The sequence below is a fragment of the Lactuca saligna genome, chromosome 3 (assembly GCF_052625555.1).
Source record: "Lactuca saligna cultivar CGN05327 chromosome 3, ASM5262555v1, whole genome shotgun sequence".
In the NCBI taxonomy this organism is placed as follows: domain Eukaryota; kingdom Viridiplantae; phylum Streptophyta; class Magnoliopsida; order Asterales; family Asteraceae; genus Lactuca; species Lactuca saligna.
Window position 1 is genome coordinate 148953591 of NC_136419.1, and position 72089 is coordinate 149025679.

At 33.5% G+C, this 72089-nt stretch overlaps 1 protein-coding gene across 7 annotated transcripts; it reads right to left on the reverse strand.

Annotated features, from left to right (window-relative positions):
• Nucleotides 1-16620: 16620 nt before the first annotated feature.
• On the reverse strand, nt 16621-56070 carry LOC145033991 (ceramide synthase 1 LOH3-like). Of its 7 annotated transcripts, none has more exons than XM_078982445.1 (7): nt 55842-56070; nt 55426-55646; nt 55096-55251; nt 54211-54334; nt 46325-46367; nt 19146-19194; nt 18822-19049 (listed from the first exon to the last, which is right to left on the reverse strand). In XM_078982445.1, exons 1-7 carry the CDS (start codon nt 55977-55979, stop codon nt 19037-19039), a joined length of 744 nt encoding a protein of 247 aa, XP_078838571.1. In that variant the 5' UTR covers nt 55980-56070; the 3' UTR covers nt 18822-19036. The 7 variants fall into 7 exon arrangements, with proteins under 7 accessions (XP_078838567.1, XP_078838566.1, XP_078838571.1 ...); XM_078982439.1 differs by having other exon boundaries at nt 18826-19049; nt 46325-46509; nt 54211-54396; nt 55842-56068; XM_078982443.1 differs by having other exon boundaries at nt 18828-19049; nt 54211-54396; nt 55842-56065.
• Between the last annotated feature and the right edge of the window lie 16019 nt (nt 56071-72089).

Consider the following 72089-nt stretch of genomic DNA (forward strand, 5'->3'; position numbering starts at 1 on the left):
GAGCCCTAAAACATAGATCTGAGTTCCTTGAGCTAGAACCCATGTCAATTTGCCAACTATACGTTCATGCATGTCTAAAAGGAGTTCTTAAGCTTAAAAGAGACTTAATATTTGACTTTATGCATGCATGATACCAAAGATCTCATAAAGCTTGCACCTTTATGCTCAAAGGTACCAAAACAAACTCAGATCTGGAATAACAAGCCCTTGAATGGCTTCACTCTCTCAACAACCCAAAAAATATAATAAAGCATAAAATAAAGAGATCTAAACATCTATAAGCCAAGATGCAAACTTGATACATCAGAAAGATTTCCTACAAGATGATGATGCTAGATACAAAGCCTTTCCACCAAGCAAGACAACTTCAAGGTCTCCTCTTCCTTCACGAGTACCAAGAATGAGCACCAAGAACTTCTTACTAGCTCAATAATATCACCAATAGACTTACGGATCGATTTTAGGGTTTTTTCAACAATAGAGGCTGGTAAAGAGGCCAGCCATGAGGACTTAAGGCCTTTAAATAGGGTGCAACACCCTAAAACATAGGGTTTCCTTCCCAGCTACCAACACGCCGTGTTACGACACCACAACATGTTGTGTTCGTCCATTAAACTTCACTTTTCTTCAAATATAGACACGTCGTGTTGGTTCCTCCAACACACCGCGTCCAACCCAAAAAGGGGATTGACTCCCAAAAATTGCTCCTCAAGATTTTGGGTGTTACACTTCATAACTTAATACGTCCAATAGAGATTATATCTAACGCTTTGGCCTTAAGTATTAAGTGTTTAATATAGGAAATGGTCACATGGTGCATACGTTAGGTGTACATACACATACACTCAGCGTAATGCATGAAGTCCCTGTCCTTGAGCTTTAGCGAGTTGTAACTTGTGCTTTTGTGGTCCGTACATTGGGCGTACCAATCTGGTATACGGGGTGTACACTAGAAACCTTATTTCGGGACTTTTGGGCTTTGAGTCTTTTGGAGTTTGGGCCATGGGTTGTTGGATCAGATATATGAGGGATAAAATGGTCTTTTACCCATTGGAAGGATATGATTTGGTTTGGACCTCTGATTTAGGGAAATTGTCTTAATTAATGACTGGGGGTAATTTGGTTGTGTTCAGTGTGAGGAACTCGAATGCAGTAGCATGCATGTTTCGGTTATCTTAGACTGAGGTGAGTCTCCTCACTGTACCCGTGGGTTGAAGATACCAATATCGGACCACTAGGATATGTTATACTAGTTGTCTTTATGACACTTGCATGGTATGTTGGGCTAGGCCCATTGTATGATGGGCTAGGCCCGTTTATATGTTGGGTTGGGCCTATGGATCTGGAAGGGCTAGACATATTGTATGTTATGTAGGATGTTAGTTGTCTCTGTCACTCTTGCATTTGTATATCGGGCTAAGCCCATTGGTTTGGTTGGGCTAAGCCTAGTGATATGTATGGTATGTGGTATTTTGGGGAACTCACTGATCTTTGTGCTAACGATTTTACGGTTTTGGTTTCAGATACTTCTGGTTCGAAAGGGAAGGGTCCAGCGTGATCGCATCGCATCCACCTATGTTTCCGCAACTTTATGATTTTGTGATTGTAATTGATAACTGTCTTATTATGATATACTTTTGAATTATTGAAAAAGGATAATTGGTGTTTCTAGTTGAAATAAAAATAAAAATTTTACCTTATAATTTTTGGGTCATTAGAAGTTGGTATCAGAGCCTTGGTTTGAGGGATTTGGGCACACTCTCGGGTGTGTTTGAACTTAAACTGAGGGTTTGGTACCTATAAAGAAATGTTTTATAAAGGGATTTTCTAATAAATGAAAGGGGGCGGTGCGTGCAATCGGCCAAGCTCAAGTAAGTGATTCCCAGAATACCTATATATACTAATATGTTATATGATATCAATGTTTGCACGTTAGGATAAGGCTAGGGATACTTTCAGGAATTGCATGATAGATTGGCCGGATATGTGATGCGTTGTAGCCTAGGAAGCATTGGATAGTATGTTGGATTGGGAATATGTATTGGTATTAGTAATTGTTAGGTGTATGCTTTAAAAATTGTGTATGATTAGGATCATATAGCCCTAGAATGACTGATTTGCCTTATTTCATGTTCCTTGTTTGGTTGTGGTCTTAGGGTGGAGTCTTTTATTAGATAGCCTATTTTATCATGTGTTGTGTATAATTTACATGCATAAGGTAACCGACAGTGAGAGTGGAAGTTTCTAGCATGAGTTGTAGTAAGTGAGCTTCTTTGTTTGTTCTATGGCTTAGAGTGTTGTTGAATAAATATTGCTTGATTTGTGCTTTGTGGAACTCTTAGTGATGTGAGTTAACTATTAAGTGGATATGTCATATCACATGTTGCAAATGTTAAATAATCACAAAGTGACATATTTGACTCTATTGCAGAGTTCTCGTTTAAGTCTAACCATGTGGGGTCAAGTCTGTTACTCGAAGGATTATCTAAGCTTTGTGGCATATGATTATATTAATGAAGTAATTAACTGGTATTAGTGGGAGTTTTTCAACAGCTGATGGCAGGGTGAGGTCGGGACCTAGGAGAGCATAGAAAGTGCTTTAGTATGTTTGGTTGCGCTGTTTAGCATGTACTTGGAGTACTGATGTGAAGGTGACTTGGAGGATTCGAGATGACTCTTGAGGAAAGTATGGATAGTTGTGGAAGGTAGTATTAGGCTCGTACTACTGAAAGTACATGATCCATAGTTGGATCAAGGGGATTCACGGAGCATCTAGGAAGCCTATGGATGTGGATTTTAGGTATGTTCTAATTATTGTATGGTTGCTTTTCAGTATGGTGATAAGAACTTGTGGTAGAGGATTTGGTTCAGGATCAGGTGCTAGCATTGAGCCAATCAATGAGAAGATATGGGATTTCATCTAGTCGGAGATCACCATGGTATTTTGGAATAGACTCCTATGATCTTTGGTTCGGTCAAGGAGGGGATCTTGGAGATTTTGAGCGTTTGGGCATGTTTCACACTAAGATTATGGCTATTGTAGGAGATTACACTCTTTACTTCTATGAGTTCCATGCTTGTGGAGCTCTCGAGTTCTTTGGTGAGAAGGAGCCCATTTATAGTAGGAGGTGGTTAGTGGATATGGTGAAGGCTTTTCGAATGAGTTTATTCCCCGGGGGTAGAAGGTCAGATTTTCTTTGTATCTTCTAAAAGGCTAAGCACGAGATTGGTGGGAGGAGGTAGATTTCGCTTTGGGAGGTGAAGCCATTGAGGCGATGACTTGGGATGTATTTGTTACCTGATTTAGGGCGAAGTTTTCCTGAACCATAGAGGTGCAGCAATTGGCGATGGGTTACAGGACCTTCGCCAGACGACTGAGAGTGTGACGGAGATCTCCGCCAAGTTTATGGAGAGAGCCATGTTGGTTCAGCAGTATGTCGTAGACAAAGAGATGAAGAAGAAAATGTACCATGATATGCTGTGAGATGATATCTAGGAGTTTGTTAGCATTTCAGCTTGTCAGACTTTGGAGGACATGATAGCTAGAGCCCGAGAGCGGAAGATTGATTTGGAGCACCTCGGGAAGAGGAAGCTAGAGTATATTCAAATTGCAGTAGGCCATCAGGATTAGTGTTTGGGAGGCTATAAGGGCCGAGGCTGTTGTGCCAAGTGTGGGAGGACCCATGAGGGCGGCTGTCAGGAGATAGGAAGGGGGTGTTTCAGTTGTGGTCTGATGGGTCATTTCAATTTGGATTGCCCTCGTAGATCGGTTCTGATGTGCTTTGACTGCAACCAGGTGGGCCATAAGAAAGCTGATTGTACGATGTTGAAAGGTGGAGCAGTGAGTGCACCTGCTCTAGTTAATTTGAGGATCACTGACGGTCGTGAGGGCAAAGCAAAAGCCCCAACAACAAGGAGCCGAACATTTCAGCTTTAGTTAGGGAGGCCATAGTTTCATCAAGTGATATCGCGGGTATGTTATCATTTGTTTTCTTCATGCCTTATTATATGTATACTTATGTGCTTCGGAATCATGTGCTTGTATGTGTTAGTCATTATTTTTGGTTTAGTTCTTTGTTATTACCTGCTTGATATTATCAATGATAGTTATATGCCATTTTCTTTTGCATACCAAGAGTTATGATTGGGATACATCTCGTTGAACTGGATTTAGATGGTCAGGTAGTTTGTTGTGGGCCATTGGTGGAAACAATTCAGTGGTATTGCTTGGAAGATCAGTAGACGGATTAGCATGATTGGTTCAACAACGAAGTCAAAGTTTAAAAGTGTTGTGTCGTTTAGTGGGATGAAGATTGTTTAACAAAGTACTTATGGGTCTGATCGCTACCGTTGCTAGGGAAGGAGCAGTAGCAATAGGATGATGATGGTGGTCGTGTAAGCTTGTTCATACATTGGAAGTGTCAAAGAAATCATATCAGTTGAAGATGGTTAGGATTCATAGAACTTTCGGTAAGTGGGATGTTGGGTTGGTGATCAGTCAGTTCCAGCAGTGAAATTTATTATCCGCTGCCGTTTGGATTTCTGGGAATAAAGTTAGGTATGGAATCAAGGAGAGTTCCACATCATAGTCAAGAAGGAAGCCAATTCAAGTGGCAGTCTGGATAGAGGTTGCACAAGGTTGAGTATCAAAAACTTCCAATGATAGGTCAGCACATTCGTAGTAACACATGACAGACGTGTGATTGGATCCAAGTTGAGGGTTGTGCTAGAACATCTTCGCCTGTTCTTTTCTGATAAAGGCTTTAGCTTTCGAAGCATGAACCAAACACATGATTAGGGTATATTCGGATGCGGGTTCAACTTATGATGTTCATGGTTGGCTTGGTAGCTAGATAGTAAGACCATGGGGTGGGTTCATGGTAGTTGTGGAAGTAATGAAAGACTACGGGGTAGCCGTAGCATTCACAAGGATGATAGAGTGTCAGGGAAGTGTTGTATGTTTGTGATATAGTCATAGCATTCATCAGAATAAGTTAGACCATTATAGGAGTGGTCGTTGGGCAGATATAGGATCAGCACGTGCCTGGGTCGAGGGGACGGTATTGTTGGAGGATTTCTCTTTGTTGGTATGTGGATTGTTGGATATAAGGAAATGTTGGGCCTATACAACACTCGATTGGGTGAAACCTTCTAACCTCATATTTTATGCCCATCTTGAAGTTATATTTTATATAAAGCACCCCATTTTATAAAATAATATAAATATTTATAAAGAATGAAATTATTTTAGATAACATTACTAGCACAAGTGGTTTCCCCATCATGACACATGTCTCCTTTATGTCACTTCTCAAAGTCTAACTAGTCTCCTAATGGTCAAACCCATGTCCCCCTCATAACTCCTCCCAACCACTACCCCCACTTGTATCTCTTTCCCTTATAACCCACGTTCAGTGGATTTTTCCTCATTTCACCATTCTTCCACAAATTCACTCTTCTCTCCAAACAAGAACTCCCACCCTCTCTCTATAGCCACGATTTTCAAGATCATTCTTGGGTTTCTTTTTGAGTAAGTATTTCATGCAATTTATAAAAATTCTACATATTTCTATACTAATCTCCAATCATTTACACACATATTTACATATAAATGTCCATAGGATCATCAAATCTTCAAGTATTTTTCAAGTGTTCTTGGCTTGAAAACTTCTCATCCACATCCTTCCACTCATCAAGAAAACACATAAGGTGAGTTCATACCCTTACATTTTTCAATATTTTTCTATGTTTTAGGAGCAGAATACAAGTAAAACACAAAAGAACTTGTGTTAAAAATACAAAATGGTTAAATATATTCTTCCTACTTTTCGAGCAAAAGTGCTACATACATGAAATAACTTTACTACCAAACTTGTGAACTTTTGCATGCAAAGTTTGCTAAAAATACAAAGTTATGTAAAATGAGTACAAACATGCTATGATGTTCTTATATATATATATATATATATATATATATATATATATATATATATATATATGTGTGTGTGTGTGTGTGTGTGTGTGTGTGTATGGTTCAAATTTAATTACTATAATAAACTATATAAGTATAGTTTATGAGACGTTAACACTTTTGTAACATGTTGAGCAAAGTGTATAATTATATAAACATAGATATATAATTATTTCAATTCACATTATTTTTTATCATTGGTATTTTTATCATTTGTAAAATGATAATGGTACATACAAAGGATTTCAATACAACGAAATATTTTTATAAACTATATTAAGTATAGTTTCTAGGGCATTTACATTATTTTACCCTTTCTAGTGAAAGAAATAATTATTTAAAGGTATAATTATTTTACACTACAAAACTATTATGGAAAGGTAATATTTCCACTTACAAAAGGGTTTTCATTTCACTACACGTAAACTTGTTGAATCAAATTTTGTGAACAAAATTCTTCATCGTACAAACCTGTATACATACAAAAGTCATGTGTTATAACTAGAGTTTCAGGTAAGAGAGTGTGATACTTGTGTATAGATCAATACGAGACTGACAACCCCACACCTTAGCTGTTACCTACAGCTAGACCGGCTGGTCTGGGGTGACAAATGTCATAACATTCAGACACCTGAAAAATGTTGTAACGGGCCATCAATGTTATTAGCACGATTATAATAACTCACATGGGGAAACAACAATGCATTTAGTTTACGTGAAAACATACATTCGAATAGTTTTATGTAAATTTAAATCCGCACAATACTACTAGTATGGAAATACTTTACAGTCTGGTCTTTAGGTTTTTCTAAGACTATGGTTCATTTTAACGAAAAATATTGGATTTTTATGGGAAACAAACACTGTCATTTACAAGGAAAGGATTACATTTCACTCATTACAAATTCTTGTGAACTCACAATAAAATTGTTGACACTTTTTCAAAACTACTTGTATGATCAGGAAAATCACTAAAATAGGTAACTTCCAGTTTTTGAGGATAGGGCGCTAAGGCGTCAGACAAAAACACAATTTTATTATCATACTATAATTGATTTTGAAACATGTAATTCATGAAATAATGTAAACTTTTCAATTATATTTATGATGGTTGTGTTTACTATGATCACTATTATTATCTATGTTATGATACAATACAATGAAATTCATCCACTCTCGGATGTTTCCGTCATCCTAGTCTGGGGGTGTGACACACATGCTCATGCCCAGCTGACCAGAAGGTTAGGTGTGCTTTGAACCTTTTTGAGGTCTGGAGCGAAGGATTGGTGGAGACTTGTTACTGAATCATATTCTGCTGAGCAGAGGGCTGCGATATCTTGAGATCAGTTTGTGGAGATGTTTCGTGCTTGTTATGTGCCGAGGGTTGAGCATGAGAGGCTGGCTCATGAATTTTTGGATTTGAGACAGAGATCGGAGTTGGTGACAGAGATCACCCAGATGTTTATTGAGAGGGCCATATTTTTCCCTGAGTTTGCTTCAGAGCACGCTCAGATGACCCGTTACTTGAGCATGCTCAAGAAGGATAGCTGACAATTTGTTTCTACCCAGCGATGTGATACCTTAATGGAGTTATAAGAGGCCACCAAACGGCGTGAGCTTGAGATAGAGCTTCAATTAAAGGAATAGAGGCCGACCCCGACATAGTCACAGTCAACGCCAAATCGGTTCAAGGCCACTGATTCTAGGTCCGGAGGTCAGCGAGGCCGCACTTGTGGGAAGTGCGGGAAGGTTCATAATGAGGCTTATAGATCAGGAGGGGTATGCCATAAGTATGTCAGGGAGAGGCACTATACGAGGGATTGCTGCCAACCAACCTAGTTCAAAGTGAGAAGATTTGTTATTATTGTGATCAGATTGGCCATGTGAAGGTCAACTTTCTGGTGGTCATTGCCAAGCCAGCGCAGGCCCCCGTGCCAGCCCCATTAAGGATTTTAGATGCACTTCAGGTGAAGGCGGAGCCCCTGAAGGATCGGGGTCGCGCTTTTCAGATCACTGTCTAGGAGGCCAGTGTCGCTCCATATGTCGTGGCTGGTATGTTTCTATCCCTTATTTTATTAATTTTTTTTATGCTCTTATATTTGTACCTATGGTAGGTACATTCCCAGTGAACCCCTTGCTTGCTTTAGTATTGTTTGACTCGAGTGCAAGTCATTCTTTTGTTTCTTGGTCTTTCAGTAGGGAGTTTGCTTTGCCCATGGGGGAGTTGGAGTGTCCGTTGCGAGTTTTTATCGCCAATGAACACGAGGTTTCTGCTTCTTCAGTTTATCAGGGTTAGTTCTAGAGATCTTTGGGATATCCTTTCCGATCAATTTGATTCTGATTCTGCTGGGGGACGTCTGGGTGATTGTGGGTATAGAGTGGCAGAGCCATTTCAATGTTATTATTAAGTACGGGAGCCAGCGTGTGGTAGTTCCAACCCCAGGGGGGAGAACTGGTTATTTATGGATAAGGCACCAGTTTGGGTTTAAGGTTTTGTTCGGAAGCCAGTGCTCGACAATATATTCAGCATGGGTGTGCAGATTATTTGGCCTATGTAGTGGATACGAAGATTGGGGATCAGGTGTCTTACGGAGTTCGCTGACGTTTTCCAGAGGAGTTACCTGGTGTGCCTCCTGAGAGGCAGGTTAAGTTTAGGATCGACCTTGTACCAGGTGCGACCCCTATTGCCAAGGCGCCATACTAATTGGCAACGCCTGAGATGCAGGACCTACCATCTCAGCTGCAGGAGCTGCTAGGTAAGTAGTTTATTTGTCCGAGCAGTTCTCCGTAGGGACTGTCGATTCTATTATTCAGGAAGAAGGATGGTTTGCACCAGATGTGCATCGACTATAGGGAGTTGAACAGGTTGACGGTGAAGAACCATTATCCCCTTCCTCGGATTAATGATCTCTTTGACCAGTTGCAGGGAGCATCTTGGTTCTCTAAGATTGATATGAGGTCTGGGTACCATCAGGTTTGGGTGAGGTAGGAGGACGTGGAGAAGACCACGTTCCGAACTCACTATGGGCATTATGAGTTCGTGGTGATGCCATTCGGGTTCACCAATACGCCTGTGATATTTATGGATTTGATGAATCGGGTATGCAGGCCAATGCTTGATCACTCAATTATTATATTCATTGATGATATCTTGGTGTATTCCAAGACCAGAGAGCAGTGTGATGAGCATCTTTGCAAGATACTGGAGGTTTTGAGGCAAGAACGGCTTTATGCTAAGTTCTTGAAGTGCGAGTTTTAGTTGTGGGAGGTTCAATTCCTTGTACACCTCGTTAACCAAGAGGGGATTTTGGTCGATCCGACCAAAATCGAGGTCGTGATGCGGTGGGAGATTCCAAAGTCTCCCTCGGATATCAGGAGTTTTCTAGTTTTAGCAGGGCATTACCAGAGATTTCTTCAGGATTTCTCCAAGGTTACAGTACCCCTCACTCATGTGACGAGGAATGGGGGTGGATTTTCAGTGGGGCCCTGACCAGCAGTCCGCATTTGAGACCCTTCGGCAGAGACTTTGTGAGGCCCCAGTTTTGAACCTCCTTTAGGGGATCGGGGATTTTGTGGTTTTTTGTGATTCGTCAATCATCGGGTTGGGGGCAGTCCTCATGCAGCGAGGACGAGTGATAGCTTATACTTCGCGGTAGATGAAGCCACATGAGACGAGATATCCCATGCATGATCTTGAGTTAGAGGCGGTGGTTTTCGCCCTCATGATTTGGAGGCATTACCTTTATGGGGTCTGTTGTACCTTTGTGGATCAGTCGAACCTGAACATGAGGCAACCCACGTGATTGGACATAGTCAAGGATTATGACTGTAAGATCCTTTATCATCCAGGTAAAGCGAACGTGGTGGCGGATGCCCTGAGCCACAAGTCCGTTGGATCTTCTGTTTAGATGTCATGTATGAGGATATCTGTGGATTCTCCACTTGTGGGTTTGATTAGGGAGGCTCAGTCTAAGGGTGTTCAATAGGAGAATTGGAAGATTAAGAGGATCAGGGGTGAGATCACCAGATTTGTGCTGGGAAATTGTAGTTTGTTGACCCGTTGCGGTCAGGTATGGGTTCATGTGTCTAGTGGGGTTAGACAGATCATTGTGGAGGAGGCTTATAAGTCTCGATTTTCTGTTCACCCAAAGGCCACCAAGATGTATTAGGATCTGAGATTGAATTATTGGTGGCCGTGCATGAAGATAGAGATCGCTTGATATGTTGAGAGGTACTTAACTTGCAGAATGGTCAATGCCTAGCATCATAGGCCGCATGGTAAGCTACAACCTCTGGAGGTTCCCATGTGGAAATGGGAGCAGATTTTGATGGACTTTATCACCAAGTTGTCGAAAACGACAAGGAGTTTCGATGCTATTTGGGTCATCGTGGATCGAGTCACCAAGAGTGCCCATTTTTTGGCAATTTAAGAGAGCTCATCGGCCGAGAAGTTAGCCGATGTGTATATTCGTGAGATCATTGCTCGCCATGGGGTTCCAGTCTCTATTGTTTCAGACCATGATGTTCGGTTCACCTCTCGTTTGTAGCAGAAATTCCATGAGGAATTGGGAACGAGGCCGCATTTTATCATAACTTATCATCCGCAGACTGACGATCAGAGTAAGTAGACCATTCAGACCATCGAGGATATGCTGCATGCATGCATCATATATTTTGTTAGGAGTTGGGACTCCTACCTACTTCTAGTAGAGTTCTCCTACAGCAACACCTTCCATTCTTGCATTGGTGCTCTACCTTTTGAGATTTTGTATGGGCGGAGATGTCGTACCCTAGTATGTTAGGGGAGGTTGGTCACAGGGTCATGTGTCGAAATCATGTGGTTCTACAAACTACAAAGATGATTCAACAGATTAGGCAGAGATTGTAGATTGCTCAGAGTGGGCAGAAGAGTTATTCCGACCGGCGCCGATCTGAGTTAGTGTTTCAGATCGGTGGCATGGTGTTACTGAAGGTTTCACCTTGGAAAGGTGTGATTCGCTTTAGGAAGAGGGGGAAGTTGGGTCTCCTATTTATTAGACCATTCCAGGTTATTCCCAAGGTTGCTTATAGATTGGATCTTTTGGAGGAGCTCAGTTAGATTCATAGCACTTTCCATGTTTAATTCAAAGTTGCGGAAGTGCATTTTGGACAAGGATGCAAAGGTATCATTGGATGATATTCAGGTTGATGAGCACCTGAACTATGTCGAGAGACCGGTAGTTGTTCTAGAAAGGAAATTAAAGGTCTTGCATAGCAAGGAGGTACCTTTGGTAAAAGTATAGTGGCAGCTTCGGAAGGGATCTGAGTGGACCTGGGAGCCATAGGCTGAGATGCAGGAGCATTATCCGGATTTGTTCATCGCAACAGGCTTCGAGGGCGAAGCCTAGTTCAAGTGGGGGAGAGTTGTAACATTCTGACTTCTAGGTATGAGATTTATTCCTTAAAAGGCAAATTCCCCTTAGAACTTGTCGAGTTGATGGCCTCAACTCAACATGTCGAAGACTTTTGCTCCGCTGATATTTTTGGACCAACTCGACGAGTTGGTGGCTGATTAAGAAACCTATTTTTTAAGGTTTTTGCACCCTATTAAAAGGCGTTATACTCTTTAGGTGGCCTCCTTATCAGTCTCCTCTATCCAGAAAACCCTAGTTCATGCATCCTCTCCCATTTTTGTGTGTGTGTGAGCTTGAAGAGCGATTTCTTGGTGATCTTTTGAAGGAGCTTGAAGTTTGAAGTGGCTTGATTGAAAAGAAGACTATAGATCCAGAACATACTCTTTTGTTGCAGTCATTTTGAGGTATAAAGTCGGCACCTTGCTTATCTATTGCTTAGATCTGTTTCTTGGAAGTTTATTGTCATATTTGGCTTATTTTTGGGAGTGTTCATGGGTTGGGTATTTCATCAAGTTATCACTTTAGATCAGGATGTTTGATGGCCTCATTGGATTGAAAGTTGCAAGCTTTATGTTCTAGGCCTCCTTCATGCTTTAGGTCTCTTATTAAGCATTCTTTGAGTTTGGAGTCTCTTTGTGACATGCATGGACGTAAATTTAACAACTTTACGTGGTTTTCTAGCTCTTGGATAATAAATCTACATTTTAAAGCGTTTGACTTGGTGAAAAAGGGTTGAATGTGTTAAGTTGGGAAAACTCGGCGAGTTGTCCAACCAACTCGAAGAGTTGGCCAGGGTTTTCCCGATTCTATGAATATTGTAGGAACTCGACGAGTGGGTAGGTGCACTCGACCAGTTGGATCAACATGGACCATTGAATTTGACTTTGATCATGGTTAACCAAGTTTGACTCTTGAGGGCATTTTGGATATTTCAGAGTTTTGATAAGAATGGTTACATGGTGGTTGTAGGCATTTGGGTCCGGAACTGGGATTTGGGTGTTGGATCTTATCAGTCAACACTGCTTAAGAGGTGAGTTTTCCTCACTATACTTACTGGTCAAAGGCACCAAGGCCGGCCCATTGGGTTGTTACCCTGGTTATTGTCTGATGCTATGTGTAGGGATCTGTTAGATCTATTTTCCAATTATAAAATAATGATATGCTAAGTGATCTGTTAGATCTAACTAACTGATTGTGCATGTTAGCTAGTACTTGATATTATATCTGTTGTTATGTTATATGTGGTTGGATTAAGGGGATCCTGCTTTGTGGTGAAGGCCAACAGACCTAGGGCGACCCAGATAGACTAAAGGCCGAAGGTGGCGTACTAGTCAGGCCGAAGGCCCGGAGAGCGTACCAGTTAGACTGAAGGCCAGTGGGGCGTTCCAGTCAGGCTGAAGGCTCTATATACATGTTGTTTAATTGTATTGTTTTGGTTTTGTTGTGTGTTAGTATTTTGGGGGAAACTCACTAAGATTTGGGCTTACAGTTTTGGATTATGTTTCAGGTACTTTCGAGGATCACGGGAAGGCGAAGACATGATCGTGCACCTCCTCATGTTTTTATTTCACGATTTTGGGAATTATCTGATATTGGACTTATTTTGAAAATAATTTGTAAACAGTGATGGTTTGTGGTTTATTTTAAAAGTTTAAAAATTTTCAAGAATTTTTGGAATGTTACAGACTATACATCAAAATGGGAAAAATAAAGCTATCAAATTTAGATGACAAGATACTGGGAAAACCAACATGATTTTTTTAGAAGCTCACTATTGTACTAATCAACCATGACATGATTTGTAAGGCATCAAAGCATGTAGAGCCAACCATCTTGAAGCAGGTGCTTACTTAGGGGGTGTTTGACATTGCTTTTAAAACATCTTTTGGCTTTTAACCATTTCTAAAAAGTTGAAAAATATCCAAAAGATGCTTGACTATTTAAAAAGATCTTTTAAAAATGACTTTTTGTAGTGAAGGAAAAGAGAGTGTTTCAAAAATCACAAATCTTATCTTTTTATGACTTTTGAGACTTTTAACCTAAAAAGTTAACTTTTATGTCAAAAGCAAATATAAAAACTTTTTAAAGATTTTCTTTTGGAAAAAATCACTAAACAAAAAGTCATTTTCCAAAAAGAACTTTTAACCTTAAAAAGTTTTTCCAAACACCCCCTTAATCGATTGTATATTTTTCGTTAATTAAACTTTAGTTCAACAATCTAACCAAGCTTAAAAATAACCTCTACTAATCCTTATTTAGAGAATTATTTATCATGGAAATAATATATCTAATAAATCTAATACTCCAATATTAAGTGCTTATATGTGATTAGTAATGTATATTCTATATTATATATTAATAGCATTGAGCCATTGCTATAAGGGCTATGTTTTTATATGATTTAGCTTCTTTAGTTTTAGTGATCTTATAGGCTATAACTATTAATAAAAGTTAAAAAGATTTCAAATACTTCAATTAGCGTTTCATATCTGTTGATCATATTTTGTTTGTCCATATGCCTTTTTATAATAGATGGAGAATAACATGTTTTATTCGTTTTACTGTAAAGATCTTGAAAATGAGATTAATCATCAATTTTTCTATGCTAAGACAACAAAATGGCACAATGTTCTGGGCTGACTTATCTTTCTCGTGAATTAAAAAACAAGAAAACTACTATAATAGTGAAGCAATACAATGATGCATGATAGAAAATATAGCCCATTGAACCACATTTTTTTTAAGAAAGTATAGCCTCTCATTATTTAGTAAATTTAAACATATAAGTTATTAATCGTTTCATAAATTCAAGCTGAATATAATATAATTAAGGTTTAGCTGTGATTGACATGATTAGTCGTATTATTTTATAGCTTTTATCATATATTTAAGTAGAATAATATATGTCCAATGCTTGTAATCAATATCAAATAGATCCATATTTACATGTTAAAAAGGTCCATATCTACTACTTAAAATTTACAACTTTCGTACTTAACTACTAATGTAGACTTTAAATTACTATATGTAATATTCAAATTCTTTTTTAATTAAATTATTCTTCATCTTCATTATAGAAAAACACAAAGAAAATGTAACTTCTAAATTCAATTTTTTTTTCTTTGTTTTCTAGTAAACTGAACTTTAAATTCTTTTATTGGATACAAGTGCAAAAGATTTCACCAATGAAACAACTTTCATGGCCATGATGCTTTCATCAAAGAAAGATACTCAATACTTTTTAAATTTCCAAAATGTATAATTCTTTTTATTTTTTGGAGATATGTTAATGACTTATTTATGCAAGAATGTTGATTATTTTACCAATTTATGTAGCCATGTTTCAATTTCTTACCAATTTTTATAATGAAGTGGATTTTTTACATGCATAAATGTATAAAATTAAAATCATGACAAGATAAAACATGTCTTTATAAATTTGTAAGAAATTGAACTTGACCAATTCCAACAAAATTGGAATTAGAGATTCTATTCCATGCTTGCCAAATAAACTTGATTTATTTTTATTTTTTATTTTATTATTAAAAACAAAAATGCTCTCATTACATATATACTAAATAAATAAAAATAAAAAAATTAGTTTTATACATTTACAATAAACAAAAAATATTTAAATATAAATGAAGATTTAATTTTTTAATTATTGAATCCCATTCCGGCCAACCAAAATTTCACATTTTGATTCCATTTCAAACTCCAATCTCGAATTTACATATCTACATTTGTAGTATTCCAATTATAACAAATTTCCAATCTTGAATTTACCTATTTACCACCCATTAAATTCACATGAAAATCACACGTGAATCATATATAAATTACATGTAATTCACATATGAATCACATGCAAATCGCAAGTGAATCATGTATGAATTACATGTGACTCACATGTAATTCACATATGAATCACATTATGAATTATATGTGACTCACATATAATTCACAAGTGAATCATATATGAATTATATATGATTTACATGTAATTCATATATGAATCACATATAAATCACAAGTGAATTACATATGAATTACCTGTGATTCACATGTATTTCACTTATAAATCACATGTAAACCACAAATGAATAACATATGAATTAAATGTGATTAGCATGTAAATATTTAATTTGCATGGAAATCACAAAATAATTACGTCTATATGTACACATGTATTTTTGTGAGCGTCCTTCCATTATTATTATTATTATTATTATTATTATTATTATTATTATTATTTTGTAGATTTGGAGGGAATTGTGGAAAATATTAAAGAGGTGAAAAAATGATAAATTGAAGAAAATATAAAAATCTCATGTTTTTGTGAGCGTCCTTCCATTACGGTTTTTTTCAATTTTTTTAAATCTCATGTTTTCTAAAAAAATTGAAAATTTTGCATTTTTTTGTAATAAAAAAAATATTATTTTAAAAAAATCCAAAAATTTTGATTTGTAATGTTAATTTAGACATTTTTATTAATTTTTCAATAACACAAAAAATTAAACATTAAATGAGATTGATAAGATGACGATCATGCTTTTAATGAGTTAATTTGATCTAACGATCCACCTTTAGTTATTTGGCTCTCGAAACTATGAGTTCTCAACGGATCTCGCATATATATATATATATATATATATATATATATATATATATATATGGGTAAAGTGAATATACCTAACAACGTTATATAAGTTTACGTACCTAACCACATTATACTACATTGTTTTGCATTATATTTCCATTGCAATCGTCTAAGTTTGTTAAACTTCAACCTTTAATTTGATTTACTTCCAAGATTTTCAAACATTCACCACTGTATTCCTCCTACACCATTTGATTTGTAACGGTAGTATATGAAGCCCACCAGGGGGTCTCCGATGGAACGACATCATTTGAAGGAAGATAATGGTGAAAGTCCAAAGATTTTGGAAGCAATCAAGTTATAAGGTTGAGTTTTAATAACTTTGGGTGATTACAATGCAAATATGATACAAAATTACGTAGTATGATGTGGTTAGGTACCTAAGCTTATATAAGGTTGTTAGGTATATTCACTTTACCCTATATATATATATATATATATATATATATATATATATATATATATATATATATATATATATATATATATATATATATATATATATATATATATATATATATATATATATATATATATATATATATAAGAAAAGTATTTCATATATAATGTCAAGGAAAAAGAGGCATTTTCCCATTATGTCCTTAGCTTTCATAATCACTTATTTACATTTTGTCATCGTTCTTTTAAATAGATTAAAAAAAAAATGTTACTGTGATATTATATCATTTCTCAAATGACTTTCAGGTACCGTATGGATTCCAATGCAATAGAATTCAAATAGCTTTTAATCCTTATGTTCGTTATCACTTTCAGAATCTGCAAAAGGAAAAAAGTATGAAACATAAATGATACATATGTAATACGTTAATGTATTGGCATCTTATTATATAACTAAAAATAATCAAATCATTAGTGAAATACGTAATACATTCACATTGTAATGTCTACCTTGATATCTAATGAAGTAAAATCTTGACAAATAAAAGATGTTGTGGTCTATTGTCATATTATATATATATATATATATATATATATATATATATATATATATATATATATATATATATATATATATATATATATATATATATATATATATATCTTCTACTTATCTTCTTACCATATCAAATATTGATATGTGTTATATTTAATAAAATTAATAGTTTTTTTATCACCATTTGAGTTGATAGGAAGACCAATAAAAAGAAAATATAAGAAGATATCTAATTTCTCTTTGACATTATTATATAAAACATCTTACACTTAAATATTAGGCCCAAAAGATTTTGTTATTTGTTTTTATTAAGGATATAAAACATCCTACCACTATCAATTTTAGATGCCAACATTATCAATAGATTTTATGAATACTTTCAAGAATGCATTCTTAATAACAAAAAATTCGAACCAAATTTATATTTCATTTCCATAATCTTCATCATTTCCACCACCATCGATTCCACTAGTGCAAACAAAAATGATTTCCTAGTGAAAATAAAATTAGATTGCGGGAATTTATCCCACCACAATCGATTTCCAATATATATATATATATATATATATATATATATATATATATATATATATATATATATATATATATATATATATAATCGAACCCAACCAAAAAAACGCAGTTATAATGCTTGAAGATGATAGAAAAAAAAAATCAAACCTAGCAAAAGTTAAACTCAACAAAAATCAAACTCATTAAAAATCATTGCAGAGTTGATAGGAATAGATGGCAATACAAATCAGACTGCTAAAAAAAATCTAACCCAACAAAAATTGATCCCTAGAATAGTTTCAGCATATGGAGAGAGAGAGAGAGAGAGAGAGAGAGAGAGAGAGAGAGAGAGAGAGAGAGAGAGAGAGAGATAGAGAGAGAGGGGGGGAGAGGGGAACTAGTGACGAAATCGCCTAGTGGTATTGTCGTAGTAGATGTAATCAACGATGAGTAAAAGATGATCTCAATTTGACCTTATATTAAATGCAACAAAAAACATTGTAGGTTGGTTAAATGGACATGGGATCTCCCTTTACAAATGAATAGGTGAATCGGCAGACAGAAGGCAGTTCTTAGAACTGGATGGCGACAACAGTGATGGAAGATTAATGACAACAGCAGAGGTGAGAGATGGATGGAGAAGGCGATGGTTGTAGATGATTTCATGTTGGCGGTAATCATAAGAATAATAAGAATAAAGCCGAAGGTGCCTTGTGCGGTGGTCCTACATGTTGTGTAGGGTTTTAAAGGAGAAGAGAAAGTGGTAACAAGGAGAAGTTGGTATTGAACAAAAAGTGGCTCCAAAAAATATCTATGCGGAACATTTATTATGTGATATGGGGTAACCGAGTTACCCCTTCACATTCTCTAAAGAGACCTTTTAAACCCAAAAAATACCTCTAGAAAATAATAAATTAAGAGGGACCATTTAAATCAAAACCAAAAAGTTGATTGGACAATAGTGACATTAATCCCAACAAAAAAATTACAGGCAAGTAAAGGGGAACAAGATCAATCGTGCCAATTGCACATCACAATTTATCCCTATGTTTGATCCATGTGAATAGTTGTACTTTGATATCATCTACCAATGAGAACTAGCCTTTTGAATATAACTTGGTCTATATCCTTCCAAATAATTGAGAAAATCAAGCACACCAAGGTGTGTAGAAACGTGATCCTTTTTTATTCGTCGATGCAACACCAACGAGATGTTAGTAACATGGAAAATCCTAACCTACACCTTTAGATGTCATGTTTCAAACTTCTAAGGCAGAAAGGTACCAGAAGAAAATTACTTAGCCGATGGATTTCACTTCTGAGGTTCACAAAGGGCATAATATGGAAGTTTTATTATAATCTTTACCTACCAAATTAAGGAATAAAGGTATACGATTATACAAAAACTTCCTACATAAATAAGACACTATTAATGGGGCCCGATTGGGCCATTAGAAGTCGCAAGAAATTGAGCAAATATCTGCATCAGTGATCAATTTTTGCAGTGACTTAACCGACATGAGACCTCTCCACCCCACTTCCAACTATCTTATGAACCTGGAAAATTAAAATTGGCCAAAAAAAGTAGCGATTTATTAGATGCACCTATCTTTTCCAACTCTATTTAACGGTACAGAAGTGTCAATCAAGTACCTTGATCCATCAAATATGAGGTAGTTTTTATTGGCTTTGATGAAAGTTCCTGGTAAGAAAATAGAAAGGAGGCAGGCTCAGAATTAAGGAAGTTAGCAAGAAAAGAAACCCAAGAGTCAACCCTAATTCCATAAACTTTTCTTTTATGGAAATTCATCTTTAGGCGAGATGGAAGATAAAATCATTAGGTTAAGCACATTATTAAATAAATATTATCATATATACACAAATTCTTCGGGTACATTAGATGAGAGAATGTAGGCCCATTTTCATAAGGAAAATGCCACAAAAGCTCATGTTATCGTAAGTAGGTTTCATGGAAATATGGAGACCCTCCATGATATGCATAAAAAGAAAAACAAATAAAAGGTGTGATTGTCTAACCCTTTTTGTAATCTAGTATTCCTTAGTGGGATAGTCATTGATCAAGATTGAGGTTGTATCGGAGATGAGACATCTTTATATCAAACTTTCTCCATTAATACATGAATGCCATTTCTTCCATCACGAAGTCTAAGAAATCTCAGTAAGGGAGTAAAACTTTTTATCAAGAATGTTCCTACTTTTTATATAGGTATATTTTTCAAAGCTGATAACCGAATCAATAAATTTCTTGAGATGATGTGGAATAATCTTGAACAAAACCTTAAATGTAAAACTAGTGATGATAACTATAAGGAAAATGAATGAATCATTAGAAACCCTATGAAGAGAGTGTATTCTTCAAATAATTTTATTAAATTACTAAAATAAAATTTAATAATACCTTAATAATTTTCAAGGAACTTGAATATAAAACCATTTGGACATATAGTGTTTTCATTCCCACAACTTCATATGACCATTTTGATCTAAAAGGGGAAAAAGTATTCAAGTAAATCCCGATCATTCAAATAGATGTTTTTGAAAAGTTTAATAGCCAACTTAGATCCATAAAAGATGGGAACATAAAATTTGAAGAGAAGAATAACCATACTTTTCCTTTAATAGAGTTAGGATCAGATTCCCAACTACTCTTGATTATCAAGCTATTAATTCTTGACATATTTATTTCCTTTAATCAAGTCATGCAAGTATTTAGTACTCTCATCTCTACTAATGTCCCATTTGAGCCTACATTTATGTTGCAAGTCGTGACTTTTCAAGGCTTTAATTTCAAGCACCCTTTTTCCTTGTTTGTGTAGTAACTCCTTATGGTGATGACAAGGTTTTTGATTCAATCATGATTTCCAAATCATATATTTATGTTTTTTTGATTCACCCTAATTGTTTAAAGGTCTACAATTACCATGATCATATTTAATTATTGTTTTGAGCTTCTTTAAGTTACACAGTTCGATTCATTGCAACTTACAAGAGAATAGTAATTATAAGACCTCAAAATGCTTTTCTGTGATCCATATAAAAGTAACCATGAATTATAAAATTCAAAAGTGCATTGAGCATTTCTTGATGAAAGGCAACCAAAACTATAAGGTAGTGCTCGAAAAGGAACCTAAGGAGGGACAAAATAGAAGTTAGCGCCATTTGGGCACAAAGTGATTATCATTGAGGATTTTTTATAGTTTACTTAGATTCTGTTCATCTTCATTCATCCAGATGAACTTCCTACCTCCAATGCTATACTTTAAGTGTACTAAGAGGAAATACGTGTCATATTTGCACTTGCCTTCATTAAAGTCCTAATGAAATTACATGACCAATCGAACAAAGTTTTAAGGTTTAAAATTTAACCAAAATAGAGGATATGTCCTCTATAGATTGAGGACCCTATACTTTACCAAGATTCACAAGTCCACTAATACCCATCGATAAGCTAATGAAAACTATAAAGGAACAACTTTAAATGACTAAGAATGTTATTTAAATTGTTTGGATAGCAAATACAAAATACACCATCAGATTTACATCTGAATTTAATAGCCATGTAATTAAATTTAAAAGCATCTTATAATTATTTCAATGGAATGCTTGAGAAATCTTCCATTTGGATTTCTTTCCACTAATAAAATTAATTTTATGTTCACTCCTTAATGATCAAATCCATTCAGTCATTTTTTTCTCTAGATGAACCATATTATATATATATATATATATATATATATATATATATATATATATATATATATATACTAGGTGTGAGACCCGTATACTACATAGGTTTATTAAAAATAAAAAGTTTAATATCAATATGTAAATATTAAACATTTGACCATAACTACCACATTTACATATGATTCCTTAATGTTCGTACACCGCCATTTTATATACATTACAATATTTATGAGACCAAAAGTGTGTATCTAGATATTTTTGATATTCCAACATACCACACTAGAATTTCTCACCCCAACTCGATCCTTATTTTACTTTATGGTTTTGGGAAGTTAGAATGAGTACCATGTATCTGTAGTGATACATGCACCATGGAACTATAGGCACACTATATTCATATGGTCCCATCATTTCTATTTCATTCCCTGATTCACAAGTATTTCGATATCATTTTCTCCTTCTCCATATTATGTTCTTCACATTAGAATTTAGAAATCTATTCCTTTAGTTACATATTAATCACTAATCAAAATTTAACACTTGCATACCTTAAGTCACGAGATGTATAAGCAATGCATCAGAAAGATCTACTTTAATATCTACACAAATCTCTCATATCAGGGTAAATATACATCCCAAATGTTTCAAATTTCTCATTTAAACATGTCTATCGAACATCAATTTCTTTTCCAAAACCAATGTTTGTTCATAGACTTTCATTAAGAGTCAACCAAACTTTCGCGAATATATGACTCCGCATATTATGTCACTCTAGGAGTCATAACTTTGTTATTATTTTCTTATGTTTTCTCATAATTTTCATTGTAGATTACTTAAATATGTCCTTTATAACAATGTGTATTACATCTTACTTATTTAGAAATCTTGTCGTATTTCCTTTTACCATGTGACCCATAGTTCTCTAAATGAAAATTTTAGGATATTTCGACAAATATTCTCTTAAGTGCTTACTATGTCACTTCTCGTATCAGTTCTCTTTATCTTCATGCATATTCTATTTTAATTTTGGGTTTCCCTTAATAAAGGCCATCACCGTATCATTAAAAGATATGGTGTAGGTTTTACCTAATATAATCTTTATAAGGACAAGCCTTCAACATATTAGTATATATTCCCTTGCTTTAAGATTTACATGCCATTTAGCAACACCAACTGACTTCTGAACCTACCGGTACCCTTACTGACCATCATGTCTTAATAAAAACCCATCCATAGGATAATGTCATTCCATCCTTTTAACAAGGTGTCAAGACTTATAAGAAAATTTAGGGTTTAACTCCCTACTAAATTTTTTCAAAGGTATAAATATCCTAAATATAATCAATCTAATTGTTTCTGTTAACAATTTCTAGCTACTAACACTTAACAATGTGGTAGTAACATCTAATCAACTCTTTATTATGCATTGATATGGAACACAGTTATATTGTGACATCTCCATTTTTACGGCCAGAAAAGACCTATTTGTTTTGCATTATTTGAAAATCAGAGTATATTTTTAAATAAATATATTGCGGAATTTGTTCCCAGAAAAACATGATAAATATATTATCAAAGCATTTTTGAAGAAATGTATTTTATTCATATTAAAACTTTGGGATGTTATCGTCAATACTGAAACATAAGCATAAACAGACATTACATTTATTTACACTAGTGATCTACATCTCCTTTAAACTCTCAATGTAAATTAGTTTTGTATCGATACTTGTGATACAAATAAACTGAGTGGGTCAGGTTGGGAAACCTGGTGTGTACATAGGGTTTTCAACCCACAATAATATAATTATTAAGTTCCATAAAGCAAATAACCCAATTACCCATCCCCATTATTTTCTTTATTCCTAAGTACCTTCCTTAAAGATTTATCCTAAGGGTCATCTCCTACATCGTATTTATCTCTCTTCTCCTTACATCGCGTTTCCTTATATTTTTGTTCCTGATGATCATAACCAACATCACATAGATAGTACTGATTCAGTTCATCACATGAATACGTAGTTACAACATCGTCTGAACTCGTAATTCATAGTAAGGGGTTAGAGTATCATTGCATGAATACATAGTTACAGCATTGCCTGAACTCGTAATTCATCACCTACAGGTTATGAGCCTGTTGGTGTTTCCACATGACTATGTAGAATAGTCAGTAGTCGCCATCTATACTCTGGTAGATGACTACATCGCCACATCGCCGATCGAGGTTATGGTACCTCCTCTCATCTCACATCACCTATTTATCAATACATATCTATCATCACATATTTCTCATCACCTAATTATCATCACCTCTTTATCATCACCTATCTCTCATCACCTAACTCATCTTTCATCACATACCAACTACTTCATCTACCCATGTTTTACCCAACATACTTATAGATATAAAATACATATATAGTTAAATCATTTAAAACATGTATAAATCATTCATCTAACATAGATATCAAGAACACTTATAATATGCACACATAACACATAATTTATACTAAATACTTCATATCTATGCGTAAGATGAAAGTAACTATGCACTCAATTTAGTAGCATGATTGGATAGAATCTAACTAGAAACAGTTGGCGGTTCGTGATCTTCGGGCTCGGGATGTGGAAAACGGCCTTCGGAAATGAGATAGAGAGAGAGAGAGAGAGAGAAAAGAAATGGTGTAAGGAATGAAAGGGTTGAACTTGCTATTTATAGGGTGTTCTGGGGCCATTCACGTCGTGAACATGATAGGTTCATGTCGTGAACTTCCATGAGTCACCCCGTAGCTTTAACACGTGTTTTCTAGCCCGGTTAGTGTCCCTGACACGTTTCATGTTGTGAAATTCATGTTCACATCGTGACTTAAGGCGGCTAGGATTTTTGTCACGTGTCATGCCCTTAGACAACTACATCTTCGAAAGGCCATAACTTTTGCATACGAACTCCGTTTTCGACTTTATTTATATCCACGCGTAGGCGAAGACGTACTCTACAACTTTATTTTAGATCACAAAGGCTAAAAAGTATTTTATCATAAACTCACTTTTTATGACTCCCGGTCTCGTGTCGGTTTTGTCGCGAAACTTCGACAGGTCATAACTTCTTCGTTTTAACTCGGATTTCAGCATTCTTTATATGTATGGAAACCTTGTGACATATAATACAAATTAGTTAAGATTATTTATTTTAAATATCAAAATGTCATTTTTGCGCTCATCGTATCTAAATTGACTAGCCCGAATCTGTGGGCGTTACATATATGTCACTCACATCAAAGATTCCTACGTAATGATAACTCATCTCGTCCCTAGCATAATAATCCGAAATTAGTTATGTCATTTCCTTAGGGGAACACACCCTAACTACTATTTGTACATAAATGATATATATATATATATATATATATATATATATATATATATATATCACCTTTGATGTATTATTCTATCATAATAACTATGATATCAATAAGTTTTATATTCATAGTATATTCTATAGAGAAATCCAACTCACATGTCATTTAACAAAATGACATTTCATTATCACATGAGAGCAATCCATGTTAAGACTCATAGGAAATATTAATACCACTAGTAGTGGTCCTAAAGTACTCTAGTTATTTCATGCACCTCACATTTTAACCCTAGGTATAGATTGTTGAGCTTTATTAAAAAATAGATTTCTAAAAACACTAGAAACAACGAAATCTATAAATATTTGAATAAACTTAAACCTATTTTAATCAACCAAGGATCATTTTTGCAAACATGGAAATATTAAAACAACCATACAAAGAAAATAATACAACCTTTGAATTCTTTTATTCCTCTTGGAAGTTGGAAGTTGATGAAGAATGTAGAGTACAACCCCACCTTATAAGAAGCACCAACAATAGTTCAACTTGATTCAAATGCTAGTCCTTCTTGTAATAATAAGAATACTCTTAAGCTTTAAGTCAAAACCCAATCAATAACTTAAATAGATATGCAAGTATCAACTTCTTTTATGATTTTAACTCGTTAAGAGACAAAACAATAGAGAGTATTGAGAGGGAGAGAGAATTCAGAATTGTCTATTCAAAAGAATGAGATCAAAAGTCCCTTAAAGCATTTCCAAGAGTCCTATTTATACATTGAGGTGATAAAGTCTAGTGATTAAGGTAGTATGGATTTTGAATTAACAAAACAAGAATCCCATGCTTCATGTCTCTTTAATTCACGACAATTTTAAGAAAAAGATGAAGATATTGGCAGCCCTTGGCATGTAAGAAAGAAGTCGTCAGATCCCATTAAAATACTTATTTTATTACATGTACTATCCTTTCCCTTCCCGTACTTAATCATAGATAAAGTGTACATGCTTTCTAAAGTATGTAGAACTCATTATAATAAGTATTTACGGACAAAATGAACTACCATAGCTACTTCACGTTGTTTTTACTCTCAAAGATTATAATTGAATTACTTTAAATTACTTAATTATTTACAAAAGATATACATTTGATTTATATTAAAGACTCGTCCTTATTATATCAAAGTGTGTAAATTACTCATATAAATCACACGATATAATTTTATTTGATACTTGTTATTGAACTTTATTAGTTTCATAAAAAAAATAATTTATAATTAAGATAAGAGATATAAATATTTATCAGAAATCAGATTCTTATAAATAAATTATTTACATCAATTTGTTATTAGTGTGACCCTTTAGGATAATATATTATTCGCAAATATCATTCTACAATCATTCTTGAGCATATAGATCTTCCGATCCCCCACTTGTACAAGACTCATTCTAGATTGATATAGATAGTGGTGAACGTCTAACAACATTTCACTTTCTGCAATAATATATGACTTAGTTCCATTCTATCAAAATCTAATTCTCAAAAGTTCAAAGCTTCAATTCATGTATAAGGTAAGTTTATAAGTTATCCTTTTGTTACATACGTCATTATAACATGAGATATGGATCATGATCAATCTCATTTGGTGTTCAATTTTTTCGTACCACACATTAAATGTTTAACTCTCAACACATAAGAACAAATCTCAACTTGACTACATATGCCTCTTTTATAGTTCATACTACACTTGATAGTGAACTTTATAACCGCATGGTCAAGGAATAGTGGTTAACCATATCAAAGCATAACATTCTATAAACTCAAGCCCTAATTTTTATCTCATGCATTAAGGATACAAATATATTACCTTTATAAAGTATTTCTCATGATAGTGATCCATGAGGTAATCTTGACACGGGTCATGTCCAATACTTGTTCTATGACAAGTACCTATGAATCTTGGTTACTACATTTTATCCACATTCACCTTTTGATAGTCAACCAATCCAATTCATATTAGTCTTACTTCATAATTGTTCCCACAATTATGATCGACTATGGAGTTTTAGAATAATGAAAACATACAAGGATTAAACATATTAATATAAATCAGAACAAGTATTAATCTGAAGATCATATCCAAATATATCAAAACATTATAATAATTGTTGTCATAATAATCCAATATCCAAATACTAAATCCAAATCAAGGGTCCCTTATATGGAGTAGGTCAACATGTTAATGACATATAATGCAAATGAAAGACCGTTCCGTGGAAAGAATAATAAAAACTAAGGATTATGCATGAATTATACTAATAGTTGTGGTACTAATAAAAGTGTTGAATACTTTGAAATCGTAAGATGGTGATATAACTGCCAGATTAACGGGTGAAATTGAGATTAATAAGATTTTGAATAACCTATTTGGTTAGAAATGGTACAAGTGATATAAACACATTGAGAAAACATGATAGCACAATCAATATGACGGGTGTATGAAATCCATTGTGAATAATTCGATAATAAAGCATTGTGTCGGATTGTTGATGCAAGAAAATAATAAAGTAGATAGTTATAATTTGTAAACCAATTATTGATAGGAAAATGATTATAGGTAATATGGTGATATAACTGCCAGATTAACGAGTGAAATTGAGATTAATAAGATTTTGAATAACCTATTTGGTTAGAAATGGTACAGGTGATATAAACACATTGAGAAAACGTGATAGCACAATAAATATGATGGGTGTATGAAATCCATTGTGAAGAGTTTGATAAGAGATCATTGTGTCGGATTGTTGATGCAAGAAAATAATAAAGTAGATAGTTATAATTTGTAAACCAATTATGGATAGGAAAATGCTTATTGGTATTCCAGAAAGATTTTGAGAACGAAATCCTCTTAAGGGGAGAGATTGTATCAAACTAGAAATTTAAGTATTTTTTATACACAATGTAAGAAGGTTAAAAAATAAAGTGGGATGTTATTCAGTAGTCGACCGCCATGGATGACCACATCTAATTACAAAACACTGTGTGTAGACCATCCTAAGACATATGACACATGGTATATGAAAATGAGATGTGGTAGTCGTTAATCATGCATCCTACACATCCTAAATAAGGGCGCAATTTGTGATTCATGTTTTCCCCTATAATATCTCGGAAGGTCTTTCCGTTGGTCTCTTGGGTAAGGATGGTATACATTATGTTTATAAATGCATGTCAAAAGATAGTTTTACCAAATAATTTTGATAATAGTTTTGTGTCCAAACCCATATAGCTAACGAGATAATGTTTTTCTTATGTACTTCAGTTAAAGGCCATGTATTATAGGTATTGGAATGAAGCATAAAAGTCTATGTTGAGACCTGTAATGGAGAGTTCGAGGATAAAATCTAGACATAGTGTTTAGGATGTAAGAAACCTTCCTGTTTTACTACGGTTTATTTGTATCAGTTTTAATACCCAAATTGAAAGCATTACAAATGTATTTGTAAATGAATTGGATGTTTTTGAGACCAAAACATACTAAATAGGGCCCATTGACATAAAAATTTTTCTAAGCCATAGTATGTAAATGTATAAAATATCAGTTATTGTTGGAACATCATTTAATAATATACATTGTGGGACTTATCCTACACTAGAAGCAAGAAAGAAAAAGCTCCTCCTTATAAGTCTAAGCTTCATTAGTTTATCAATAGGGATAAACCATTGGGCTAAGATTAATGGGCTTGGGTTGTGGTGTTGCACTAGCCTAATTGGACTCTAATTAGGCTAATATCAAGAGAAAATTTAATGGTTAAAAGATGGGCCTTAGGCCTTGGGGCTCTTGGGGTATTCTTGATTAATTAAATATTTTTAATTATGAAATTTATTTTTATTTTTATTAAATCTGTAATTACTGAATTGACAAGTATTATAGCAGTTATTTTCAGTTTTTGATAGTTTCCAACTGCCATAATTAAAGCCTATAAATAGTTGTTTTCAGTCATTTGTGGAGGGTTAAAGAAATCATATCACAACACATAAACACTTGCAAATCCATTTTCTGAAGATAATGGGGACATACATTTTTGACAAATTCAAGATCACTTCTTGGATTGATTGTTGTATCTTCAAGGCAGATCCATACCCCGGATATTTCTATCTGAGGACACTGCCTACAAGCCTCAATCTTCTATAAATTTAAGTTTGTATTATTTTGTGTATAATACATTCAACTATACTTTTCTTGTGAATTACTACTTGTATTTATATTTGATTTGAATTTTGTTTTTTTTATATATTTGTTATTCTATTGATTGTTTACTTCTATCATAATGTTCTAATACACAATTCAAAAAGTGAAGAATGGATCAACAATCCATCATCAAAACACATGTGGAAAAGCTTGAAAATTTCAAAGGCTTAGCTTTTTAGAGATCGAAATAAAAGATGATATTTTATCTAAGAAATCTTTATTTTTCCAATGTTCTCACTGATAATTCTGCATCCCCTCCCACTAGTGTAACCACTGTAGAAGGGAAAACTCCACCAACTGCAACCTAATTGGCAGAACATCAAAGGGTTTTGGAATCATGGAACACAAATGGATATAATTGCAGGAATTATATTTTTAATGCCCTGGATGATTCCATCTATGATATATACTCTACCATTCTCACTGCAAGACAGATATAGGAATCACTAGAAAAGAAATACAAAATATAAGTGGCATGTGCCAAGAAATTCGTGATTGGAGAGTTCATTAATTTCAAGATGGTGGATACCAAATCCGTCCTCAAAAAAGTAGAGGAAATTCAAGTCATTGCATATGATCTTGAATTTGGAGGTATATGTATAAACTCTAACTTTCTTGTTGGTTCAATCATTGAAAAATTTCTTCTCTCTTGGAAGAATTTCAAACTATATCTTAAGCACTTAATCGATGACATGATTTTTGAGCAACTTCTGTTGAGAATTCGTGTGGAAGAAGATAACAGATCAAATGAGAAGGGCGATGCAAATTCCTTGGAAGCAAGTGAAAAATTTGTTGGAGAAGTAAGTACTTCAAGGACCAAGATTAACAACAAGAAGAGGAAAAAGTCTCAAGAAACTCTTTAAAAGATGGCAAAAATCATGGCGCAAATAAGAAGAATTTTAATCCATGCTTTGTTTGTGGCAAAACTAGACACAAGGCCAAATATTTCAGATTCAGGAGGGTTCAAAGAGGAAAAATGGAGGGAACAATGGAAACAAGGGTGGAAATTCTAATGGAGGAACTTCGTGTCAAAACAACATGGTTGAATCACCAAATCAGTTTTTTGTTGTGATTTAAACCAACAAGATTAGCAATTGTGTGGATTGGTGGATTAATACTAGATCCGCAAGGCACATTTGCAGCTCCCGAACCATGTTCTCTACATACCAGAAAGTTTCTGATTCTGAACCAATGTTTATGGGGAATGACACTACTACAAAAATTGAAGGAAAGGGAAAAGTGAAGCTACAACTGACTTCTGAAAAAAGAACTTGTTTTAAGTAATGTCTTGCACGTTCCTGAAATTATTAAGAATCTGATTTATGGTCTTATTCTTAGTAACAAGGGATTCAAAACTTATATTTGAGTCTGATAAGTTTTCTCTCACCAAGGGTGGGATGTATGTTGGAAAGGGATACCTTAGTGAGGCTCTCTTCAAAGTTAGTGTCTTACCTTTGTACTATGGTGTTGAAACACCAAACAATAATATAACCAATGTTAATGATAATGCAATAATGGGAACTACTAGCCCATTTTCTATGTATACACCCAATTCTTTAATTTTATGGCATTCTCGATTGGGATATGTCATTTTTCGTTCTATTCAAAGAATGGAAAAACATGGTATGTTACCAAAATGGCAAAACTTGGTATGTTAATGATAATGCAATAATGGGAACTACTATCCCATTTTTTGTGTATAGGCCTGATTCTTTAATTTTGTGGCATTCTCGATTGGGATATGTCACTTTTCGTTCTATTCAAAGAATGGCAAAACTTGGTATGTTACCAAAATATTCATTTGAAAAAAACATAAAATGTGAGGTTTGTGTAGAGTCAAAATTTTCACAACATCCTCATAAATCAGTTGAAAAATCTAATGAAATACTTCTCTTAATCACTTTGATTTATGTGATTTTAGAGCAACACCTATAAGAGGAGGAAAGAACTATTATATTTCCTTTTATTGATGATTGCAACAAGTATTGCTATATTTATTTGTTAAATACCAAGGATGAAGCCTTGAATTATTTTAAGAACTATAAGGTTGAAGTTAAAAATAAACTTGATAAAAAGATCAAAATTATAAGGTCTGATCGAGGAGGAGAATATGAGTCAAAAGAATTTGTTGAATTTTGTTCTGTACATGGTATTATAAATCAAACAACTGCTTTATATACTTCTAAGCAAAATAGAGTGACTGAAAGGACAAATAGAACATTGAAAACCATGATTAATTCAATGTTAATTACTTCTGGAGCACCACATAACTTGTGGGGAGAAGCATGTCTTGCAGTAAATTCAATACTTAATAGATATCCTCATAGAAAGAGTGATAAATCATCATGTCATTTGTAGAAAGGGAGATTACCCTCTTACAAAAGAATGAAAGTGTGGGGTTGCTTTGCTAAGGTACAAGTACCTTTTCCTAAGAGGAGAAAACATGGACCAAAAACCATACATTGCATCTATCTTTGCCCTGCCATGGGTATTGCAGCCTATAGGTTTTTGGTGTACAAATCACATGTTGATGATATCCATAATCAAACCGTCATGTAATCAGAAGAGGTTGAATTCTTTATAAATATTTTTTCTTTTAAGGATAAAGGGAAAGAGGCTTCCTGCTTTAGGAAAAGACCTCTAGATGATGGACCGAATGAACCCATTCTTGATAAAACTTTACAACCAAAAGAAGAGAGCATCTATCTTGGCCTTACCATGAATAGTGTAGCCTAAAGGTTTCTAGTGTACAAATCACATGTTGATAATATCCATAATCAAATTGTCATGGAATCAGAAGAGGCTGAATTCTTTGAGAATATTTTTTCTTTTAAAGATAAAGGGAAAGAGGTTTCCTGCTCTAGGAAAAGACCTCTAAATGATGGACTAAATGAAACCATTCTTGATAGAAGTTTACAACCAAAAGAAGAGAGCTCTTCCAAGGTTCAAGAATATAACTCAGAACCTAGAAGAAGCAAACGAGGAAAATAGCCAAAGATTTTGGACATGATTATATGACTTATGTAGTGAATAAAGAACCCCAAATTTATAAGGATGCTATAGACTCTTCTGAAGCTCCTTATTGGAAATCGGAAATCAAAAGCGTGATTGATTAAATTATGTAGAATAACACTAGGAAATTGGTAGATTTGCCACTTGGGGAAAAACCAATTGGGCACAAATGGATATTTAAGAAGTAGTTTAGACCTGATGGTACCATTGAGAAGTACAAAGTCCATTTAGTAGTAAAGGGTATTGTAAAAAGGAAGGTCAAGACTTCTTTGACACCTATTCACTTGTTACAAGAATTACATCAATTTGAACATTGGTAGCAATTGTAGCCATTCACAATTTGGAAATACACCAGATCGATGTGAAAACTAATTTCTTGTATGGTGAACTATATATATATATATATACATATATATATATATATATATATATATATATATATATATATATATATATATATATATATATATATGAATCACCTAGAAGGGTTTGTGGTTAAAGGTCAAGAAAAAAAGTTTATAAGTTGGTTAGATCATCTTATGGACTAAAACAGGCTCCAAAGCAATGCCATGAGAAGTTTGACAACAGATTAATTTCTAATGGATTTAGAATTAATGAATATGATACATGTGTTTATGTCAAACAATACAAGAATGCTTATATCATCATAGGCTTATATGTGGATGATATGCTTATAATGGGTACTAATATGGATTTGATAAATTAAACCAAGAAAATGCTATACTCCTTTTCCATGAAGGACTTAGGAGTAATAGATGTGATCCTTGGTGTAAGAGTTCAAAGAAGACCAGATGGATATACTCTTACTTAGTCCCATTATTGTGAAAGTGTACTCAAGAATTTTGGGCACTATGATGACAAGCCTGTAGTCATCGCTTTTGATCCATCAAGTCATCTTAAGAAGAATAAAGGTGATAGTGTAGCTCAGTTAAAATATACTCAAGTTCTTGGTATTTTAATGTATATTATGAATTGTACTAGACCAAACTTGTCTCATAGTGTAAGTTGATTGAGCCTTTACTCCTACAATCATGGGAAAGATCACTGGTATGTATTAGTGAGAACGCTTATATATTTAAAGTATACAATGAATTATGGATTACATTATATGCGATATCCTCTTGTTCTTGAAGGATATTGTGATGAAAATTGGATTTCCAATACTTCTGAAGAAAAATCCATAGGTGGATATGTGTTCATTCTTGGTGGACCTGCTATCTCTTGAAAATCATCTAAGAAAATTATGAATACTCATTATACAATGGAAGCATATTTTTTTGATTTAGACAAAGCTTTTGAAAAAGTTGAATGACTTCAAATCTTCCTAAAAAGTATTTCTTTGCAGCCTCAAACCTGTTACTACCATTGGTATACATTGTGATAGCATGGTTGCCCTCACTAGAGTACAAAGTCAAATATACAATGGCAAGTTGAGACACATTAGGCGCATACACATTACAATAAGAGAGTTGCTAACAAATAGAATCATTTCCATTATTTACATAAAGCCAAAGAAAAATATTGTTGATCCTTTAACAAAAGGCCTTAGTAGAGAGCAAGTTCTCTTCACATCAAGGGGAATGGGCTTAAATCCAACATAATGAGTCACTACTTGGCGGAAACCTAACCTAGAAACATTAGAGATCCCATGGTCTAGGTTCAATAGGACAACTAGTTAGGGAAGAATTAAAGTAGCACTAGCACAAAGGTATGTTCACTACTATAATATTTATTCGATGTTTTTCCATTGATGATATAGGATGAATCATTACTCTTAATAATGGTGATAACTTTTGTAGTGGAACAATACAGATTATTCCAGATTAGCATTACCTATGTGCAATAGATGTGAAGTCGCATCTTTGGGAGCTGATATGGCTAAAATTTCTAAGAATCTGATGATGAAATGATTGTTCACGACCAAAATGAACATAATGGTAAGAAATGATCTATGCTTAGAGATGAAAAGTGGTTAGTTCAAGACCCCGTTCACTACTCACAAAGTAAATCTAAGTAGTACTCACCGTGAAAGGTTCAAGTTTTTAAAACCTATTTAGATGCATGTCATATCCTACTTCCCTTATTTGAATATCAAAGTTCTCTTATTTTCTATTCAAATGTGGGGTATTCTTGGAGTTTGAATAGATAATGTAGGGTATTGTTGGAACTTTGTTTAATAATTTACATTGTGGGACTTGCCTTACATTGGAAGCAAGAAATAAAAAGCTCCTCCTTATAAGTCTAAGTCTCATTAGTTTATCAATATGGATAAAGCATTGAGATAAGATTGATGAGCTTGGGTTAGGTGGTGGACTAGACTAACTGGACTCAAATTAGGCTAATAAAAGAGAATATATAATGGTCATCAGATGGCTCTTGGGCCTTGAGGTTTTTGAGGTCTTTCTGATTAATTAAATATTTTTTAATTACGAAATTAATTTTTATTTTTTTAAAGTTCGTAGTTACTGAATTGATAGGTATTATAGTAGTTATTTTTAGTTTTTGATAGTTTCCAACTGTCATAATCAAAGCCTATAAATACCTGTTTTTAGTCATTTGTAGAGTGTTACAAATATCATATCACACCATAAAAAAACTCTTGCAAATTTGTTTTCTAAAGATGATGGGACCATAAAAAAATTTCAAGAGATTTAAGATCACTTCTTGGATTGATTGTTGTGTCCTCAAGTTAGATCCATACCCTAGAAATTTATGTCTTAGGACACCGCTTGCAAGCCTCAATATTCTACAATTTCAAGTTTGTATTATGTTGTGCATAACACATGTAAGTATGCTTTTCTTGTGAATTACTTCTTGTATTTATATTTGATTTGAATTTTGTTTGTTATAGATTTGTTATTTTGTTCATTGTTTACTTCTGTTATAACCATTGTTACATTAGTGCTATTTGTTTGAACGAAGTGTAGAATACAAATTATCAACCCTAAAACATATTTCTCCTTTTAAGGTTGTGTTGGACATGTCATAACTAACTTATAAGTAAGCTTATCTTTCGAGCTTTTTTAAGTTGTTATGTTTGACAAATCAAAAAGTAGCATATAAGTTAGTTTTTTTAAAGTTACTTATACTATCTTTTTAAGAATTGTTTTTACAATTCTCATAGATATACCCATAATAAAATATAGAATATTTTTTGAAGCTCCATTTTATGTCATTTTTATTTTCGAGCTATCTTATTAGCAAATTTTTACTAAACATCATTTTTTTATTAGTTAGCAGCTAGTGTGTCAAACGTTGCGTAAATTAAATACATGTTGTTTTCTCATATGTATTATCCTTCAGATGTTGCCTAATTGTAGAACAATAGGCCATATATTTTCCTATGATATGCTTTCTTATTGTTTCTATCAAAGGTATTCGCTTTCAGTTTAGGTGAGGATTTGTCTGAACTTTCTCACCAAAAGCGCCCTCATTGACGACATCATCATCGAAGCTATCTGAAATACCATCAAAATCCAAAAATGTTTTTCGAAATTCATAATTGGCATACATATTCCGTATCGTCTTCAATGATATGTAGTAAGAAATTTTTGCTTCTCCAAAAAAAAATACAATTAAAATCCAAAAATGGTTTTCAAATTACATAATTGGGATACAAAACTAAGAGAACTAAAAAAACCAATTTATTTTTTATATATTAATACGAATGTTTATGGAAATATTATAATACATTATGAACTTTGTTGTATTCAATTTTTATTTATTTATTTATTTATTTTACTTTTTTTTAAGTTTAGTCTTAAATACTAAAAACCAAACAAATGAAAATGTATTTTTTGTTACAATTCCTTACACACATACACATATATCATTGATATCGGTTCTTTTGTTCTACGTTTTGAAATGGCCATTATATATATATATATATATATATATATATATATATATAATTAATGAAAAATTATAAGTAATTTCATTCAAAATAATTAGAACATTACGAACTCCTAAATAATATACAATATACTCGCGTGTGTGTGTGTGTATATATATATATATATATATATATATATATATATATATATATATATATATATATATATATATATATATATATATATATGGTTAGGTTCATGTGAGACGGCCTAATTTTGTGAGACCGTGAGATGCATTTTTTTATTTTTTTTAGTTAATTCAAGTTCCGAAAATAATATTTAAAAAAAGAATTTTTTGATTTTTCCATTTATTTTGCATTTTAAATTTATTTTTAGAATATGTACAGTGTAATATTCTATTTAGAATATTTCACGTATTTTTCAAAAAAAAAAAAAAAGTTTTTTAGTTAATTCAAGTTCCGAAAATAATATTAATTTTTTTTTTAGATTTTTCCATTTATTTTGCATTTTAAAATTATTTTTTAGAATATGTCAGTTTAATATTCTATTTAGAATATTTCACGTATTTTTAAAAAAAAAAAAAACAAGATTTTTTTTATTTTTTTTAGTTAATTCAAGTTCCGAAAATAATATTTAAAAAAAGAATTTTTGGATTTTTTCCATTTATTTTGCATTTTAAAATTATTTTTAAATTTGATCTCACGGTCTCACAAAATTAGAATGGTCTCAAATAAACCTGAACCTATATATATATATATATATATATATATGGTTCAATAGAGAATGATACTATTAAGATGATATGATGGTAACATATGTCTATGAATTGATAAATCATAAAAATAGTTAATTATAGTTTTAAGTTAATAAATAAATTCATTTTTATTTTGATGTGTAGACGTGGGAGTATTAGCATTTGAGATGATATATAACAGTTATTATTTTAAAGTTGATGATAAAACATAGTTATATTCAATATATTTTATTATATTATTGTATTTTTCAAAAAGCATAAAATTCATATAGTCTCGGACCAATTTTGAAATCAAGACTCTAATTCGTTACAAACTTGTAAGTTATGTATATATTATAAGATTGTGTGCATAAGATTATGAAATTTAGATCACATCCGACAATCTAAACAAATAAAAAAACCAGTGTTGCAGAAATTGATATTTACGGCCTTGAACCTATTATTATTAGAGTGTTTGGTGGAAGTTCGTCAAAATCGGTCAAACTCGGGCTTAGCGGTTGTAGACCGGAAAATTTTAAAAAATTCAAAAAATTTAATTTTCAAATACTACAACAAAATTTAAAATTTTAAAATTTTTAAGTTTTCAAATAATAAAATATTATACGAAAATTTTCAAATTTTCAAAATTTTAATTTTTTAAATTTTCAAAAACTTAGTTTTTTAGGAAATATTAATTTTTGATATAATTTTGTTAATAATTCACATTCCCGATTAATCACCACTTTGGACCTGTAATAGTCGGTCAAAGGGTTATGGTGAACGCAAACAACAAGTTCGATGATATATTGAGTACAAAAAAGAGGAAAGGGACCAAATAAGAACAAATGCAACAGTTGGTTACCCTCCTGATTCATTTTCCCTTACATATTTACAGCAAATACCACGTCATCTACTGCTGATATTAATGATTTTATGAGATGCATCTCCTGCTGATATTAATGACTTTATGAGATTCATTCTTGCTTCTCTTCAAAACATAACCCACGAAAGAACATTATTCATACATGTACAACTTTGTAATACACGTGAATATTTATTAGGAGAATCTTGACTAAGCAGGTGCATTTCATGACTACAATTACATTTCCAATCAAATGATTTATCGTAATATAGATTCTAAACTAGTCTACAAACAAGTGAAATCACAAGTGTTGTGATTTTTTAGTTTACTTAGTTTTAAGATCGAATTCATGGGATAAGATACAACATCAATGTGTACAATATCATGCAGCTTTTGCAGACACATCACTATAATATACCTTGAGGTAAACGTTTATGCTGATAAATATATCTCTCGTACAGTCATATCATTTTGCAGAGAAGTGTTGACAGCTAACCACAGTAAGCATAGCATAGACCATATTTTAACGAATTTACCCCTCCGAAACATTCTTCATATACGTTATGGCTAAAGAAGGTTTCAATCTTTGATAAATTTGCAACTTTAATTTCATTTAACTTTCGGGAAAAATGACTCAGGAGGGTAACCAACTGTTGAGTTTGTTCTTATTTGATCTCCTTCCTTTTTGTAATCAATATACCATCGAAATTGTTGTTTGTGCTCACTATAACCCTTTGAGTGACTATCACACGTCAAAAGCCGGTCAAAAGGGTTATGGGGAACACAAACAACAATTTTGATGATATATTGAGTACAAAAAAAAGGAAATGGACCAAATGAAAACGAACACAATAGTTAGCTACCCTTAATAGTTATTTTCCCATCAAATTTTAAGTTAGAAAACTTCTTAAATTGAATGTTAATCCCCGTCATCGCCTAGCGACCCCTGTCAACGCCGCCGGCCAGATTCAACCGGATTACGTCATGATCGCTGATGAGAATGGAGAAAGAAAATGAAGACTGGAAAAGGTGTATTCGCAGAAAGAAGAATTGTATAGGAGAGGTTTCACAAACACATAAGCAAGAGCCGACAACAAAGAACATTAACCTCAATTTCAAGAAATTAAATGAAGTCTCTACATCAATTTATGTTACCAATTTCCCTGAAACTATGTTAGTTAAAGATCTAAGGCAAGTTTGCGATTGACATGGATTTGTGGCTGATGTCTACATTTCTCGTAAGCACTCCAAAATTTGCAGAAGATTTGCATTCGTCAGATTCCTTAAAATTAATGATTAAAAGTCTCTAGAGGTTGATTTAAATAGGATTTGGGTTGGGAACTTTCACTTATATGCATCCATAGCTAGGTTTGATATGAAGGAATCTGATAATAACAAATCTTCTAATATAGGTCATCAACCTATGAGAAACATATCCTACACGCATATTGACCCCGTCCATTCCAATGGTGGTCGATCATATGTTGCTGCAGTTAATAAGTATGTGATTGAAAATAAAAAAGAACCGATTAGTAAGAGTATGAAGAGCATGGTTCTAGAGACTACTGACCTCTTGACTGTTCCATATGTTATGTGTGTTGTTCTAGCTAAGGTAAGAGATGTTAATCTTATTCTTAATGTCAAGAGGGTATTACAAAAACAAGGATTCTTGGATGTTGAATGTAATTGCATAGGATGTTTATGGGTTTGGTTGGAGTTTCGTTCCAGAAAATCTTGTTTGAAGTTCAAACAATATAACTAAACCAAGTTTTATTTCACTAAATTAAAACAAGTTTCCAAGAACTTTATGATTGATGAAAGAATGGTATGGCTTGAGGTTGAGGGCTTCCTTTAGTCGCAAGTGCTTGGGGTGAAGTTATGTTCCTTGATGATGACCAGGATGAAAATATCGCATGTGGAAGAGTTTGTATAAAATCAAAGGTGAAGAATTTGATATCTAATGTTTGCATTGTGTCGATTCAAGGAGGGAATTTCATGGTCAGGGTGAGAGAGTTCACCGGATGGGTGCCAGATTTCAATGCTATATATGTGGATTTTATTAAAAAAATTGGGTAGTGATGATTCTGATAGTAAGGAAGATGAACAGGAAAGGGACTATGAGGATGTTATGAAGAGGGCGAAATCAAAGATAATGTAGTTCTTAACAACACTACTTATTCTACTTCACATGTTGCTATGTCCATCCCTAAAAAAGAAGATGAGGTTGATGGTGTAGAGGAGGAGGTGTCTTTAGAGGAGGAGGTGATCCTTCATACCTAATAAAAATCAAAATAGGTTGATGAGGTTGATAAGGAAGAGTCGGTTTTACAAGAGTTCCAAAATGAAAGATTTCAGTTAGACACAAGTAAAGCTCAAATCAATATCGATGATTCTAGTAACTCACTGTCGAAGACCCCAAGGTTTAGTGGAACCTGTTTTATTGATACCCAATACTCGCCCGCGATTGGGAAATATAGTTCAGATGGCAACGAGGCCATATTTGGAAAGCATGCCTTAAGGACTGGCAGGAAATCTGAAGCTTTGGTGTCTACTAAATCGACTAATGTCGTGTAGGAATTTTTTCGTTCTAAATCTAGATCAAATAAGCTTATGTCTCGAGGATCTATGATTGATGCTTTCATTTCTCATATTTAAATGGGAAGTGTGTATGGGCACGACATGGAAGGGAGTAAGCAGGATTTATTAAAGTATATCGCTAGTATTGGTGAGAATGATGCTAAAAAATGAATATTATTTCATATAAATCTTGTGGTTTAGCAGTGGATAAGTGCAATACTATTTCCAAGCTTTATAGTAAATATGTGATTAACTTCTTGGGGTTGCAAGAAACTCATCTAACTTGTGATGATTTATTTAAGATAAAGAGTTTATGGGGGAACTACCAATTTGATTTTGCTTCTAGTCACGCCATTGGTCGCTCTGGAGGGTTAATCTAGGTGTGGGACCCTTCTGTTTTCTTGAAATCCCGAGTTTTTAGTTCAGATAACATGTTAATTGTATAGGGTAAATAGGTGTTCTTAAAATTTAAATGTTTCTTGATTAATGTTTACACGCCTCAGGAAGACAGACGGAAAGAGGAATTATGGCAATCCATTACTTCTTTTATGGAACATAACCCTGGTAATTACATGGGTTTTGGTTATTACAACATGGTTCATTATGCTTTAGAGACATTAGGGTCATTGTCCAATCAAACCGCAACAGATGATTTCAATGATTTTATAATTATTTGTCATTTATGGGATGTCCCTTTGGGCGGACATGCTTATACTCGTATAAGTAGTAATGGGGAAAAATTAAGTAAGCTTGAAAGGTTCCTAGTTTTGGATGATGTTTTCAATATTATTCAGAATCTAGAAGTGATTGCTCTTGACTGATTGATTTCAGATCACATACCTGTTGTTTTGAGACAGTTGGTTGAAGATTATGGTCCTATTCCCTTTAAGTTGTATAGATCTTAGTTACATTCTCCTGATGTTGATGACTTGGTCAAAACGTCTTGACATGAAGCTCAAGTTTGTAAAGGCTCTAATATGTACATTGTTTTTTTTAAATAAATTAAAGTTTGTGATAGAAAAAATTAAAGCTTGGGCGAGAGATTACTCAGATGAAAAGAACTCGAAGAAACAAGCTTTGATTTTAGCCATTGTTGAAACTGAAAAACTATTAAGGGTGGTATTAGTATGGATGACATGATAAAATAAAGATTCAATTTATTAAAAAACCTCCGTGATTTAGAGAATGAAGATAGACTTGATGCGGCACAAAAAGCTGAAGTTAATTGGGCTATAGAGGCTGATGAAAACACAAGCATTCTCGATGGTTTGATTAATCAGAAAAGGCATCAACTATCTATCAAAGGAATAAATAGTGAAAGGGTGTGGCTAATTGATCTTGGGGTTGTTAAAGATGGTTTTCTTTTTTCAGTTTTTCCAAGAGAAATATAATACCTTTGATGGGGGTGAAAGTAATTCACAAAAGTAATCATTACAAATCCTTGGATGATAATCATATTACTTCCTTGGAAGAGGTTATTACTGAAAAAAGGTGTGTGATGCTATATGGGCTTGTGGTTCGGATAAATTGCCAGGTCTAGATGGTTTTACCTTCGCTTTTGTTTGTTTTTTTTTTTAATTGGGAAATTTTGAAAGTTGATGTTATGGCATTTGTAAGTGAGTTTTTTTATTACGGGAAATATTCCTTCAGGATGCAATTCATCTTTTATGACTTTAAACCCCAAAATTAACAGCCACGGTGATTGTGACTGACTTTCAGCCTATTAGCCTTATTGGATTTCAGTATAAGATTATTGCTAAGGTCTTAGCAATAAGACTTTATTGAGTCATTGACTTGGTTGTTAGCCATGAGCAAAATGCTTTTGTCAGGGGCATGCAAATTTTGGACGACCCACTCATGGTAAATGAAATATTGGATTAGTACAAAAAAAAAAGCTTGTGATTTTCAAGGTGGACTTTGAAAAGGCATTCGATTCAGTATCTTGGGACTTTCTTAACCGTTTGATGCTTTTCTTGGGATTTGGTTCCAAATGGAGGTTATGGGTATGTGGGTGCTTAAGTTTGGCCAAGAGTTCTGCCTTCGTCAATGGAAGTCCTTTTGCAGAGTTTCCCTTCAAAGAGGGTTACATCAAGAAGATCCTCTTTCTCCTTTTCTCTTTATTTTAGCTATGGAGGCTCTTCATGTTGTCGTCGAGGATTCTTTAGCCGTGGTGTTCTTTCGAGGTGCTATGATTGCTTATTTTCAAATTTCTCATTTACTTTATATTGATGACATTTTATTCTTAGGTGATTGGGATCGCTCCAATATACATGTGATTGTTTAATTATTGCAATGTTTCTACTATGTCTTTGGCCAAAAGCTTAATCTGCATAAATCTAATATGTATGGTGTAGGTGTAGATTTTGCAGAAGTCAAATTTTTTTTCTAGAATTACTGGATGCAATGCGCATAAACTTCCCTTTTTCTAATTGGGACTTCCCATTGGCAATAATATGCTGAGGCTCCAAAGTTGGGATCCTATAGTAGAGAAATTTAATAATAGGTTTCAATTGGTGATCACTCTTTGTTGGTTTCTATTGTCTTGGGGTCTATCCAATCTAAGTTCTTTTGGGGTTCTAACCAGAGCAGAAAAATTACTTGGATTGTCTGGAACTCGATACATATTTATAGGCACTTAAGAAGAACTTACACTTTGTGAGACCACTACACACTTTGCTTTCTTTGATGCTTTCTTGAATGGTTTGGAGCAAATGAGCTCCATACATATTTATAGGCCTCTTAGGAAGGTTCTAGATTCTAGCATACAATTACTACATACTAGATAACTCTATAACTATCTAACATACTTTACATGCTTCCATATGTTTCTAGAATGTTCTACCATGTTCTGGAGAGGTCTAGGTTGCTCCATTGTAATCTAGAATGATCCATGACCTTCCAGGGTCTTCCATGTCGTTCTGGAGTATTCTAGACTCTTCTAGTATATTCTAGAGTCTTCCATAGTCTTCCATAATGTTCTAGAATTTTCTATAACATTCTAGAACAAGCTAAAGTCTTCTAGATAATATTTGTTCTATTGGGATAGTGATGATCTTTAACAATAGATTATGAGATTGGTGACTCTTTAGTCAAAAGAAAAAGAATTGATATGCATTCATCAAGAATCAATCCTTACTCCGTGTAGGCTCAACCACTCAGATCGATGGGAAATTCAAGCTCTGTTGCCCTGGAACCCTCCATAGACCTTAATAAATCGATTACCAATTTCGATCTCATGTATTGTGAATCCAGTGAAGATGCACTCTCTCATTTATATGTTACTATTAAGATTACAAAGATTGTTTTCACAGGGAAACAAATTAGGTTCCAAATCAATTATTTAAACAAGATTTTAGAACAAATTGTAGGTGAAAAGGGTGATCAACCATTACCACAATAAATCTTCTTTCACTAAACATCAGGGGGATTGGTGATTCACATAAGGTGGAATGGGCACGTAACTCATAAAACCAAATTCGCTGGAATCTAAGAAACATATGTATCAGATTATTCTATCATTGATATTGCTGGATGTTGGGATGGGTCAAAATTCGACTTTAATTTTGTAAATTTTCAGCCAGATATGGGGATTTGATATGCATTTGGGACCAATGCATGTTCTCTACGTCTTTCTTAATTAAATCCAAATTCTTCTTTGCTATATGTGGGACTTGAAAAACAATTTTGGGGGATGTAATAATTGTTAATGTCTATGCACCAAAACGGTTAAACTCCTATTATTGCCATCAAAGCGCTAGATATTTTTAATAAATTCATTCATGATCACATCATCACCCCTGACCAAGTGTGTAGCACGCACCCAACCATGTACACGGCGTGTATCCTGATATTGCTTATAATTTGGAGCGTTCAGCCCCTTATTCTTCACATAAACTCTCACATTCTTTCTGGTTCTTTAAGTTTGATTTCTGGAGTTTCTCAGAAGTTTAGAAAAGTTTCATTTTTAGTGAAACTCTCGAGCATCAGAAGGTTTGGAAATTAGAAGTGCTCAATATTGAAGTTATCCTAGCACAAATCCCGGTTTTTGCTAGGATCCCTGTAAGTTAAGCTAGGCTTTTAGTGTAAATTATACTTATATTTGTAGTCGTTGTTATGGATATATAAATAAGATTTATCAGTAATTCCAGTTATAATGTTGATTAGTCAACTTATGGGAGAGGTGTCTAGAATTGTCACGTTGGTTTGGTTGTTGCATTTCAGAAAGACTATATGCCGAAATGATCCTGCCTACCAACTGTTCGACCTGGATGATCTTATTTGATAGAACTCTCAAAATTCATTGGGATTAATGAAATATCTAACTTTCATTACCAGGCCGTCATAAAGATTAATAAATCATAGTTTTAGAGGTTAATACCTGTTAGACGCATTACTGTCAGTTGGATCACTTAGATGGTTGTCAATAGTCGGAGTAATTGTCCAAGTGAGTTATCTCACTATATCATGTGTTACAATATATATATATATATATATATATATATATATATATATATATATATATATATATATATATCCTTGTATATTAGAACATAAGAGTTAGAAATATAGAGTCAATAATGTAGGTTCTATGTTCCTTTATCAACAGAACGTAATGTGTATTCTCTATGTATTGTTATGTATGTCGGGCGGTGCCCACCATGTAGTTTGGGTGGGGCCCATTAAGTAGTTTAGGTGGGGCCCATTAGGTAGTTGGGCGGAGCCCATTATGTAGTTTGGGGTGGGGCCTTTTTGAATGCAAGTATATGCATTGGGGTATATGGTATCTTAGGAAACTCACTACGCCTCATGCTTACCCAGTTGAATAAAAAAGTTTTTTAGGTACTTCAGTGATTCTTTAGAAGGGCAAGGGTTAACTGTACTCACACGCAGTCGCAATATGTTTCCACACAATCTAATTGTACTATGATATATTTAACAAATATAAATGAAATTTTTTCCTTGAAATTCGGAATGTTACATGGTAAATTCAAGGTTGAGGATGTTAGAAAAGCTATTGATCATAAGAATTACCACAGGAGGGTGGAGATTCAATTCAATGGACACATATTGTCCCCTTTGAAAGTGTTATGCTTCATATGTAAGTCAATGTTGGGACATATCATAGTTGTAAACATACTAAAGAAAATAGTTGTTTATTTGTCAGCAACAAATTGTCATCTTTGCGACACAGACGATCAAATAGTTGATCACATGCTTGTTAGGTACCCTTTTGCGAAAACTGTAATCAATTGGACATTTCGGTGGTGTGAAATTCCTCAAAGACGATTTTTTAATGTTGTTGACATACTTAAGTTTGCTGCTGGTTGGGGAAATTGCCCTAAAAACGCACGATTATTGTTTTGATAACTTATGGTCTCTTATGGCCTATTTAGAATGTGGGAAACGACAAGATTTACAACAAGGTAACTCATTTTCCTACCATTGTAGCAGATGATGTAATTTTGATGGTGTATATTTGGTGCAAACATAAGGAAAAATATAATACATGTAGGTGGAGTAATTGGTATTGTTCCCATTTCCTTATTTTGTTAGATATACCTAGTTTTTTTAAACTCATCTGGCTCCTTGTTAGGTGTGAGACCTTTTATATAATTTATTCGTTGTTTCCGTAAAAAAAACAATAAACCTAAAAGATAATTTTTTGACCAGACTAATACTATTAGCATTATGGATTATTTTCCTTATTCTTATACCTACATGATAAGTTTTTAATATTGTTTATTTATTAATATATGAAATTAATCACATAAAAATCATTTATGGTTCTTTAATATATAAATTCAAAGTATCAAACTGAAACTACTAAACCCAAGTTAACTTCTTCAAAAATAATCTTAACATATATTCTTTCATTGTCATTATGTTAACATTTCTTAAACTTTAATCCTAGAGTATAATCTTTCAAAATGGCATAAGGCTACACAGAGTGTAGCGGGAACCGAACTCGCACCTTAGGACACTACAATGAGGGTGCGGGAAAGGCTGTGTAAGAAAGGGGTGAGGGGAATGCTTTCCTCATTCTCTCTCCTCCTCTTAATGGTTAGCTTTTTTTTGTTAGTATTTATTAAATTATATATCTACTAAAAGTTATATATATATATATATATATATATATATATATATATATATATATATATATATATATATCAAAATTCATGATTTTTAATTCCTTAAAAAAAGAGTATAATATTTGTATAAAATATATTTAAAAAAAAATAAAATTTAATGAAAGGAAATGAAAGATGAAAATTTTCTACGTTTTAATGTAAGAAAAAAAAATAAGGAAAAAGATGATGTAACACTCAAAAAAGTGAAAGATGCTCCTTATACACATCATCTGATCTAAGGAGTAGCAACATGCATTATGTAAGTGTGGAACCATTCATAATTTGCAATTACATATAATAACAAAATCAGGTAGCTTAAAGTAACTTACCAGAACGAATGTCTTCAGTAACTCTGCCTCTATCTTGTATTTGCTTAAGGAGCGACCGATAAATTAACACCCACCAATATATATGAAGAACAAACAAGCAAAAAAGTAGAGTGTTAAACAAATAATAGTAATATAGTCCTTCTTCATTACCCTTAAAGTTTTCCAAGGCTTCAAGAATCTCAAAACTGCATAAAGAATAAAAATTATAATCATGTGCTAATTTGTAAAACAATTGACTCTACCGTCTAGAGATGACAAAAAAGACTCGTACCCGATGGTTACCCGAAACCCTAACTTGAGTTGACCGGGGACGGGTACGGGGATGGGTATTACTCGAATATAAAAAATGGGGATGGGGATGTGGATGATTCTACCTGTCGAGTACCCATACCTGTGCCCAAAATCAGCCTCGATGGGTACCCGATATACCATACATTTGATTGGTAAAAAACCTTATTTTGTCTACTGAAAATTTGCTTAACCTAAGTAATACTATATATATATATATATATATATATATATATATATATATATATATATATATATATATATATATATATATATATATATATAGTATTACTTATGTTTTTATTTTTAATAATGATAAGCAAATTTTCAGTAGACAAAGTAAGGTATTTTGACAATCAAACGTATAGTTTTGGGAAAAAAAATTTATGACTTTTTTTTTTGCAAAAAATTATTTTATTTGTAACTTTGAATCTTATTGTTCGTGTTTGAAGACATTCAATGATTATAATGTTTTATATTAGTTTTATTAGTTTTTGTTTTGTTGGTTAATATATAATTGTGAGTTATTGTTCATAAAAGTTCAAAACTTTTTAACACGGAAAAATCTCCGATTACCCATTGGGGATCCCCGATACACATTGAGGATGAGGATAGATTTTTAATCCCCAATGGGGATGGGATCGGGTATAGGGATGGGGATAGGGATTCGGGTATAGGATGGAGAACACGAAACCCTGTATATCGTATCTATTGTCATCCCTGCCGCCGTCCTTAATTTTAAAATTATAAAATAATATTTAACGAATTAAAGAAAAATTATTTTTATATAATTTATATGTTTTAAAGGCGTGTCTCTCTATAAAAAGCTTAAAATCAATGCTTAATCATTGATTTTGGCGTGCAATAGAAATAAAATTTAAAGGTGTGTTTGAAGCACATTTTAGGAGCTTTTTAACATTTAGATTTAATAAAAAAAATCTAAATTTAAACAAAAAAGTTTTACTTAAGAGTAATATCTTTTAGTTTTTATTTTCAACAAAAATATACAAATGTAAATGTTACTTTGTATACTCCATAACATTTAAGAAAAAACTTTTTCAAAATTGCCCTTACTGTTTTATATATGAAAAAGTGAATATATGGTTTTATAACTTTAGAAATAAAACCATACAAAACGATGTGATTTTGATTTAAAATAGGTTAAATCTCTACTCCTACATTTTAGGTTTCCTTTTTAAATTGACAAAATTTTCATTTAGATCTCATCATCTCAGACGTCAATAGGAAACATCTATTATTAACAAACAATCATTGCAAATAAATTTGGGAATTACCACACACGAATATGTGAATCAAATTAAAAAGATAAAAAGTGAACGTAACTTGTTGTTGGTCTATGGTGACACATGAAAAAAAGAAATGATATTACATTTTAAAAATGATAAATGATTAAATGATTAATGGGATAATATCTTTGAGTTTTGGAAGTGTACATGCTTTACATTTGATAAAAAAACAGTTTGATATACTACTTTTAATCAAAATGTGTCAAGTAATAAAAAATATGTTAGAAAACTTGCAGACTTCAAAATTATTGACATTTGAAAGAATATATAAACGGAAGAAAACGATATCAGGAAATCAAGTTTTATTTAATTTGATTTGGGATAAAATTATTGGCATTTTTTAAGAATATATAAACGGAAGCAAACAAGATATTAAGAAGCCTAATTTTTATTAAATTTATTTGTGATAAAATGACTTAGTTTTGGAGGTTCTATATATATATATATATATATATATATATATATATATATATATATATATATATATATATATATATATATATATATATATATATATATATATATATATACTAGCCGTCTACCCGCGCAAAGCGGCGGGGCACGTGAGTTCTTTCGGTGATATGTTTCCATTACAAAATTGTTATGTTAAAAAAAAGTACATGTTGAAGACAATATAATCAAACTATGGTGTTATTTGTTACATCATGCATCAAATAACCAATAAAAAGCAACCAGTCAAGACGACACAAAATATTAATCGTGCAATACTTCTTTATACACCACATTTGCTGTATAAACCCCATCACCTTTTGAATTTTCGTTAGGCTTTACTAATACTTTTGTATTGCAACGTGAAACCCCTCTGGACAATGCAACATAAAGTTGTCCATGCGAGAATACTGGTTCTGGAAGATAGATACCTACATATGGAATTGTTTGTCCCTGAGCTTTATTGATTGTCATTGCAAAGCACAATCGAATAGGAAACTGTTTCCTCATTAGAGGATCGATGGTTGCTACTAATTGCTTGTAACTGGTATTGGTTTCATATCGATGGATGTGGATTCGCATATGAAATCAATTGTGTTCGCATCTATGAAATCAGTTCGCATATGACAACAATTGAGTTCGCGTTTGGTTTTGTGGGTCAAAACAGTTCGCATAAGAACTTCACGATTTGTTTGAGGTTAATTGATTTTGATTTCGCAAGCTTGGAGTCGGAGATCTGGATTGTGTTCGCATCTATAGAATGCGAGGAGAATTTAATGGTGATATTCAGTTCGCATTTGGTGACACAAGTACGTGGTTGATGATTTTTGGTTGGTTCGCATTTGAAATTAGTGGGTTTCGCATTTGGGTTCGTATCTGGGTTTCTCAAACAACTGAAATGCGAATATGAGACAACTGATTAATTTCTCAGTTAATGCGATGAAATGCGAATGAACTCAAAGACGGATGGATGCAAGATGCGAAGAATTTGAATGAAAATGCGAAGTTTTTAATGTATAAATGCGAATTGGGGAAGAAAGCTTAGAGTTTCGCATTTGGCACCTGATCTTTTCAAGAAATAATATAAGTGGTCCAACTTCGCAAAATGGGGTCATTTAATCAGAAAATCGATCATTCTTCAAATATGACATTTAATCAGAAAATCGATCTAAAAATGAGACATTTGGTGTTTATCGATTTTTCAGGGTCGACGGGTTGTATGAAAAGCGAAGGCTGAGTAATTGAAAATTAGAGGATCGATGGTTGCTACTAATTGCTTGTAACTGGTATTGGTTTCATATCGATGGATGTGGATTCGCATATGAAATCAATTGTATTCGCATCTATGAAATCAGTTCGCATATGACATCAATTGAGTTCGCATTTGGTTTTGTGGGTCAAAACAGTTCGCATAAGAAGTTCACGATTTGTTTGAGGTTAATTGGTTTTGATTTCGCAAGCTTGGAGTCGGAGATCTGGATTGTGTTCGCATCTATGGAATGCGAGGAGAATTTAATGGTGATATTCAGTTCGCATTTGGTGACACAAGTACGTGGTTGATGATTTTTGGTTGGTTCGCATTTGAAATCAGTGGGTTTCGCATTTGGGTTCGTATCTGGGTTTCTCAAACAACTGAAATGCGAATATCAGACAACTGATTAATTTCTCAGTTAATGCGATGAAATGCGAATGAACTCAAAGACGGATGGATGCAAGATGCGAAGAATTTGAATGAAAATGCGAAGTTTTTAATGTATAAATGCGAATTGGGGAAGAAAGCTTAGAGTTTCGCATTTGGCACCTGATCTTTTCAAGAAATAATATAAGTGGTCCAACTTCGCAAAATGGGGTCATAAAAAGACAAAAGTGCAGAATTTTCATTTCGCATCCCTGTAGTCTTCGCAAAATGGAAAATTTTACCCAGTTTCGCATTTGGGGTAAATTTTTTTGAGAAATTGGAATATTTTCAAACTTTTTTTCTTAAAAAAAACACATTGTCTTCGTCTAAGAGAGGGAGAAAAACGATTAGGGTTTATAAGGGAAATACTTCATGGCAGTGGGATTTATAGCAGGGTTTATAAGGTGGAGAGAACAAACACACGTCTGCTATGAGATATTTTAATCAACTGCAAATGCAACATTTAAAGGATATTTGTTGAAGCGTATTAGGATGAAAAGGTTTTAAATTTTGAATGACCATGAAATTAGGATTTTGCTGAGAAATATAAGGAATCAAAACAAATTTAAAATTTAATATTATTTTATTAATGGTTGTTTGTAATATTAGCTTACTCGTTTGTACGTCTTAAAAAAATAATATTATTATATTCAATCTATTTATAGAAATAGTTAGATTTCTTTTATAAGTAGTAAAGATATATATATATATATATATATATATATATATATATATATATATATATATATATATATATATATATATATAATCAAGATCAAATAAGAAGGAAATTTTTGGTAGGAAGGTAAGAAGTTTTTTTTCTACATATTTTTTTCGCGAACAAACAAAATGAATCATTAGATGATTCATTTGTAAGATGATTCAAAAGAAAAAATTCTCAAAAAAAATCTCGATGATTCATTTATATAATGATTTTGTTGTTATTCACTAAAATTGTCATAAAAGTGAATTTTTTCTTAATTTACTTAAAAATAGGGGTATCAATTTATGACACGACACGACAAAAATACACGAAACGAAACGAAATCGGGACGAAATCAAAATTCGAATTCGTGTTCGTGTCGTTTTCGTGTCAAGATTAAAAAACACGATGTCGGGTCGTGTTGTGTTCGTGTTCATAAATCGACACGGAAATGACACGATTAAGCATGTGCTTGTCGTGTTTTTCGTGTTTGTCGTTTTTGTCGTGTTATATATCTGTAAGTATGAATGAAATACACTAATAGTTATGTAATATTATCTTTGTCGTGTCGTGTCGTGTTGTCGTGTTTTAATTGGTTCGTTTTCGTGTTAATGAAAAAAAACACGACATCGTGTCGTGTCGTGTTCGTGTTATACAAAACCTTGTCGTGTCGTGTCGTGTCAGACAAAAACACGACACGACTGCCCGATTTGACAGCCCTACTTAAAAATGAATCATAAAGATGTTTTTTTGAGAATTTTTTCTTGTGAATCATCTTACAAATGAATCATCTAGTGATTCATTTTTTTTGTTCGTCAAAAAAATATGTAAAAAAAAACTTCTTACCTTCCTACTAAAAAAATTTTCTTACCGGATATATATATATATATATATATATATATATATATATATATATATATATATATATATATATATATATATATATATATATATATATATATATATATATATATATACATATATAAAAGTTATCATTTTATGTAATCCTATAAATTTCAAAATATTTCATTTGTTTTTGCCAAACATTCTTTGAAAAATTAAAAGCTATAACTTCCGATCATTATAAATATATACAAAATGTAACTTTTCTTTTGTGTGTAAAATCACTGTAGCCAATAGTATAACTTATGATGCACATTGTACAAGTTGTTGTTAAACTGGGTTCGTGTGACTGTCTTCGCATCTTTCAATTGCTTTTAAGTTTAACTTACATAAATCATAACCCTTACAATTTTACTTTTTATTCATTGAATTTGTTTAAGAATGAATACAAATTTATAGAAATGGCCCCTTCATTTTTTTTCGTTTATTCACAATCCATCACATTATAAAAATACTTTCTTGATTCTTTTTTTTAGTAAAATCACATACACTTATTTATTATAAATTTTTGTTGTTTTGTAGCCCATTATCATACAACAAATAAACTTTAAAACTTGGATTTTTCGAGAAAAAAATATATTACTTATTGTTTTACGGAACCATTATGCCACATATCAAAATCCGACCAAATATTTTGGTTTTTTTTTACAATTTTCAACAATGTACTTTTTTTTTCTTCGTTTTTTTCCATACATTCACCTTTTCTTTCCTAATTTTAATTTTTTTTACTGTTTTCTTCCAAGATTTAATGAAAAGTTTTTTAAACTTAATTTTTTTAAATAATTTTTACGTCTTATATGTGATATGCTACACCGGTTTAATCAATTCTTATTTAAAACGCGTAAAAATCCGCTGCAGAGCGCGGACTCAAATACTAGTTAAATAAAACTACTAACTTCAAAGTTTGAGCTACTAGCTATCAACTAGTTTTGTCAAACACATCATAAATACACGTCAAATACTTGAAAGGGATACTATTTAGCAAAGTTACAAGTAAACCAAGATTGATGCAAAATTTATATAAGAATTTTTGAACATGTGTCGGGATGCTCAACAAGGTGTTGCAATTTTTATGGAAAAAAGAGTCATGAATATCATATTATTCGAGTTCATGCGTAATTTAAGTAAAACTAGTAGTTTGTTTTCTTTGTTTTCTTAAAAAAAAACACAAACACACACACACACAGAGAGAGAGAGAGAGAGAGAGAGAGAGAGAGAGAGAGAGAGAGAGAGAGAGAGAGAGAGAGAGAGAGAGAGAGAGAGAGAGAGAGAGAGAGAGGTTTGTTGTATTAAACAACTAGTTTATAACCTGTGAGAACCACGGTTATAAAATTAATTAAATTTTTATATTAAAAAATCAAATTTATTAATTAGTTATTTAAAAAAAAAATTACTTAAGAATTTTTTTTAGTTATATAAAGGGAACTATAATCAATTATTTAAATAAATATATGAAGTTATATCACCTTATAATCTATATTAATTTTATTTTATTTTTCAATTTAATGTTATTGATTTAATATAATTAAAGTGAGAAAATTAAAATTTTAAAATTTAAAATGAGGAATCAATTATTAATTTAATGTAATTAGAGTGGAAATTTGAAATTTGAAATGGATAATTAATAGATTGACAAGTGGTATAATAGGTGATATATATCATTAATAAGGAATCGTAATTGTATAACACTTGTTAATAGAAAATTAAACTTATTCTTTTATTATAATAAAGATATTTTTAAAAACTTGTTTGAAAATGATAGTCAAATCGTTTTTGACCGGTTTATTTCTATTTTGGACCGTAATGAGTCATTGGTTTATAAAAACCTAGTTAAACATGTTAAAACAATTAAATTGAATCTGTTTGAACGGGTTTAATTGAATAAAAAAAATAAAAATAAGATATTTTACCTTTGATGATATTTCAACCTCTTGTAGGTATTATTATTATTATTATTATTATTATTATTATTATTATTATTATTATTGTGTATATCGTTTGTTTGGTTTGTTTGATAAAATGCTCAATTTTTTTATCAATGAAGTGAAAAACTATCATTAAGTCGATTCAACTAAAAACTAGATTTTTAAAACATTTGTTTTGAATATCCAAAATACATTTTAATAAAAACTATACAAGAACTTATGGACAGCGTCATTAATTTATTCGACCTCTAATAATATACAAACATGTAACTTTAATTACTGATAAGTTCAATAAAGTTCTAACTTTCACGAGACAAAAGGATTCACAACTTTCATGGTCACACAATAACAATTCCCTTTTGCATTTAAATTGGATAAATAATATTTAAAAACAAATGAGAATATGACATAAAACATTAAGAAACACAAAATTATTTTATCAAAAGGATAGAAGTTAATGAGTAATCTTTCATTGAGTTTATTTTTTAGTCGTTTTTACTACATTGAGTGAAAAGCATTAATATAAAACTGATTGAATTAAATAATTTCTCCAATAAGTTTGTTAAGTAAAAACACATGTAAGATAGTCAAATTTCTAAATTATGTATTAAGCAATAAGCATCGTATCTAACCTTGTACTCCATAGAATCCAACAAGGGAAATAAATAAGACGAAGCACCACCCATGACAATACGAACAAAAGGAATGAAAACATTGCAAGCACTTCCACTCCACTGTATTTCGACATCTTCCCTACTTCAAGAAACACGTCACTAGCATCATGAAGAGCTAAAATAATCGACCCAACACGAGCAAACCTATGATGAATATACAAATAATAAAATATGTATGAAGCCATATGGGATCATAAATAGTAGAAAATATTGTTCAGATTTATTCATCTAATAAACGGTCCATACTGACTTCAGATATAGAATGTAAATAGATACATTGATACGAATAAAAAAATCAATCCACAACTCATATATATCTATTTATACAAAACTTTGGTTTTTAAATGAAATATATATATATATATATATATATATATATATATATATATATATATATATATATATATATATATTTATACGGTTTAAATGTATTAAAAGAATATTTATACGGTTTCAAATTGAAAATTATCAATATTAAACAAAATTGGAAAAAATGATGTTCGATTTGAAACAAAAAAAAATAGTGTCAAAGTTAAAAGAAAAAATTAAACTTAGTGTCAAAATCGAAAAAAATGAAGACTTAATGTTTTTTGTGAGAAAAAAAATTCAATTTTGACACGTCAGCATGCCACGTCATTAAAACTGTCACGTCAGCATGTAACCTGGTTAACCGGTTAAGTGGTCAGAATTGTAATAAATTGAAAAACACAGTGTCAAAATTAACAAAAATAAACACAGTGTTAAAATCAAATTTCTATATAAAAAGAATGGTTTTTGTGCCATTTTCCTTTTCTATAAACATAAAAATTATAAAAACTAGAAACTCATTGTTACAAAAAATACCTCAATATGTAAGACGTTATGATAAGTATGACTGTTACAATATGATGGCCCATTGACACACCAAAATCAGATCGTCTTGTCTCCCAAAACATCAAAGCAAATATTGAGTACGTGTAAAATCCTCCGGCATACATGTACACAGCTTTCAATTTAAACCTAAAAGATCAAATTCAAAATTATTCAAAAATCTAAATTGTTAAGCCCCATCCCAATAATATCATTTGAAATATGAGCTCAATCCATATTGGAATTGAAAGTTGTATATTTTTGTTTTGTATTACCGTGATCCGTTTTTTTTTTCTTTTAAATATTGGTAATAAGATAACATACTTCATTTTCTGGTTAGGCCATCTCTGGTTGCCAGGTCCTATGTAAAAGTTGGATGTTTTAGTAAACCAAGCTTCGTTATAAGTTACAACCAAGGCTAGGATTTCTGCTGAAAGATAATATACAAATTTCCATGCTGATTCCTTAAATTTTTGTATCTTCTTGTTCTTTTCATCTGGATCTATATCATATCCCTTGCTAATTATTAATCGCCTTGCCACACCCTGCAACATATATTATGGTCATCTATGGCATTGATTCGGCTTCGAAAATAGGGAAACAATTGATGGAATACTACATTATTGGTGTTAAAGTTGCATGTTATTGAATTACATACCTTATTTTAAAAAGTATTCATGGTAAACCAATTCGATTAAACAACTAGTTAAAATTAATTAATGGAATCAGACAACAATTACCTGGAAAACAAGTCTGTCCAGACAAAATCGAACAGATGGGAAGAATATGGCAAACAGAGGAAGAATTAAAAAATCATGGTAAGTTGGGAACGATTCGTGTTCAAAATCAATCGATTTCAAAACGTCAACCAAACCCATGTTCTCCAAGATGATTTATTTACTCCTAACTTCAATCGAATTCAGTTATGTCAAGATTTACCAAGAGGGTGTTGCTTAAACTATGATTTTAAAGAATCTACGCGCGGGGAAAGCGGTGGGAATGAGTAATGGAACATTTATATTTTTAATAAAAATTACTTTGGGTTTCCTGAGTCTACGGCCAATGAATCTCTTCGAGCAACATCTTTACTCCACACGAATCGGAAATTTTGATTTGGTGTGAATTCATAATTAGAAGTGTAAGTGACAAAAATGATCCTTACGGTTTAGTAAATATTACAACTTCAATCAAACTATTAACTTTGTTACATAGACCCTTTTTATGGTTTTATTTTATTGCACGTTTGGACCGTTTGGTCCATCCTATGGTAAAATTAAGTTGTGAACTTTTAAATTTCCTGGAATACCTATTTTAACCTTTTGTATTATTTTTAATTTCTATTGAAATGAAGGCTTACCCTTTCCCAAACATTTACCATATCCCATGTTAGCTTGAAATAGGACACCTTCCTAACCCCTTACAATAAATATGGTCAACTCACTAGTTTGATTTTGGAACCTTCCATCAAGTGACGAATCTAGAACAAATACCAATTAATGATTCATTTTATATAAATAATAAAAAAACTAATATATAGTAAATAATAGTTTTGAAGGTTATTTTTGAATGTTTTAGACTAAATGGATGTAAAAAAATACCCAAGTAGAACAAAATATGTATCCTCCCCCTCCCCCTTCCCCCCCCCCCCCCCCCCCCCCAACACACACATACACACACACACACACACACAAAGATACATGGTAAAACCCTCCTCTTAAGTGGGTCACCACTCCACCATTGTTTCCATCATCTTCTTGGTTACAAGTGCTACAAAATACCTTCATCGAAGCTCTTGCCTCCCTCTTGCTTTTATCAGGTTTCATCTTGGAGATGCATAGTATGTGGGCTATTGCTCACGACATAGTCTTTTGTTTGAGTCCAACCCCTTACAACACTGCAACGTCCCAAAAACTACGAGGTAAAAATTCATTTTAATTCTATCAAAACATTAATTATCTTTAAGCCAAGCATTCATTATCCTCTTTCTAAATATTCAAAAGTACTTTATAGGAAAATAGTTATCAGAGTACAATCCCAAAATCGTCATAATGCAGAAACATGGGTGGATGCGCTGCGATCAGACCAAGTCCTCCCTTTCAAACCGGAAATACCTAAAACCATAACCATAAAAACCGTAAGCACAAAGCTTAGTGGGTTCCCCAAAATACCACATACAGAAAAATACAAGTGCCATGGGTTACCCTCATGATATTTTCTCGCAATGCCGACAAGAAACATACAATTGCTATGAGCTACCCCCATGTCTTTTTTCACAATGTCAAGGGCTAAATCCTGGTCTTTCATTCGAGTGCCATGGGCTACCCCATGGTCTTTCCTTGCGATGTTGAGGGCTAAACCGCGGTCTTACACACAAGTGTCATGGGCTACCCCCATGGTCTTTCATACAATTATCACAAAGACGACAATCATTCCACATAATAAGAAAGGGCCAACATTGGTACCTTCTACCCATGAATATGGTGAGAAAACTCTCCTACATCTGTTAAAAAACTTAGACAAATCTCTGACTGCTAGTCGTACAATCCCCGCGCTATCAATACTAATAACATCTAGTTATAATTGGATTCCAATCCATAACCATAAATCTAAACTAGGGTAAAATACCATTTTACCCTTTACCTAACATGACCCAAGGAGAAAGCCCAAACCAACTACATAAAAAGGTCCAATTCCAAAATGGTCACTGAAAGCCCAATTATGGCCCAATCTTCCAAACTAAGCCAAAATCCCTTCGTGGACCTTCATCCAAAAGAACCTAATATAAAAGCATCAGCCTAAAAATAGAAACCTAATGGAACAATAAGACCCTAATCTCCTAAGGTCCAAATATGGGCCCAAAACCAAAGCCCACCTGCTAAGTACACGGGGCATACTTAGCTTGTACGCTTAGCGTACACCCTCTGGGGATAGTACACGTAGCATGTCAGCTTGGTGCAGCCATCGTACTTCCAAGTTGGCCACCCCACTTCATTAAGCACTTAATCCGTTGATACTTCAAGCCAAACTCTCCGATTTGATTTTATAAGACCCGTTATCACGTAAAGATGAGAACTTTACACTCATGCATGGCTTAATGGGGCTCATGATCTAAAAAAGAGCTTAATTGTGACAACCCGAAATTTTGCATCCAGTACAGTCAAACACTTCAATTAAAAGTTAAATACTTTTCTGATAATTTTTAGCCAGTTTAAAGTCTGTTTGAGTATTTTAAATAATTATTCATGAATCGAACGGATAAAAGGAAGTGACTTCTAGTTAATCGAGAATGTAATGGAACGATCAACACCTTGAATTAGTGTTCACGGCCAAACAAAGAGAGTCTGGGCTGTGAACTCTCTTAGGGCCGAAAACTCATGCCTTAAGCATGAGTTTACTCTCCATTCTACCATTTCCCTTTTTCCTAACTCAAGAACCAAAGCCATTCTCTCTCAAGTAGCACACCGTTCTTCACCCGATTTCCGAAAATGTAAGTATTACTTGACTTGATTTGTTGTTATAACCTATCTCCTAGTCATTATACATCATTTCATCCATTCAATTGTTGATTTTCATTAAATCTTCAAAACACCAAGAACACCAAGAACACACACTAGTGTTCTTGGACCTTAAACACCCAATCGAGCTCCGATCTTGTAAGTGCACTTGCTATAGCTTCTTGTGTGCTTAGTATGATCCTTATAACACTTGAAAATCATAAAGAAACCATAGAACAAAGGAGTTTGCGGCCAAGGATGATCTTGGGCCGTAAACCCCTTTCAAGGTGGTAAATTGGACCTTAGCTCATTCCTATGCCTTGGATGCCAACCTTGATCCTTCCTAGAAGTGTTTAAGACTTTGAGCAACAATCAAAACAACTCCCCATAGGATTTTACGACCGTAATAACATAAGGAAAGGGTCCTTAGGCCGTGAACTCTACTAGGTAGTTTTAGTGTGCCCTTAATGCTATCCTAAGGCTTGGACTTGATCATTTGATGCCCAATCATGACTTGTAAGACCTCAAAACACAATTTGGCACTTAGTACCATGATCTTATGGCCCTAAACTCATGGGGAAATGGTCATGGGCTGTAAAATCCATAAAGGGGTGGTTCATGGGCCATAAACTCCAATGCCATGTCATACAACCCTTAGGTGCAACCCTTTCGTACCTGTAGCATTTGAATCAAAGTGTTTCTATGACACAGGGTGTCTTAAATTGATTAATTAGTTATTAATTAACTAATTAGATACATATATGTTTGATTATATGTTAACTAGGATCATTGTGTGTACAAGTCTTCACTTGACACTTAGCATCCTACGTTAGTCAATTCATCCAAACCATCAACTACATGTGAGTTCATACCCCTTAATTAACCTTTTAAATGTTTTTAAATGTTTATAAATGCTTATGGGGGGGGGGGGGGGGGGAGGGAATACAAGTTAAATCATGTTTAGTTATTATATCAAATACACGTGATTAATAACTAGCATGCAAATGGATTTACTATACATTAACTGTTTTACCAAATAGATTTCTTCAAATGACTTTCTTAAACGTTTTTATATGTTTAAAACTATTTATCAAATTGCTTTATACACTGTATGTTTCTTTTCAAACACTGTTACAAAAGTATTTCAAACAAAGGTTTTCTTTATACTTAAACTGTTTGTTCAAACAAAATACTTTCAAACCGTTTTATAAACTGACATCAAGTCAATCTTTTCTTAAGATATTAATCTTTTTCAAAAGTTTTACAAAACTCCTTTTATGCTTTTATATTATCAAATGCATGCCCATATATGTATAGTTATATAAGAAATGTTTAAAGGACTTAGGAAGGCTAACTCACTCTATTTCCTTTTCCTCGTTGGGATGTGGCTATGGGGTATCGCTTATCCGTCCGAATGTCGTCTAAATATTAGTTATATATCATGTATACATATGTAGACGTGAAAGTGCCTTCAGTCAGTTCAGTACCTTTGGCTAGCAAAGGTATACCTTCGTTGATACTTGTATATTACTAGTAATTATTATATGTATAGTTAGGAGATACTACTTGCTATTCCTATTACAAGGAATTACACCAGAGTCAGTTCATACATGAGTCTATACTAAATGCTATATGAAGAGATACACTTATATGGATACACTTACTTGGATACACTTACTTGAATACACTTACATGGATACCTTTACATAGATACATTGTAAAAGCATGCTTGTATATGTATAGTTATATAAGTAATGTTTAAAGGACTTAGGAAGGCTAACCCAGTTTATTTCCTTTTCCTCGTTGGGATGTTGTCTGGTAGGGTATCGTGTATCCGTCCGAAGGTCGTTTAAATATATAGTTATATATCATGTGTACATATACAGGCATAATAGTTCTGAACAGTCAGTACCTTTGGGTAGCAAAGGTATACGTTCATATATCCCTAGTAAACTATTATAGGTGTAGTTTGGGCTTATATATGATTTGTTAATTAATATGGATTTCGACCTAGCGATTTGTTGCGGAAGTCACCTTTAGTTCCAAATGTAGAATAGGGACTACTAATCATATTATTACTTACTTACAGCGGGTCTCGTGAGAAGACTACTTACTTACTAAGACGGGACTAACCATTCCGGCACCCAACTGTTAGCAATAGAGGTAATGAACATCTACGCATGCCTACGGTTAATACTTATACTAGGGTACCTTTACGGGACTAACCATTCCTACAACCTGTTGTTAGCTACAAAGGACAAAGATCATCTACGGACGTTCAAGGTTAATACTATTTCGGCAGTCGCGATGTTGGGTTGATCCTAATAGAAAAGGATAACACTTACATGACTATATTTTCCCTATTACTTTTATTTTGTGATACATTCACATAAACGATGAGGTAGACTATATATATATATATATATATATATATATATATATATATATATATATATATATTGTTAATAGTAGTCATACAAGGGAAAAACCAACTTTGTTACTTTCAAAACAGTCTAGTCTTAATAGAAGACTACTCTTTATACTAGTAGAAATCATAGGGATTTGCTAGGGTATTCAAACACTTTCAACTACTTTCAGACAGTTCATACTTATAGAATCTTTTTCCAAATGTTTGCAAGTCTTTGCTTTAAAGTTTTACAAATCAAAGACACATTAACACTTATGAATTCACCAGATTTATTGCTGATACTCGCTTTCAAAATACTTGTATTCTCAGGTCACAAATAGACAGGTACGACGAACCATTTTTGTGAAGACAGAGAAATCAAGACTCCTATTTTATTTTGATTGTTCATTATGTTGTCTTTGTTGGGATATGAGCATTCTAACACTCCTAAGTGTACATGCAACCCTAAATACCTTGGATCTTTGTTTTCTCTATTATACATGCAAATATGAACATCCAAGGTATTATCCTAATCTAGCATACAAAATAATGGATATAACAAGATAGAATACATACCTCTTTGATAGTGCTTGTCTTCATGAAGCTTGAGTGCCTAGTGCCCCAAGTGTGACACCTCAAATGGTTCACACAACACCATAAGCACTTGGAATAACTTGAGAGAAATTAGAACACTTCATGAAATCGTCTAGCCCTCATACACACACATAGTCACGATTTCTTGAGCCATGGGTTTCTTTTATATGGTGGCTATTAGGGTTACACCATGTAACTCATGACTTTACCCATTCATTATGCTCCATGGATTTTAACCTCCATGGAGTATCCATGGGTCACCCCATGGACTTAGTCCAACATAAGGAATCTTGGATCACAAGCCCACATATATAAGAATGAATGATTTACACAATCAACCCATATATTTAATTAGTCTCCTTTTGATCACTTAATTAATTCCAAATTAATTCTTGATCAATACTAATTAAATAACCTTATTAATATATTAGAACTTATAATATATTAACAAACCTTAAGTGTTATATCTCTCATTTTAGTCTATCCAAGTGCATGATGCCATGCAACCCAAATGGACCATGCCGGGTCGGGTCAAGTTTTACCAATTATAGTTATGGACTTAGACATTAATCCAACAGTCTCCCACTTGGATAAGTCTAAAACTATTATTGCGTATGACTTCAGGAACCAACTGGCAATCGTAGCTCTCAAAAGCTTCTGTCGAACTCTGACCTTGTAGATGAACTCTGATCTTTGTCAATGACTTGTCCATTAGATAAGGGATCATATATTCCTCCATTCTAGATATCATATGAACTGAGACATGGATTATAATCATTCTCTCTGTCCATTTGTTGTTTCCCGATTTCCGATTTATGACGACTAACTAATTGAACAAATCAAATCAGTCCTGGCCCGGCCGAGCACTTCCATTTGTCATCGTCAAATCATCGAGGGGCCCACAGATATCGCTTTCATCCCGAAGGTAAAAGGAATGGATAAACTTCGACTCATATGGCTTGTTCTACTACTTGTTGAATCATACACAAAGACACGTTTTATAACATCGAGTTACCAATGCGTTTTGTGTAATCAATGTACTATCAACTCATAGTAACAACTCATATCTCTAGGTTTGAAGAATATAAGATATTATCGTCTCATGATCACTCGTGATAAAATCCATGAAGTGATTCCAATGAGCGCGGGTTGAATCCAATACTCAGAACTTATGAGCACTCATGAGTGTTGTAGCCATTTGTCCAACACCTTAGACCTCTACAAGCCAACCCATGACAGTCTTAATTCATATCTACTTCCAACATATGACCGACTGTGGATGGTTTGAATAACTTAGTCATTCTGGAAGAATAACCTAGTTTATTCGGGAAGTCAAAACATGCAAAGTGAAACACAATAATAATTGAATCCAATATGGTCTCAGAGATTATGAATATAAATAAAACACTTTTTATTTATCACCATATGATTACACATTATTTATTGTATATTGTTTCAGCTATCAACATTATTCTTGAATTTAAAACAATAGTTGTCCCATGCTCCAAGCATGCACACTATGTTTTCTAAACACTAGTCATGCCATACACCAAGTATGCATAATATGTTTCTCTATGATCTTTATTTTGTGAACTAGATCAAATGAACATAACTTCAATGATTCTCTTTTCACACTCCCAAATCCTTACTGCAAATGCAAGAATTCCAAATTCATGTCATTTACTGAAATCTGTTAGATTCTAAACTTATATGCATCGATCCTCTTGTAATGATTATGCACAAAGTCAGAAAGACTTAACAACAATCATTACAGAGAATTCCAAAGGAGATCAAGTCCTTGGAACCATCCTTCTTGCATTAAGTTTCCTTAATCTTACACAGATTGAAAATTCTAACTTTGAAACATTTCCGAATTCATTTTGACTATCACTTCTGAACAAGAGTTGCCTCCTTACAGATTATGTCAATATGGCCCTTCCAGAATTATCACTATACTTCCAACTGTCCTTGAGCAACCAATCTTTGGTAAACCTTAGATTTTCCTCGACAATTGTTTAATTATTTTAGTCATATCCAATTCTAAACCTTTTCCCTTCTTAATGCCCTAGGCATTTCGAAAATTTTAGAAAGGATGAATATAGCACATGTAATCGGTCCTATATTCGAAGCATATGGGACACGATTCATGATGTCTCACATAAAGACTAAACCAGTCTTTTGCTATAACATTTCCATTTCTATTTGCCAAGTTCTCATAATTCATATTATGAAAAGGGATGCCGTAATCATAATCGAATTTTAGAACGCAAATAATGGAACCATATACAGAATTTCATTATGTTGAGCCATTCCAACATGAAATTCATATATATTTCCTTGACTAAATGATTAAAGCCTCACGATCTAAGCTTATAGATTTGAGATGAAGTATAATTTCTTCTCCCTTAATTATAGCAAAACAACTCTTTCCCAGTTGAAACTTTTGTTTTCTATAATTAACATTGCTAGCTTGCAATAGTTATCGTAATTATCATGCTCCCACTAACATGATGATTATTAGCATAACACTTATGCTCCCACTAGCTTTGACATGTACTCAGAAATCAGCTGGACTTCTAGAAATCAATACTTTATTGACTTACCAAAGTTCAGATTTCTGATACTAGATTGTTTTGATAAGACTTTATCAAAAACATACACCTTCCCTTAGATAGCACACTTGTGTGTCTAAACAATTATGAAGAGGGATGCCGTAATCATAATGGTTAGACCTTTTTTACTACTTCTCACAAGTCCAGGTTAGTGTGCCGGTAAACCACACACGCTCCACTAACGACTTTGAGAATGCAAAATATCACATTTGCTATTTAGCTAAATTCTACTTAGTGAAAGTGTTTCCTCACCATCATTTTCATGAATCGGAGAGAAACTTTATGACACTTAGATTTAATGGTGTATGTGTTCTTATCCATGTGAATTGTCAAAACCATAGTCACAAGACAAGGATAATGACAAATCCAAACTCATATGGACTGAACTCAATCTTAATTTCTTGCCACCTGGTAGCTCAAGGGCCTACCATTGCTTCCAAGTTGTTGTGCAACACATTGAGAGCTCTAAGAACTCATATGCAAAGCCAACTTTAACTGGAATGGGCACAGAATATGTCAACACGATAGGTTATAAACCTTAAGTCGTGTGCTAGTGAAGAACTTTAGGTTTCATTCTTGATTAGTTCTTGAGACTTTCAAGACCTTTAAGACTCCCACTGTCCTCTTGACCTATAAGACTTCCTTGTCAAACATCCAAGAGATAGTGTGGATTCTAATCAAGACAAACACTTCACACAATTGGCCTTAGTTGGTCTTTGTTTTATCCAAAACATCACAACTTACCAATTTCAAATGTACAGGAGTAGAAAACTTTTACTCTTATATTTGATAAGTGTTTTAAACCTTCTTTAAGACATATCACTCAAATTACAATCTTGGAGTACGACTCTAAGACTTGTATTGGAACGAAGTATGACTCATCTTCCTGATTTAACCATTTCAACAATTCAAGATCCCTTCTTCTTAGTCATAAGAATGCACTAAGACTTCCTTAGAGAACAAATTTTGATATGGTTTCTTAATCATTAAGATGATCACAAAGCTGATACTAAAGTACTCTCCCATCTTTTCAGATTTGAGAAACTTTTATCCTTCTGCCTAATTTGATTCTTCTTATCCGCTCTGCTATGCATTGAAACCTTTTCCAATGTCTCAGAGTTACACTTAAGCTTGTAAGTATAATCATATTTACTGAGCTTTAGTAAACTATGACGAATAGCCTTACATCTTTTGTGGTGGACTTAATCAGTGCACATGACTATGTACTCGATCCCTTAGTCCATTACTTGACTCACACATCCATGTGAATAAGTAATTAGTCTTAATTTTCCAATACTTGAAAGTTCTCATTCATCATGCTATACAACTTGCATGATTCCAAGTCCCGGTCCAATTGAGACTTGGGTGATGAGAATCTTTCCTTATTTGGTAAATTTAGACATTACCACAAATGAAGGAATCAATTTCATATTTCCACTCTTGCTATTAATGGAATCATATAAGCAACAATTTTTCCTCAAATGCCATTGTAAGGATATTTTTAAAATAAATAAAATCAAAATTTTCCTTTTATTTTAAAACTATGCGGAAAAACTTATCCTTACAATCCATATGAAAACTTGTTGTTATCTATTCCTAAGCAATATCTCATAACTCCTAAGAAGTAGCTCAAGAATCCGATTTTCAAACTACGCGATAGAAATCCATCTATGCGATCAGATTCAGCATATTCTTTCTTTAAGTTCCTTTACTTTTCTTTGGTTCTTAAAACATTACCATGTGACCCAGTCACATCATGTATCAGGAATCTCAGAATAGAAACTTAACAGAGTTAGAGTAGTGGACTTTACCTGAAGTAGAGTCAACCTTATTGACTTTAACACCCTTAGGTAAATTTGGCAGCTTCGCAAATAATGACCCTTTCTTTGACAATATATACATATGGACCCTTTGATAATGGTACACGGGACTATCACAGACTTAGCTTTTCTCTTTACCATTTGTTCAACCGAGTTGACTATGGCCGATCCCTTTCCATTGGGAAGAGAATGCTTTCCTGGATTTCCTGTGTCACTATTGTCAATGTCCATAAAGTTTCAAGAAGTTGATCTTAGCAAATAGATAAGATCATTAAGGGTCTTGTCATAGTCTGTTTCATAGGTGTTCCAAAAGAACTCACTATGTGACTTAGAAAGTAGTTGAACCACCAACTTTCTCAAGACTTTGACACCCAACTCTCCCGGCTTGTCAATATGTGACTACATCTCCAAGATGTGACCACACCAAGACCTTTTCTTGCCAATAGGGCTCGAGTGACCTTAAAATTTTCAAGAACTTGTGGGTTAGGGAGAATAATTGGAGGAGGTGAAAGAAGTATGATATCCATGGGACATCATCTTCATTAGGAATGCTTGTTTCAAGAGATTTGGGAAGATCATAAATGTCTAAAACAGACATGCTTTTTGGGAGATATTCAAGATAGTTGATTTAAAGTCCTTAATATGACACCCAATATGAAATATTAAGGCTAGGACCCAACAAACTATTTTATAACTTAGAAGAGGTATGCTGTAATCCAAGCTATAAAACAATTTGAAGGTAGGTGAATGACGATTCACCAATTTCCACCAAGATAAACGAAATGTATTATTAGGTTTTAATTGGATTTGAAACTCCTAGATCTTTTGAGATTCATTGAACTGTTCAATGGCATGTTTCAATCTCGAGTGTGCCCTTCAGGTTTTGTGACTGGGATGCCGAGGATCACAAAACAAGGTGTGAAGTAACCATGCAAATTACTGGGTACCCTTAAGTGTTTATCCCTCAATCGATGTGCCGGTTAACCACACACGCTCCATCGATACTATGATAAACATTAAGTTACCCTTTGCCTACCTTGTTAAATACGAGTTAGTGTGCCGTTTAACCACACACGCTCCACTAACCGACTTAAACAAAGTGCAAAGTGTAATTTCATGGATTAGCACCTTTATTCACATTTTTCCTAAGTAACTAAGATTGGGTATTTATAAGAGTTTAGTTACTTAGTATTTATCATTAATACTTTTAATGAAGGGAGAATTATAGTCATGTCAAACCCGTTCGGCTAACGACCCTCCACTAGTCAAGCAAGCGGTGGGTGAGAGTGGACACCCATTAAGTTGCCATTTTATAGGCAACAACCTTATACCCACCTTATAGACCGGCTTCGTGAATGAGGCGTACTAGCGGTAAGACCGACTTTACTCTTATACATATATTTATTATTAACTTATAATATTATAAAGTATAAGGGTTGAATTTTAACTTTTAAAATTCTAAGGGCTAACTTGGAATTAAAGTATTCATAAGAGAAAACTTTACAAATTCCAAAACTTGAGGGCAAGTTTTGAAACTATTCAAAACTAATTAATTCCATAACTTATGTGTTTAAAGTAGTTTTAATCCAAAAACTCTTCAAGTTCCATAACTTGAGGACAAATTATGGAAGACTTTAAACTAATAAAGAATTAACTTTTTCTTTATTTTATAACTTATGAAATTAATTAAGGTTACATTATCTTTTTTTTTTATATTTATTTAATGAAGAGACTCTTCATTTTTGTAACATTTGCCAACTTTATGAGTTTTATGAGTCTTTAATGTGACTCTTCATGTAACTTGAGGATAAGTTACACAAACACATTTTATACTCAACTCTTAGATTAAAATGGATTGAAAACAACTATTTCATTCAACTTTTCTATTAATCTAAGAAACTCATAAGAACAAGATAATTCAAATCAAACTTTTTCATGTAATTAGTCTAACCTTTAAACTAATACAAAACATGAATCTATTGACAATTATCTTTGAAAATGGATTAGCATGAACATTACCACATCAAAAAACAAGTTTATAAGTTCAAAAACAACTTAGGGTAATGTTCCTAGTCCATTTCTAGCCAAAAACCTCAAAGATATGTTGTCTGGGGTCCAACTCGTCGAGTTCATGAACACAACTCGGCGAGTTGGATGCATTTTGCCTTGGACTCGTCGAGTCCCTTCATGGACTCGGCGAGTCAGCTGGGCTGACAGCATCAAAACTCGATTTTTCAGCTTCTATTGCAGGTATAACAAGAAAACAAGCCTAGGCTCTGATACCACTGTTGGGATATGAGCATTCTAACACTCCTAAGTGTACATGCAACCCTAAATACCTTGGATCTATGTTTTCTCTATTATACATGCAAATATGAACATCCAAGGTATTATCCTAATCTAGCATACAAAATAATGGATATAACAAGATAGAATACATACCTCTTTGATAGTGCTTGTCTTCATGAAGCTTGAGTGCCTAGTGCCCCAAGTGTGACACCTCAAATGGTTCACACAGCACCATAAGCACTTGGAATAACTTGAGAGAAATTAGAACACTTCATGAAATCATCTAGCCCTCATACACACACATAGTCACGATTTCTTGAGCCATGGGTTTCTTTTATATGGTGGCTATTAGGGTTACACCATGTAACTCATGACTTTACCCATTCCTTATGCTCCATGGATTTTAACCTCCATGGAGTATCCATGGGTCACCCCATGGACTTAGTCCAGCATAAGGAATCTTGGATCACAAGCCCACATATATAAGAATGAATGATTTACACAATCAACCCATATATTTAATTAGTCTCCTTTTGATCACTTAATTAATTCCAAATTAATTCTTGATCAATACTAATTAAATAACCTTATTAATATATTAGAACTTATAATATATTAACAAACCTTAAGTGTTATTTCTCTCATTTTAGTCTATCCAAGTGCATGATGCCATGCAACCCAAATGGACCATGCCGGGTCGGGTCAAGTTTTACCAATTATAGTTATGGACTTAGACATTAATCCAACAGTCTTATACTATGAAAGAACACACTTGTAACTAAAATTATATTATTAATGCAATGGATGATATTGTTGCTTGTTTACTACTTTGCATTGTTGTGATACATTACATGACGTCCTCCGCCCCAGAATGTTTCCGTTCCGGTTTTGGGGTGTGACAGATTGGTATCAGAGCAATGTTTATAGTGAATATAGTATATCAACCCATAACAGATATACTAACTATAAATACATTGGGATTAAAACACTCTGACCAAGAGTATATACTTTAAAATAATAAAATATTTAAGAAAGTATACGTACCTGCATTCATTCTAAAATCAGTGTCACAACGACAAGAACAAAAGTATTACGATTGTTGAACATCACAAGTAAGCTTGGGGATGTATGGTCAGTCTTGGGAGTGGCATAGCCTGATCAACTATGCTGGTCCGATGAGTGATTAGTATGTTCCCAAGAATGGTTGTGATGTGGCAACAAGTCTAAAAAACTTACCAACACAACCACAAAGAAATACCATAGTGGTATTTGGTCTTACTATAATTACTTATTTGAGAACTAAATAGATCTTTATTAATATGTCAATAGTTATTTACTAGACACACTAAGGTTATATGTACTAAGGTGTCATAGACTTAGAATCTGTGAATCCTTGCCTTATGTCATGTCCTCGTTGGGTTGGGGGCTTAGAGTTAGGGTCACTTATTCGAAGGTCTATCCTATCCTAACTACATATAACTGGTATGCACTAAACAAGTGTTGAAGCAACTAATAAAGGTCATCTAATAATTATCTTAATTAGTTCGTCTATTTAGTTATTTCTTATATCCTTTTTCTCGCATAGTTATCATGGTTGGATTCCATCTCCATGACAACCCGTACTACCCCAACCACGACAATGTTGGATGGCTCGGAGAGGAGCCAGAGAATGATCACCCAATCCCTTCGAATGATCACTCAACTAAAGACTTTTCTAGTAGTTCTCGTCGCCGATAGAATCTCATCGACTCCTCCTTCGGATATAACCTAGTCTATGTAAAACCCTGGTCTAATTTCCTGTCGTTGTAAATCTTGGATCAATTAGGTCTTAATTAATTTATTGTCCTGTCAAAACTTCCCCATCAATGGTTGATGTAATGCCTACTCCTAGGCCATTTTTCTAGAACATGTTACATCTATAATTCCAATATTTTTGACAGATACCAAATCGTATGGATATTATTGTCTAAATTCTTTCACCTTTCGATACTAAATCCTCATTCAAACGTGTTATTAATTTGTGTTGTTGGACTATGGAGAGTTAGTCCATGAGTCACCCTCCTTATTCATTTATTCTTACCGTGTTGTCATCTTTAATCGTATAGTCAAAAGATGCCGCCTCGTAGAAGTACAAGGCGTAACAATGTTAACGAAACGCCAATACCACCACCTCCTCCACCACCTCAACCACCTCCTCCTTTCGACGCTGTCATGTTCCAAGCAGCCTTCATGGATGTAGTAGTAGTTTTCGTGTCAGCCATCAATGCTCCTGTCCCTAGTGGATCGGGAATGGGTGCACCTCTTTCTCACCATGGCGAGAGCCATGGGAATCCCAGGGAATGCACCTACAAGGACTTTACAAATGATAAACCCTGAAACTTCAATAGAACTGGTGGGGTTATGGTCCTAAGGCAGTGGATTGAAAAGACAGAAGCAGTCTTTGAGATCTGCGCCTACCCGGAGGGCAACAAGGTCAAGTTTGCTACTTGTACCTTTTCTGACAGAGCGTTAACTTGGTGGAATGGCCATGTTAAGTCCCTGACTATAGTAGTGGAAAATTCGATAAGTTGGGAAAACTTAAAGATCATGCTGATGAGAGAGTACTATCCTTGAGGGGAAGTTTAAAAGCTCGAACAAGAACTTTGGAGTCTGGAAATGGTTGGTACTGATATATCAACCTATACGAGTATATTCTGTGATCTGGCAAACCTATGCCTAGATATGGTTGCTCCTGAGAGCAAGAAATTAGAGAGGTATATTTGGGTATTGTCTCCCCAAATTCAGTCAGGTGTGTTAGCATCAAGGCCCGATGTTTTCAATAGTGCCAAAGAACTAGCACAATCTCTGATTGACCACGAAAACCATCGAAACTCAAAAATTTCTGTACAAGATCAACAAGAAGGAAACAACAACAAGAACAAGAAGAAAGACGAGTCCTCACAAAGATCCTCAAGGAAACAACAACAAGTTATAGTAAATGTTGCTACAATACGTACGATAGTCGCTACTAACCCATTACCAGCAAAGCCATATGCGGGTAATCTCCCAAAGTGCAACAAATGCAAGTATCACCACCATGGACCTTGTCGAGAGATGCACTGCTTAAACTGAAACAAAAAGGGACACACCATATGTTACTGTAAGAGCCCAGCAAGACCGATCAACCAAGTACCCAACGCTGGTTTGAGCCAGGCTTGGTACGGTTGTGGCAAGGTGGGTCACTACAAAAGAAACTGCCCAGAGGCAGCGAATGCTAGCATGGACGGAAGGATGATAACGATCACCACCGCATGAGAGATTACTCCGGACCCATGTTAGAATATCTAGGGCATGCGTTGCAATAGACTCGTAAATTGTTTAGAACTAGTGCAACTAGAGTCGTATCTTTTGTGAGATCCCATCAGTTAAGGGATCCTCGTGCTACGTATACTTGTCTTTTGTAGTATAGCTTGTTCGCAACAATAGTCTTGTAGTAAATCTAAAGTACAGTAACTCAATTAAAGGTTGCATTGTTGTGTTTTGTCTGTAATGCCTTATGTTCAAATCTAATGTGTTTAGTTTCCGTATGATTCCGACATTATCATACAACTTGAGTCAATTCGATCCTTGCAATACCAGCTTTGTGTGCACATCTCTTTCTCCGAAATCGTCTTGCTAGCGAAGCCGCCATTCCAGAACACCGAAGTACTCAGGCATAGAGTACCTCATGTTCTTATCCGTTCTAAAGAAACCTCGGCAAACCTCCCCGAGGTACCACTCGTACAGTATGTCA

What these genes read in the sequence shown, in the direction of transcription:
- LOC145033991 (XM_078982438.1), bottom strand. Translation starts at nt 55,979, where the DNA reads ATGGGTTTGGTTGACGTTTTGAAATCGATTGATTTTGAACACGAATCG. An exon ending in TGGACAGACTTGTTTTCCAG is followed by an intron (nt 55,647 to 55,841) that starts GTAATTGTTGTC and finishes TATATGTTGCAG; the next exon opens with GGTGTGGCAAGGCGATTAAT. An exon ending in ATAACGTCTTACATATTGAG is followed by an intron (nt 54,397 to 55,095) that starts GTATTTTTTGTA and finishes TATTCATCATAG; the next exon opens with GTTTGCTCGTGTTGGGTCGA.